Below are 72,089 nucleotides of genomic sequence, written 5' to 3'. Positions count from 1 at the left end.
CCATTGTGGGAAACAGCCTAATCATGGCAGCAGTGCAGGCAGACCCTGCCCTACATGAGCCTATGTACCTGTTTCTCTCTATGTTGGCTGTGACTGAGGTGGGTGTCTCTGTGTCTACACTGCCCACTGTCATGGGCATTCTTTGGTTTGATGTCCGCCAGATTGACTTTGATGGCTGCCTGGCCCAGATGTTCTTCATTCACACTTTCTCCTGCATGGAGTCTGGCGTCCTGTTGGCCATGAGTTATGACCGCTATGTAGCCATCTACAATCCACTGCGCTATATGGCCATCCTGTCACTGCCCCGTATCATGTGCATGGGTCTGGGCATTACACTGAAGAGTGTGATTCTCATGGCCCCACTTGCAATTCTTTTGAGGCAACTGCCCTATTGCCATACTAATGTCCTCTCCCACTCCTATTGCCTCCACTCTGACCTCATCCAGTTGCCGTGTGCTGATACTAAGCTCAATAGTGTCCTGGGCTTGGCCATTGTCCTGGCCACTTTTGGGCTAGACTCACTGCTCATCGTGGTCTCTTATATACTGATTCTTTACACAGTGCTGGGTATTGCTTCTGGGGAAGGAAGGTGGAAGGCCCTCAATACGTGTGTATCACACATCTGTGCAGTCCTTATATACTATGTGCCTATGATTGGCGTATCTGTGATGCATCGGGCTGCCAAACATGCCTCACCCCTGGTCCACACACTAATGTCTAGCATCTACCTCTTCGTGCCTCCTGTGCTCAACCCTGTCATCTACAGCGTTAAGACCAAGCCAATCCGACAGGGAATTGCCACCTTGTTTTCCTGCAAGAGAGAGTTGCTCTGAATTGCCCCAAGGGGGCAGGGCCTTTGAGTCAGTCCGTAAACTCTGATGGTGATTCTGCTGTGGACAAAGCTCTACACCTGGCGTTTTGAGGAGGAATAAGAACAAGGAATTCAAAGCATTGACACAGGCTTGAATTTGGATCATAAGAGTTATCCCTAGCCCTTCTCATCTCACATCAACATATACGTGTCTCTGTATGTGCACATGTACCTGTCATCTCTAACAGATATGATCGATTTGAGAGCTGAGATCACGAGTTTCCCCTTTTCCTCTGTCCTTCAAAACTCCTAGCAAAAAGCCTGGAAAATAGTAAGTTAACAGTAAAGGCTTGAAGCTTAATGATATTTGAATTGAAATAAAACAAATTTCTCTTTTGATGGGTTAGGCAGGGATTAAGATTCTTCCCCAATAAAAGATCGTTCTAAGAACATGCCTTTGAATAGGTGAGCATATTGTCTGGTTTGCCCTAGATAATCATGGTTTACACTTATTTTCCTCAGCATTATTAATAGCACTCTTTATCTCAAATTGTCCTTATTTAAACAATTAGTTATATGGTAAACTCTTCTAGGAAGTAACCTCCTTTCTGTTATGTAAAGAGCCAGAATATCCCCATGCCCCACCATCCAATGGTCTCTACCCCACAACTTATGTACCAGGAGATTATGAGGGTGAGGAACAGGTGATTAAGTGACCTTAACTTAGGCACAAAATAAAATATGTACAACCTCACAATGCCCTGCTTTCAGATCCTAAGAATCTTAGCAAAAGCACCAGATTGTGCTTTAGTAGATTCTGAGGTCCTAGTTTTAGAGCCAAATAGATCTGGTGTCACTGAGCCTTGATATTCCTGTTCCCTCTTTTTCCTGTCCCTTCAAACTTCAATAATATCATCATGCCCTGTGGCGGGTATGTTTTTATCTGTTCCTTTACTCCTCTCCTCCTCTACCTCTGTCATCATAGGTCTAGTTGACATGCTTGCTTCTGCCTGTGGCTATCTATGGTTTCCTGGAGATCTTTGGTCAAATGGAAAGACCGTCCTCACACCTGTTAGACAACACAGGTCTGTATAGAGTGAATTGATAGGACTGTGCTGGTTGGTCAGTGACTGGACTCAGGTTTTCAGCCTCTCTGACTTCAGGCTCTCTAACTCCAATGACAATGAAAATGTCATCCTCACCACACACTATTCATCCAGCTCATCAGGGTCACCTATACATAGTGGCCTTTTTGAACTACTGTGTTTAGTACAGTATTTAACAGATTTTTATGTTCTCTAAAATAATTAATAAGAAAAAAAAACCCCAACATGTACCTTTTCATGCATTTTCATGTTGACATTTAAAATTTTTACCATAAATTTACATAGTGGTTGAGCATGGGTATATGGTAAATATAGTCAGTTTAAAATAAATTGTTATACTGTATCTTTACATATACAATGATTTCTAAATATATTATGCTTATACCATGAATTCTAAAGTATACAAACACATTCTTTAATAGTCACATATTTTATGAGTCCCTTTTTTCCTTTAACTCAAATTTGTATTTTCTCTCCACCAAAGAGTTTTGACCATGTCATGTATTTTTATGTTTGAAACTATTTTAATGATCACTATACCATAATGATTTGCAACAAAAATATGTTTAAATTTGATGTGTAAAAGTTGGTGGCACATTAACATTGTTTAAAAAATGTATTCTGTATTGAGTTACTGTCTCAACACTTAGTACATAATTGATCAAAACAATATAAACATACTATAAATTTTGATATGTTAAAAGTAAATTTTAGTTGGAACTCTATCTCTTAATGGGATTCTTGGGCTTTTTTCTTGGACTGAAAATGAATATTATTTATTAAATGAAATAAAAATAGTTCAGCAACAATTCTATTTTTATTCACTTTTTTCCCTTTCTATAAATATTAATACTGATAAATTTAACAACATAAGTAGGAGAATATCATTGGAATAATTTCATCACTGCCCAGTGCCATTTAAAATATTTTTGGAATTAAATGACAAAAAACATATGGCGATTTCTTAAATATTATTTTAGTGACTTAATAAATGATAATTCTATTTGATCCTTCTTTACTTTTGAGCTTGATGCCAATTGTTTTACACTAAAGTATGTTACCCAGGCATAGATATCCTTCACTTTACAAAAATCTATACCAATATTACCAGTAATCCCTTTGGTATCTCAGAAATTTTTACACATTGTGGTATATCGTGGAAATATTCCAGATGGCTTTAAGAGATGCTTATTCTTCTAATATTTCTTTTTTAAAGTTAAATTTTTTTGGTAAAATGTATGAATAAGGTTGTGTAAAGGAAGACAAATGGTATAACAGAGACCTAGTGAAACCAGGTACGTTTTTGGAAAGCAATTTAAGCAAAGAAATTTGATGGATATTTAATATCTAAAAAATCCATTCCCTAATGACAAACTATTTGTGCTCAGGCACTTCCAGGAATGTCTTTTCATTACTCCAGGGTAACATGTAATTAGTTTGAAGATCACTAGATTAGATGCCCATCAGTCACAACTTCTATAAAGTCAAAATATAAGGGGGCAGGGTGTTGTAGAAGAGGGTAAATGGGGTGAAATATATGGAGATGGAAGGAGAACTGACTCTGGGTGGTGAACACACAATGTGAGATATAGATCATGTATTATAGAATTGTACACCTGAAATCTATGTAACTTTACTAACAATTGTCATCCCAATAAACTATAATTTAAAAAAAAGTCAAAGTGACTGTTCTGGAAAAATCCTGGTCAAATCTCATTGTCAAATATCAGGGGAAATGATTTCTTTTGGAGTAGTACCTAAAGACTTATGAATAAATATGTGTGTCTTTCACTAAAGAGTGGATAATTACTTCCTTTATTTATTCAAGTAATGTTTTTGAGCACCTATTACCCTATTACATGTAAAGGGTAGATTTATAATAATAACTTTAAATGCAACATGGAGAATAAACCTAAAAACTTAATAATGGATGCTGTAATAGTTTCTTGGTGTTGGTCTAATATTCCCTTTTAGGTTTTAAATGTCATCAGCAGATGGATGTATCATGTAAGCCACAAGTCAAAAGCATGAACACGCATAAATAGACTTTGAACAAGTGATCAAATCTCATTTTTAGTAGGATTACTTTCTTTCTTCTTTAAATTAAAGTTTATTGGGGTGACAATTGTTAGTAAAGTTACATAGATTTCAGGTATACAATTCTATATTACATCATCTGTAAATCACATTGTGTGTTCACCACCCAGAGTCAGTTCTCCTTCCATCACCACATATTTGATCCCCTTTACCCTCAACTACCACCCCACACCCCGCTTACCCGCTGGTAACCACTAAACTATTGTCTGTGTCTATGAGATTTTGTTTCTCATTTGTTTGTCTTGTTCTTTTGTTGTTTTTGGTTTATATACCCCACATTAGTGAAATCATATGGTTCTCTACTTTTTCTGTCTGATGTATTTCGCTTAGCATTATAATCTCAAGATCCATCCATGTTGTCACAAATGGTCCTATTTCATCTTTTCTTACTGTTGAATAGTATTCCATTGTGTATATATACCACAACTTCTTTATCTATTCATCTATCGAAGGACATTTTGGTTGTTTCCATGTCTTGGCCACCGTAAATAAAGCTGCATACCCAGGAGAGGGATTGCTGGGTCATATGGTAATTCTATTTTTAGTTTTTTGAGGCACCTCCATACTTCCTTTCATAGCAGCGGCACCAATCTGCATTCCCACCCACAGTGTATAAGGGTTCCTTTTTCTCCACAGCCTCTCCAAGGAGCACTTGTTACTATTTGTCTTGTTGATGATAGTCATTCTAAGTGGGGTGAGGTGATATCTCATTGTGTTTTTTATTTGCATTCCTCTGATGATTAGTGATGTTGAGCATTTTTTCATATGTCTATTTGCCATTTGTATGTTCTCTTTGGAGAAATGTCTCTTCAGGTCCTCTGCCCATTTTTCAATTGGGTTGTTTGTATTTTTGTTGTTGAGTTGTATGAGTTCCTTGTATATTTTGGATGTTAGCCCCTTATCGGAGGCACTCTTTGCAAAAATCTTCTCTCATTCCATTGGTTGCCTCTTTCACAATCACTTCTTTTATAATAGAAATCATCATTTCAGTGTCCAGATCACACTTAATGGATTTATTTCACAGTTGTTCAGGTATCTAAACTTAGAAAAATAAAAAATGGTATTTGCATGATTATAAAAAAATTATGTTAGAACATTATCTAGTAAATCATTTTGGCTATCTTCTGACTCCCTCAACGACTGTGACTTTGAGTAACAATTTCAAATGGCAAAAGCACAGATGTTTGCAGACTTGCAAGGTTAAGGGTAAAACTACGCTGTCTAATATGATAGCCACTAGCTACACATGGCTATTGAGCCCTTGAAATGTGGCTAGTTTGAATTGACATGTGTTGTAATGACATGTGACCAGATTTTGAAGAGGTAATATAAAAAATAGAATGCAGAATATCTTATTACTTTTTAAACATAGGTTACATGTTAAAATGGTAACACTTTATATATGTTGGATTAAACAACATATACTTTAACAATTATTTTTACCTATTTCTTTTTACTTTTTTAATGTTGCTACTAGAAAATTGTAACTAACATATGTGTTTATTATATATCTATTGGATAGCACTAGGTTAGAAGTTAAAATGTGGAAACTAATAAAAAGTTATTGTGAAATAGAGTAATGAATTTAAATTGTCTCTTGGTATTTCTTTGTTTAATGAATTCCATTGGTCTAAGGCCATGAAATTTCTTTTTCTTTTAAATTAAAGTTTATTGGGGTGACAATTGTTAATAAAGTTACATAGATTTCAGGTGTACAATTCTGTATTACATCATCTATAAATCCCATTGTGTGTTTACCACCCAGAGTCAGTTCTCCTTCCATCACCATATATTTGATCCCCTTTACCCTCATCTACCACCCCCACCCCTTACCCTCTGGTAACCACTAAACTATTGTCTGTGTCTATGAGTTTTTGTTTCTCATTTGTTTGTCTTGTTCTTTTGTTGTTTTGGTTTATATACCACATATCAGTGAAATCATATGGTTCTCTACTTTTTCTGTCTGACTTATTTCGCTTAGCATTATAAGGGCCATGAAATTTCTAAAATGAAGCGCAGAAAAAATAACTTCCTAGTTTAGAGAACTTGAAATATATATATATGAAATAGACTCAAGCTATGATATTATAATGACTAGTCCCTAACTTCCAAGACAAAAGGTATAGAAATACAATCAAGTTAGAAATCCACATTCATAAAAAATTCACAAAATATATTCATATTAAGACATAAACAGCACATAAAATGTTTCGATATTTTGTAAATAAATGCAGAAGGATTGTACAAGTATTCAAATTTACTTAGTATTCCTCATAAGGGTAAATTGTTAGACAAATTAGACTAGCTTTTTATTTTTATAAAAAAATGTTTACCCTTATTATTATTATTCCAGCATGGAATACAATGCCAGAATAACATTTTAATACACGGAGATCTTGAGTTAATTTTCTCATTGAAAATCTAATAATTTTTAGCTTCAAAATTTCTTATACTGATTTTATTTGTCAAATAAATTAAATTGGTTTAAAACATATTTAAGTGTATGTGAATGCATTTGATTGTTGCTACTGTGTTGTCATTGCTTCTAGTCCTCTCAGCTGACAGAACAAGGAAATATGTGTCTGTGTATTAATCTGTGTATATATAACTATCTATAAATATTTCTGTATGTAACCATCTGCATTTGCATTAAACTAAACATGATTTTAAATTGATGTCTCCAACTACAGTCAATGAATCGTTTAAATCTTCTACCTTGCTTTTCTGTAATCTCCCAATCTAACACTGAGGAACCTGGTTCCTACCATCTGCCATTCATTTACTTAATTGTTCAATTCTGGTACACAATTACAGTGTTTGTAGAACTGTTAACCCAAACCCCCATGAGAAATTATTTTATCAACTAGAGTACAGCACTTATTATACTTCCTTTGCTTTTGGTCTTACAGATTCCACCCATTTCCACACTTGATTTTAGCCAAAAGGCCGAGAAACAATCCACCCATTTCCAAAGTTACTTATGTCAGTAATGTTTTCCCCTATCTCTTTCAATGTGGTTGTTTCATATATTTGTAGTAGAATTACATTATTTTGTCACATTCTGCATCTGATCCTGGGATTCCCTGATGTCCTAAATGATTTTATAAAATTTACATACATTAAAGTTCACCGTGTGCTGTTGTAAGGTTCTGGCAAATGAGTAGCATCATGTGTACACTATTACAGTATTACAGATTGATTTCAACACCCTAAAAATTATCTGTGCTTCACCAATTCAACACTCTACTGCCCCAAATCATTTGTTACCACAGCTAGGTTTACTCTCTCTATAGCTTTGCCTTTCCCAGAATTTCATAAGAATGTAATCATACATTTTTTAGACTTTTAATATTTGCTTCTTTCTTTTTGCACTTAGCAATTTGCATTTAAGATTCATCCATATTTTTATGCATCTTGACAGCTCATTCCTTTTTAATTTCTGAATAGTATTCCACTAAATGGATGTACCACAATTTGTTTATCCACTTATCAACTGAAGGATATCTTGCTTCAAGTTTTCTGTCTTTTTTTCTTTCCATGTTCATTATCTACAAAAAGGTTCTTAGATGCCTGGATGGAGTTGGGTTCCTTCTATAGCAATAGCCTTGACTATCTTCCACTTGAGCTAGTGTAATACATTTAGTATCTCTAAAAAAATTGATATTCAATCATATGTCCTGCTTTATATCTCATTCAAAATAATTTTAAAAGGTCAGTATCTCTGCTTATCCCTGTGGATACACTGATAGACATGGTTCCAGTTTCTAATTTTGAAACATGTAGTAAGTTGGCACTTACTGAGATGTGGAATACTGCTAGGAGGTAAATGTGTTTAGTGTGTGTGTGTGTGTTTATGGCAGTGAATGACATGGAAAGGGTTTTACTAACACTGAAGGTAGTAGGTAATTTGTATAGTTTAGGCATACTGAGTTTGAGATGTGGTAAGCCATCCTAATCGAGATGAAAATTGGGTATATAATTCTGGAGTCAAGAGAATTTTAAGCTGTAGATATAGATTTGGGAGTTATATATAGACATAAAGTAACTGATGCTGTGAGAGTCAATGAGAGTGATAGAGAAAGAAGATAGAAAGAGAAAACAAAGGGTCCAGGGAGATTCCTGAAAATTACATTACTGGCTAACCATATAACAATGGAAAGTTCACTTACTCCTCTGACCCTAAAAATCCTAATTTTCACAATGCACACAATGTTTCTATCTCCTGTGTCTATTGTTAAGATTTAATTCTATAACTTACACCATCCCAGTTATCAGTGGTTGCTTTCCTACTCCACTAACAACAAAAATATTTTAAGCCTATTATGAGTATCTACTTTTGGAAAAAAGGAATGTCAGGGCCATGAGAAACATGTAATAATTATACATCATTTTGAATGTTCTTATTTAAGTGTCAACAGAAGATTATACTCAGCAGCAGATTATTGTTATTTTAGTGTATCTGTTCTTTGATCCACAGATAATGTTAAATTATATAGTAAGGAAAAGACATTTTTTCAAATGTCTTAGTTTTAAAAATATATAATTAAGGGTGAGCTATTGAATCTGATCTCACTCCTTGAAAGAAGATAGATCATTAGCTTTGGGACAACTGATGAGGTGCACATCCTAAGCTAGTAGCGCTCTAAAATCAATTCAACTCCCCAGCACCCTTCTTGAATAAGGTACTAAAACTGGGAATTCAACACATGGATGAAAACTCAATAAACATAAGAACATTTTCTGAGACACACATAAATATGTGATAGCACAATTATTTAAAAATTTATTATAGCCTCTTAAAAAATTAAGGTGTTTCTAGGAGGATTTTTAATATATATGCAGTTCTGAGATTGAATTCTCTTTCTTCCTGAATTGTTTCTGTTATTGAGAACAATGTGTATCATGTTGTTTACAGTGTCTGAGAGCTGAATGGTGGAAGTGTAGAACAAGAGCTATCCTAGATCTCCCAGTGGGTTAGTGGGCATTCCCAGTCTAGATATGGATATAGCTATAGATATAGCTATAGATGATATAGATGTAGATGTTACAGATATAGATAACAATTGAAAAGATCACTGAATGGGATTAGTGAATGGAAGAAAATAATATTTATTAAGAACTATCTGTATTCCAAGCAGTGATTTTTCTTTACTTACATTGAAAACCTCTTACTACAGCCCTCATTCCCTGTCACTCTTTGATACTTTTTATGGTTTTATCGAGAGTGCTCCCTCCTCTTCACTTCATGTTATTTCATCAAAAGTATTCCTGGATATCAAAGGCAGTTTACTTGTGTTTTCTATTTAATATTCATTAAAACTAGTTATGGATGTATAATTGTGTACATCTTACAAATGAAGAAACTCTGACTCCATAAAGTTAAACAACTCTCCACATCGTTTATGACAAGTCAGGATGACCAATCAAAGGTACCCCACAAAGTAAGTGCACAGTCTGAGTCATCTTAGAAAACAACAAGTCTAATTATAAACAATTCTCAGTTGTTTCTATATATTCACACTCTTGATATTCAAGATTTTTTTATGTTTATCTTCCAGAGATGTCTATCTTATAGCTCTACCTGCACCCACCATGTTCTTTCATCCCTAGTTTCCATCACTCTAAGTCCCTGGTTCCAACGTTGAGTTTATGTGATTTCTGCATTGAATATTCGCTCAACAGTTTCTCAAACCCCAGGCTATTTCAATTTTGTCTTTTGATATTTGATGCTCATATTTTATTCCAAGTGGTACCAATACTCACAGTAGTATTTCTTTCTTAAATTGGGCATCCTATTACAGTTTATGAAGTTTCTCTTTCATTACTGCAGGTTGAGATTATATGAACCCTTGTGTTTATTTAAAAGGTAACATTGCTTTAGGAATTATTTATAAGGGCATGAACATGTTACAGTTACAATAAGTATATTTATACAATAAGTAGCATTTTCAGTTTATAAAGCAGAGTACTATACTTTACCAGATGCTTAATTAATAGCACCACTGTGAAGAAAGCAAAACACGATTATGTTTTTAATTATATACTTAAATATTATTTTTCGCCAAAGTCAATGGCTAGCGAAGAATAGGGTAGGGTTTGAAAAATCTTAATGCCTTAATTTCTAGTCAAAGAAAATTAATTTCTCTTGTTTTACATTGAAAGCTTCTTATACAGCACGTATTCCTCCCCCCATCTATGCTGCTTACAGTTTCAATGGTGATATCCCTGCTCTTGACTCCATGTAATTTAACAAAATTACTCCTGTAAGCCTAAATTCCAAGAGTTAGTGCACTGTCCTCTGGAAGAGTAAGCGGAAAATTCCTTGGCGGATCTGCTTAGTCTTTATACTGTAAATGATGGGGTTCATCACAGGAGGTGCCAATAGGTAGATATTGGCTATGATAACATGGGCCAGTGGAGAGGCATGCTTGGCAAAGCGGTGGGTCATAGAAAGCCCAACCATGGGAACATAGAGAACTAGAACAGCCAGAATGTGAGACAGACAGTTATTGAGGGCCCGGAGCCGCTCAGTCCTGGTGGCTATGCCCAAGATACTTTTCAAGATGAGTGTGTAAGACACCACAATGAGCAGCGGGTCCATGATAATGATGAGCAAAACCAGAGCAAATCCATACCAGCTGTTGAACCGGATGTCACCACAGACCAGGTGAATCATGTCCTGGTGGAGGCAATAGGAGTGAGAGAGAAGGTGGGAGCGGCAGAAGGGCAGGCGCTTGAGAAGGAATAAGGAGGGAAGAACAGCCAGAACACAGCGACAAATGATGGCTATCCCAATCCTGCAGATGACCTGACTGGTGAGGATGGTGGCATAATGGAGAGGGCGGCAGATGGCCACATAGCGGTCAAAGGACATGGCCAACAACACAGAAGATTCCATAAAGGAGAACCCATGGAGGAAGAAAAGTTGGGCGAAACAGCCCTCAAAGCTGATCTTACGAATGTCATACCAGAGGATCTGCATAACTGTGGGCAGGGTGGTGAGGGTGAGACCCAGGTCAGTCAGGGCCAGCATGGAGAGAAATAGGTACATAGGCTGGTGGAGGGATGTCTCTATGTGGATGACAGTGAGAATGGTGATGTTGCCCACGATGGAGATGGTGTAGAGACAGCAGAAGGGGATGGAGATCCAGATGTGGAAAGCCTCAAATCCAGGGATGCCCGTGAGGATGAAGTAGAAGGGGTTTTCTGTGGCGTTAGTTAGCTTGGACATGGTTGATGAATACAAAACCAGAATCTGTGTATTCTGTAATAAGAATTCCTTCAGTTTGCTACTGCCCTCGAGTCATTATGTATTCAATCTAGGATCCAAACATGTGCTTGGGATTGTTTTTTTAACACCATTTGCAATGCACTAACCAGAGCACTAACAAACAGAACTGTGGATCTCTGCCATAAATTTCCATTTAAAATTTCCTTATATTTTCATCTTCTAACTCACCAGTATGTAATAAAATTTAACATTATGCTTCCTGCAAACATTGTGACTCATTTCCCACTGTCTCCTCTATATATGTATATGTACATATACACATGCATTTACTGATACCCCTCTCATCAAAATTTCAAATCATGTTGAAATAACCAAATCAAGAGACTCGTTGTAGTTCCTATTCTACTTGACACAGAAAAATATGATTCTGCTCACTATTTCCTTTTATTCAATTGAATGGAAGTATTATTGAAAGAGTGTTATATCCTGGTGATGACCAGGTGTCTTGTTTGAGCAATTACATAGATTATAGTAACACTTTTTATCTGGAGCATTAGAGTAGGAGCAGACTTTGGGAGAAAGATCACAGGTTCAGTTTGTACATGTTGAATTAATGTTCATAGAGCTATCTAAGAGAAATGACAATTAAGCAAATAGTATGAGATCCCAGAGCACAGAGAGGAAGACTGCTGGAGTTTGGGGAGTCCATAGCATATTAATGGTAGCTGAGAACCTAGGAGTTGATGTGATAATTTAGGCAATAATTTATGGTGAGAAAGGAAGGAGAATGAGGACAGCTCTATAAGGAAATATACAATTTAGCAATTTGGTAGATACGGAGAAAGAAGCAAAGAAAACTGTGAACTGCTCAAAGAAGTGGGTGAAAAACAACAAAAAAGTAGGAGTCACAGAAACTAAGAAGATAAATGGTGTGGTCACTGGTCACCGCAGTTTGGTGCTGCTCATACACTTAATAAAATGAGTACTAGAGAACATTTATTCAGTTTAGGGATGTGGATATCAGTTGTAACCTTTTGGAAAGACATTCCAGTAGAATGACAGGAGGAGAAACTAAATTGAAGTGGTCTGAGTAGTGAATTCATTTGAAGGATTAGAGACAGTTTCTGGACCTTGTATTCTAACCGGGTAGCTATACTGCCCCCTAGGGCGTAAATGTAGACTTTTATTCTTTAAATAAAAGAAGGAATATAACTTTAGTAAACAAATGGTTATTCATTTTTGGAGTGTTCTGAGAATGAAAGCTGTGGACTTCTTGTCAGGAAATATACAAAGCACTTAATGTGTTCCTATTCATGAAGTCTAACCATATTCTCCCTAAAGTGTCCATAAATGCCAAACTAAGAATCCCTGGAGCATCATTAAGCTCAGGAATTGAAAATAATACAAAATAAAATTAAGGAAATAGGCAAAAGGAGATGAAGTGAAAATGTAATTTTTTGATTTAGAAAAATAAAAAAAAACATTCCAAGTTATTTATTTGAGAGAATCAATGTAATTTGAAAACCTCTAGCAAATCTGATCAAGAAAAAGAAATACATGCCAACATTTAGAAATGAAATATAATGGGAGAGCCAAAACTGTAGAGAAATTGCAGAGGCCATACTAGTCACCAATAAAATAGTAAATAATAGGAATTTGAATGTTCTTTAGGACTTAAACCATAAAACAAAAGACAGGCAGCCAGAGCAAAGGTTTTTTAAAACTTCTTAGCTCTGAGTCCTGACAGACTTGATTACTATATCTGAGCTATTAAAAACTTCTAAAATATTCTAAATAAAGAACATGATAATCAGAGAGATATTTGGTAATTTGTAGAAGATTGAAAGAAAAAATCCTAGAGACAAATGGTGGTGGTGCCCATCCAAGCACTGCGTAGGGGGTAGGTTTTATTCAGTTCTCCGGGAAATGGCATCTATGTGATGGCTACATGAGGCCATCTAGCTTGGTACTATTCAACATTTGATCATTGACTGCATTCTTGCTAAGGTCCAGAAACTTGATCATAATTTGAATCACTGCATCACTTTTTGTTTGTTTGGATAGTAGGCACATATTTTTTTCATGCATGTGGTACAGCAGTCTTCCCCTATCCTTTGGGGATATGTTCTGAGTCCCACAGTGGATGCTTGAAACCATGGATAGTATCAAATGCTTTATATACACTGTTTATGACTATGCATACATACCTATGATAAAGATTAATTTATAAGGTAGGCACAGTAATAAATTAACAATAATTAATAATAAAATATTATTGATTATATTTCCCAAATTGTATTTCATAGCCTTGTGGCTATATCGTGACTACCAATTTTATTTTCTAATCCCTTTACCTTCTCTCCCTTCCCCACCCCCCTCTCCTCTAGCAACCATCAGGTTGTTTTTTTATTCCCCCTATATTTCTGAGTCTACTTTGTGAGGGGTGTAAACGTATGACTATTACATTGTTTTGTACACCTAAAACTAATAAAAAAATGTATGACAAAGAATCAAGCACAAAAAAATTATTTGAGATGCTGTACATGTTCAATAAATATATACTCCAATTATAAAAAATTAATAAAATAGAACAATTATAACCATATACCATAATAAAAGTTATATGAATGTGGTCTTTCTCTCTCCCTGACAACCTAATTGATAACTGGGATAGCTACTAAGGTCTAAAGAGCAATTAGTGTATACACTGTGAATATGCTAGACAAAGGGATGATTTACTTCCCAGGCAGCATGGCGTGAGATTGTGTGAGATTTCCTTATGCTACTCAGAATGGCACACTGTGATTTAAAACTAATGAATTATTTATTTCTGGAATTTTGTATTTAATATTTTTGGACCATGGTTGACCACAGGTAACTGAAATTGTGAAAAGTGAAACTGGGGGTACGGGGAGACTACTGTACTTCCCCTTTGTTTTCATACTTCAATCTACTTTACCTTGCTTAGTGTGAATATTAGTAGGGTGATATATTTGATTTTGACAGAATTTATATTTATGGCTAACAAAGCTAAGATCCTGAATTCTGAAAAAGAGAAAAATTACTAGGAGTAAAATAATGCCGTATTGAAAGGATTCTTGAGAGCCAAGACATCAAGCTTTCTGTGTGACTTCCAAATACTTACTCTCAAGCTTCAGTATTTCAAATTTCAGTATATACTCTACAAGTAAAATATCTCATAGTGCTGTATTGAATACAACTGAGATAATCCACGTGATATGCTTATTACTGTGGACGGCAGAGTGTGGGGATAGCAAGTGACAGCAACAGCATTTGCAGAGAACTTACAATGTGTCAGATATTCTTCCTAGAGATTTGGTTATTTTAACTCACTTAATAATTACATAATTGATGCCTATCATTTTAAATAATGAAGGACATGTGGCACTGATGAAAGAGTGATTTTTTTTTTCTTTGAAAAGCCAAGGAAGTCTTAATGGAGGAAGTAGTCTATCAGCTGTTTTGTATTTTGAGTAGAAACTCAAAAAGAAATGTGTGTGTGGTGGGGTACGATGGGAGATAAGTATTTCAAACAAAGCAAATGGTGATAGTACATGACAGGAAATGAAGTTCTCTTGTTTTCTATAGCCCTCAAGTGTGGGTCCGATTGCAGAGGTGGTGGGAACTGTGGCAGAAAAGAGGTGAGAATAGAATAAGGGCTTTAAAGGATGAAAGTGGGGCCATCAAAAGGCTTCAAGTCAGGGAGTGGTATTACATTTTTAGTTGGGGGAGAGGGTGTGGGCCAGCACAAAACAAAATAGAGTTTGGGGGAAATTACAGTTCTCTAAAGAGAAGCAAGTGATAAATGTAAGAGTGTGTGTTTCTGTGAGTATATGTAAGTGTGAGTGTTTATGGCCACGTGTGTGGCAGGGAATGGGACAAAAAAGGAGACATGATAAATCATTCTGAAGTGTATCAGAGAATACAGAATTTAAGGACTTATACTGGATCTTTTTGACCTCAGGACAGACCTAAAGCCAATGGGTATGTGTCAAGGAAAAAAAAAAGTGAAGTCTTAATATCAGTAAAGACTTGATAATAACTTTTCTCTGCTGTAAGGTACTTATTTCTAGTCTCTCAAATAATTCTAACTTTCCTGGTAGGTAAAATGCTTAGAACTGTTCTACCAGGTGCAGATGGTGAGGTCTCTTACATTAGATGTGGGGCAGTTTATTGAGATCTTTATGTTTCTTCCAGCCCTGCTTCTTTGCTTCTGTGATTTGTCCTTGTGTGTTAAGGTGTGGACTCTAACTGGCAAATGCTGAGGAAATGATTCTTTACCTTCACACTAACTTCTAACCTTTCAGGCCCTTACTTGAGGGCAGTGTAATTCATGAGCCTCTGGCTGGTTCATGCTGGCTTCTGTTCATCCCTCATCAGATGCTTTCATGCTTCCCTTGAACCCACCTCTTTCTGAGACATTTTTGTTGAGCCATTTGCAAGGAAGACAGAAGGACAAGTGAAAATAGGAACAGAGGGGCTACCACTCAGGAAAGGCCAATTTTCAGGGCAGGATTTGTTGATAGGTGATCTGCTGGCACTTACCAACACGCACTGAAAAGTCTTCAGATTTGATAACCACAGGTTTGCTGTAAAAGAAAAAAAAACGGCATCAGGGCTACTTTTTGAACTCAGTTGGAGGACAGTGATAAATCTCTTGATGAATTACTTCATTTCATGTTCCCTAGTTGTCACATCTCCATTCCACCTCCTGTCAATATATCTCTGAAATGAGTTGGCTGCATTCTCTCCCTTGTCTCTAAGGAGTGTTTCTTGTTCTCACTCCGCAGGTATCCCCCCTCCTCTTGTTGCTAATTGTCCATGGAGTAGCCTAGCCTTACCTTTGTGCTTTCTTGTTCTTTCAGTGCTCTATCTGGCTTCTATTCTTTGCTCTGTGGCTGAGTGCATCTATATATTCCTGAAGATTCTAGGTTGGAATTCAGGAGGTGTATGGGGAAACCTCTGGATCTCATAGGTATCTTATAGGAATATGGAGCTTGTGCTCTGAGACCTGAGGCCCAAAGGGACAGAACAGGAAAAATAACAAATAGTAACTATAATAGTCAGAAACATTTACTGAGTGCTAAACTTGTACCAACAATTGGGCTAGCTGGCACAAGGAAATGTGAAGATGTTGTTAGATGACATGAAAAAGATATAGCCCATATCCCGGAAGATTTTTTTTTCCAGTGATCATTAATTTCCTTTTGCTTACTACAGTAGCTGATGTGGTTTGGAGAAGGACTGTTACATTGGAATTGCCCTTTGATGTTGTCATCTTGCATATGACCAAACTCAGATTTGATACAGCTTGATGATTTGGGGGAAGGTATCTCAGATCTCTTGGTAGATTCAAAACTCGTAAAGGCAAAATGTGATTTCCTCTTCCAGTGTCTTAAAGTAGTAACCTCAACATACGTTGTCCTTTACTTCTTCCCCAAAAGGCTGGATCTCTTCTCATGCAAGAAGGGGCTGTGAAGGGTGCCATCTAGACACAAATGACCTAGGATTTTATGTATGACTTTATTTAGACTACTCTTTAGACAGTGAAAACTGGCAGCTGTTTAGGTGTTCACTGTGAATGTTTCTTTTGGTTTCTACTACTGGAGGCACAGTATTTCCACAAACATGGTTTGTCTTTGTGATTCCTCCTGTGTCTGGCATACTTGGCTTTTTTTATTATTATTAAAGTTTATTAGGGTGACAATTGTTTGTAAAGTTACATAGATTTCAGGTGTACAATTCTGCCTTACATCATCTATAAAACCCATTGTGTGTTCACCACCCAGAGTCAGTTCTCCTTCCATCACCATATATTTGATCCTCTTTACCCTCATCTACCGCCCTGTTCCTCCCTTACCCTCTTATCATACTTGGCTTTTAAAATCTATTCTGGCTCCAAGGAATATCCACCTCTACATGATTCCCACTGCTTCAAAAGGGAGATTAAGATTATAGAGCAGAATATAAAGTTATGAACTCAGAAAATGTAGAAGTTAAATAAAGAACAGAAATTGGGTGGGAATGTAGTGTTATATTACATTTGGGATGTAGTATTAAGTATATGATTACTCCATCACTAGTAGTTAAGGCTTAAGAGACAAATTTAAAATTGAAAATAAAGCATTAAACTAAATACTATATTCACCAGTATAAAGGTATAATGTCAAAGTTGATAAAATATTGATAATTCTTGAAGTTGAGTTTGAAGAAAGAGTATATGGAAATTCTTTATAATATTCTTTATTTTTATGTATGTCTGATCATTTCCCTAATAAAATATTTTAGAAATAAGGTAAGGGGTAGAAGATGGTGGTGGACTGGGAAGTCCATTTAATTCATGATTGTTTATATTAAGAGAGTAGACACTGTTTAAAGAAACAGAATATTGTGCGTGAGTATTTGTGTGTGTGTTTGTATGGCTCGCAAGATAAAAACTGCATTTAAATTTTTAAATGACTGAAAAGTAAACAATAGACAATGATATATTGTGACACATGATACATATATTAAATTCAAAATTCAGTGTCCATATATAAAGTTTTATTGGAATACACTCATGCTCATTTATTTATGTGTTGTGTATGGCTACCTTCACACTACAATAGCACAACTGAGTAGTTTTGAAGGAAGCTGCATGGCACACAAAGCCTGAAATATTTATTATTTTGCCTTTTGCAGGAAAAAAGTTTGCTGACCTCTGACATAACAGGAAATGGATTTAGGAGATAAACAAATTTCAAAGAAATGGAGGTATAAATATTCCCTGATCATATGAAAGGCTGTTCACTCTCACTTAAAGTAGAAAGTAATTGAAATCAAATTGACATAGTTTTTATTCATCATATTACAAAAATTCAAAAATGTTAAAACAGATAAGTTAGGAAAGGTATGATGAAAAAAGCACTTTCACAATTGCTGATTGGACAGTTAATAGGTATGACTTATAAAAGGGAAATAATAATAGTGTACCTATAAATATTATAAACAAAATTATTTACTCAGCAATTCCACTTTTAAAAATTTTGTTTACAAATGCATTTATATCCATGTAAATTGACATGTATACAAGATGATTCACTACAATATTATTTATAAGAACACAAAAAAATGGAAGTAAACTAGATATTCATCAACCGTGAACTGGTAAATAAATCCTGGTAACCTACAATGTACCAGGATTGACACAGTGAGATATTATGTAGACGTGAAAACAAATGAGGATGCTTTTCATGTACTGGTTAGGAATTATCTTAAAGACATATGTGTATATTAAAAATCAAGTAGAGAACAATACATAAATTTCACTGGGAAAAAGTATAAATGCATGTAATTTCTTGTTTATATATAAATGCTTTCCTAAAAAGAAATGCAATAAAATGAAAATATTTGTTGACTTTGGGGAGAGACACCAGAATGACTGAAATAGAGACTTAAAGTGAGTATTTTCAACATACATGCATTCAAATAGGAGATCCAACTGTGTGAATGTCTAACATTGTCAATAGTATTTACATTAAAATGTAAATTTAATGAAATTTAGACTGTATGTAGTAGTCCATGGTGTTTCTTGAATCTTTGACTTATGTTTATGTCAATTTTGGAAAATATTTATATCATTATACTCAAATATTGCTTTTTTCCCAAGACACTGTCCTTCTGGGGCTCCAATTACATGTGCAACTGAACTGTCCAGCAAATACCATATGTCTTTGAATAATTTTTTCTTTTTCTTTCTTTCTTTTTTTCCCATTATGCTTTGTCCTTTCACATATATAGTCTGGTTATACTCTAAATTATTTTCCAATACCTTGATTCTTTCTTCAGTTGTGTCAAATATGATTAAACCCATCCATTGTGCCTTTAATTTCAGTTATTTTTCAGTTCTAGGATTTCCATTTTATTTTTAATAGTTTCAACTTATTGCTTAAATTCTACACCTTGAAATTTGAGTTCTAGGCAATATTAATTGAAATTATTTTAATGTCTGGGTATGCTAACTGCAATAGCTGAAACCTCTGTGGATCTAATCCTTTTGCCTGATTTCTATTTTTCTCCTGATTTTTTTCAATTTTTGTAGTTTGCATTTCTGGTTCTATTTTAATAAGCATAATGAAAAATTACATGAATAATTTGTGATGCTGGTTAACGTCTTCCTGCTGAGAGTATTTAAGTTTACTTCTAATTAGAGTGACCAACCATCTCAATTTGTGGCTGAGGGGGTTTCCAAGGATATGGTACTTTTTGAGATAAAGCTAGAAAAGTCCTGGAAAAAACTGAGATGATTTGTCACCCTAATTCTTACACACAGAGTTGTAAAATTAGGTAGTGAGTTTATTAAAAATAACCTATATTAGGCAAGTGTATTTATAATATTCCTTCAGTTCACTATGTAAATTTTTTGGAATCTAAATAAATGCTTGGAAATTTACCAGGCCGTCCGGTCCATGAGGATCCTTGTGTTTTAATTTTTGTGCCTCTGCACTCCAGTCGTTTAAGACTGCTGTAAGCTCCTCTCATTTTATCAGCTATTACTTTTGAATTGACAATTTTTTTAAGTGGGAAAATGGTACAAAATATCAAGTTCCTTTCTCTATGCTTCCCTTGTTGCAATCTTAGCCTTTCCATCCTCATTGCATTGGGTGCTCTCTGAAGTCATTTACAAAATATTTTTCTAACTGTCTAATTGTCCTTGGCAGGAGCATTGATCTGAAACAAATATTTCTTGATGAATGTGGAAATGCTTAGAATATTTCATCTATTTTTCTCAAGTGTTTTAATTTATAGTTTAGCTTCATGCCTATCTGAATATAATGACATCATTTTGTCTTATTGAGGAAATAAAGGATCAAAGTAGTTTTTAAAGGTCTAAATTTTAAATTACTAGAGTTTATATGGAATACTAGAGTTAATATTCTATTGTATTTATGTTCTACATCTTCTTTTGCCAATCATCTAACTTTGCTTATTTCCATGTCTTGGCTACTGTGAATAATGCTGAGATGAACATAGGGGTACATATATCTTTACAGATAGATATTTTCAGATTCTTTTTGGTAGACACCCAGAAGAATTGCTGGGTTGTATGTTAATTCTATTCTGAATTTGTTGAGGAAACTCCATATTGTTTTCTGTAGTGGCTATATCAATCTACATTCCCACCACCACATGAGTGTTCCTTTTCTCCACATCTTCTCCAACACTTGTTATTCCTTGTCTTGTTGATAACAGCTATTCTAACAGGTGTTAGATGGTATCTCACGTCATAGCTAGTGAAGTTGAGCATCTTTTCTTATATCTGTTAGCCATTTGTATGTCTTCTTGGGGGAAGTATCTGTTCAGGTCCTCTGCCCATTTTTTAATCGTTTGTTTGTTTGTTGTTGAAGTTGTATGAGTTCTTTATATATTTTAGATATGTTAGCCTCTTATCAGAGGTGTTGTTTTCCAATTTGAATAGTGAGCTTAGGAAATAGAGCTGACCAGATGGAGGAAAGAATTAGTAATATCAAAGATAGAAATCTAGAAATGATGCAGATGGAAGAAGAGAGAGACTTGAAGGTTAAAATAAATGAAAGAACTCTATAAGAACTATCTGACTCCATCAGAAAGAGCAATATAAGAATAATGAGTATACCAGGAGAAGAGAGGGAGAAGGGAACAGTGAGAGATTTTCATTTTATGTCAAGGCACCTGACAACCTGGTTTCATCATTCTTTCCTGTACTTCTCTTGCTATAGGATGTCTTTCTGCAGATATTCTAAAGATAACCCCTCTTCTCCTCCCAGGGAATTGCCATTCTAATTTCTCTGGTCATCTGTGGGATGGCTCTTCCTGTGTAGTTACCTGCTTGGTTTCATTTGATATTTCTCAGTCTTAGTTCCCTGCAGAGTTCTGTCATCCATCAGAGGGCTATGAATCTAGGGTATCGTTGTAGGCAATTGAAGACCCCTAAGTAAGAATCTGTGCAAACAGATTACCTGGAAACCTGGAGTAGAGACACAGAATTAACCTTAACAAAAAAATCTTTGGCCATTTTTGGCATTTCTACAATGTACAATGCGAAAAAATATTTTTAATTTAAAATTTATATTCAAAACTTTATTTGTGTTTTGGAGTGTTATAAGGTCTATTTAAAACTGATTCTAGGGCCTGCCCGGTGGCTCAGACGGTTAGAGCTCCATGCTCCTAACTCTGAAGGCTGCTGGTTTGATTCCCACATTGGCCAGTGGGCTCTCAACCACAAGGTTGCCGGTTCAACTCCTCGAGTCCCGCAAGGGATGGTAGGCTCCGTCCCCTGCAACTAAGATTGAACATGGCACCTTGAGCTGAGCTGCCGCTGAGCTCCTGGATGGCTCAGTTGGTTGGAGCTCATCCTCTCAACCACAAGGTTGTGAGTTCGATTCCTCGACTCCCCCAAGGGATGGTGGGCTGTGCCCTCTGCAACTAGAAACAGCAACTGGACCTGGAGCTGAGCTGGTCCCTCCACAACTAAGACTGAAAGGACAACAACTTGACTTGGAAAAAAGTCCTGGAAGTACACATTGTTCCCCAATAAAGTCCTGTTCCCCTTCTCCAATAAAATCTTTTAAAAAACCCCAAAAAACTGATTCTAGACATCACTTCAGGAAGTAGAAAATGAAGGTCTGCAGAGGTAGAAAAAAATATTTCTAAGCTTCATGAGGGAAGGGAGGGACCTTGTTTTTTTGGTCACCACTTTATCTCTAGGGCCTAGATATGCACCTGACCCATTGAGGGTGCTCAATTAATGCTACTTCGTTGACCAATAAGAAGGTTCCAGGTTGTTGCAGTTCTTGCTCAGTTGATAGTATAGTAAAGGGGTTAATAGCTGAGATTCTGGAGTTTGACCCAACTGAATCCCAATGCCAGCTCTTGGATATGTAGGTTTGAGCAAGTTGAGCACCAGCTTTTCATCTGAAAAAATAATTGCATTAATCCTAATTCATAGGGTTGTTGTGGGGAGTGATTGAAATAATAAAAGTACCTAGTATACATTTGCATCTTAAACACTTTGGTTCCTTTCTTTGAAAATATAAATGTAAAATTTTTACATTACTTCTAATGTCTGCAAAGGACTATCCAATCAGAAAAAAAATGTTACTGTTAATGTTCACAAAGGAATGCTTGCCTTTTTGAAAGATTCTACATCCTGGATGTAAGAACTTCAGAATTTTGCATAATGAGCAAGACTTGTAATTTTTGAGACTCCTAGCTTGAAGCCTGGGTGAGGTTGGGTGAATTCCACATCAGACCCAGTCCTGGAAACCCCTTTTGAGCTAGTTAGTGTATCCTTTCGCTATTGAACTCATATAAACAACTCAAGAGAATGTAACATATTTCACTTCCTCTTTTTCTAGGACAAAGGGATCAATAGATTTACCAGGACGCCTTACAACTCCTGACTACATTTTCCTTATGGGGAGAGAGATGTTTTCATAAACAATCTTTCTTGCAGTCCTGCTCTAGCTATGCAAGGTAATGGAAAACCTCATGTTACACAAAATGTTTTAAAATAACATAAATTCTTTATACTGTTCTGTCACACATAATCCAACCCCACTTGCACTCCCACTCCAGTTCACTGCCAGATATGAAGAACCTCTTGTTAGACATCATATTTTAAGGTAACACTATTTGCATAACGTGCAAACTAGGACCACTTGTGATATAGAAAGAAAAGTCTCTTTCTACTGTGTCCTTTGTCTAAACTCTGGATCTCTTCTTTGATACCATTTGGACAATGCCACGACGGATTTCCTTAGTCTTAATGCTGTACACAATGGGGTTGACAATGGGTGGGAAGAACAAGTAAGCATTGGCCATCATAGCATGCAGTAAAGGGGACACATGGTGTCCAAAGCGGTGCACCATTGACAAGCCAATCATGGGCACGTAGTAAGCAAGCACAGCACAGACATGTGAGCCACATGTGTTGAGCACCTTCCTACGCCCCTCCCCAGTGGCAATATTCAGTACAGTGTGGAGTATGAGCCCATAGGAGACCACAATGAGTAGTGAATCCAGCCCAAAAGTGGAGGTAACAATGAAAAGCCCATAGATGTTGTTGATAGAAATGTCCCCACAAGGTAGATGGATAAGGTTGGGGTGGAGGCAATAGGAATGGGAGAGGGTATTATGGCCACAGAAAGGCAGGCACCGTAAGAGCATGGGCAATGGGGCCATGAGCATCATGCTTTTCAGCCCAATTACAGCTCCTGTGCCAAAGATGCGGGGCAGGGTTAGGATGGCTGCATAGTGCAGTGGGCTGTAGATGGCCACAAATCGGTCCATGGACATGGCCAGCAATACAGCTGACTCCATAATAGAGAAAGAATGAATAGAGAACATCTGGAGAAGACATGCATCAAAACTAATTTCAGTCGTGCCAAAAAGGAAGATGCCTAGCACTGTAGGTAGTGTGGATGCAGAGACACCCACCTCAACCAGTGCCAACATGGCAAGAAAGAGGTACATGGGCTGGTGTAGGGCAACGTCTCTTCTGATGACATGAAGAATGGTGCCATTCCCAAGGAAGATAATAATGTACATCAGGATGAAGGGGATGGACATCCATATGTGCTCTGCCTCCAGCCCTGGGATGCCAACCAGAATGAACGCTGTAGGTAAGAACTCCAAAGAGCTATTAGAGTTCTTCATGTTGAAATCTTATCCCATGGGATCAGTGCTACCTTGAAAATTAGAAACAGATTAGTGAGATAATATTATAGTGAAAAAAGGCTCTGGACGCTGAGGAAAGGGAAGAAGAAAACAAAGCTCAAAATACAGGTGTCCAAAGGTCTCATGTCCAAAAATTGACAGATGACTGCCATTAGGAAACTGCCACTATTAACTGGGTTATTGTCTCCATTAGACAGAAGTTCAAGGTTGATGGAAAATTATCCTTGTGAATTGTAGTTTATGGTGGATCGGCTAAGAGAGAAACAGCTGCCTTGTCTTTGTGTGAACATGCCTGACCCTAGAAAGCTGCTGGGGAGATAGGCACATGTAGACGATCTCAGCATAGATATGGACCAATGTCAGGAATAGGTGAACGGAGGTATTACTTGTAAATGTATAGATATAAGGCAAATAACGCAGTATATAAAAACAGCTAAAATACCTGAAAAATAAATACAGATATATGAATAATTGAGGCCTAAAGAAAGGCTGAGAAGTGGCAATGACCAGAACCTGGAGCAAGTGATTGGAAAACTAAACTAAAAAGAATGGAGCTTGGACCCACACTGGTTTTATCTGTTCTGGGCTTTAAAAGGACTAAGAAAGCAACTGAAAAGATTACATGCAAAGCACAGAATAAGGCAAGAACCAAGGTTGGTGGATTTGTATGCAAACTTTAAGGCTCATGAAAATACTCTGTCATGGTGATATCTACAATCTCTTGACTCACAATTTGTAAAGACCACCTACCTGATCTACTGGGACTTCTTTCTGGCTTAGACACACCTCTGAATACAGCAACACTGTTCTGGAACATAAAAAGATTTTCAGGAGGCTTTCCTGGGCAGCAGAGGAAGGCATCAGAGGGGAAGAGAAATCTACCTCCCTAAACTGAGTATGTTTTAAACTGAGCACTGTGTGGGCCAGCACAGGAATAACATTAGAATCTTGGACTGACAGGGTAGGAAAGACTACTGAAGGTATTTTAACAGCTCATTCACACACACACACACACACACACACACACACACACACTCATGCATGCACATATATATCTGCTCACACATTGACACATGCACATATTTCCTCACTTGCTAAAATCCTGAACTCTCCATTTAGCCACCGCTGGACTTACAGGGATCTCACTATTACATGCTGGTTATTACTAAGTTCTCTGCCCTGCACATCTATAACCGATCAGCACTTCTTTATGACATGTGTCATATGGGACCTTGGCAACACAGAGTTCTGACCCTACTCAGAAAATCTCTGCAACTTTCAACCACAGGTGAAAGGACATATGTTCTCCCACAAATATTCAAATACAATCATCACATACCCTGAAGTCTTCTCTTTAAGCTAGTTACAATTAGGTTAAGTGCTGCAAAAGAAAAGTTCAGGATACAATGGGAGGCGACTAGAGAGAAAGATCTAACTCTTTTTTTAAAAATCAGGGAATGCTTTATTTGGAAAGTGATATTTCTGGTGAGACCTGAGGAATTAGTAGAATTTTTACAGGCAAAACAGAGAGGTTGTGTATAATATGATGCGGAAAAAATTACCATGGTAGTGAGTATGTAAGACCACACTTTGACAAGGACTAAAAGAAGACCTGGAGGAAATCAAAATGGTTGATGTACTAGGATATTAAAATTGTGGAGTTTTCAAAACAGTGGATCTTACAAAATTTTACCATAAAAGGACTCAGTCTATGTTCACATAATCATTTTATGATATATATTGTGTTGTGTTAAAAAAAACCTATATTTGTAAGGAATGTAAGACTCAAAGGCAACGATTATATTATGAGTGTTCTGTAAAATACTTCAATCCCACATTGTTGGAGCTCAATAAATTTTAAATCACAAAAAACAAAAATTGTAGTTTTTTTCATAATTTTTGCTTACATGAAAATATGAGAGGAAAATAAAAATAGGTCCATTGCCTGGCTAAATATAGGCTCCCTAAGCATCTCTCATGGTGTGATGCAGCTTACCTCAGCAAATGTTAGCTTAGGGAAAACTGTTGTGGACTGTGCTCAAATTTAGGGTGAGAAAGTCAGAGAAAAATTATTAACCTTCAGAAATAATCAACATATGTCAGAACTTCCCATGGCTGAGGGACTTGAGGGACACCTCTGTTCCCCACTTGTTATGGCCTTTTCTATGTTCTCTCCTCACCTCCGTATTTTTCTTAGCTCTTTAAATAGGCCAAATATTGGTCAGCCTCTGTATTAAGTATGTTGCCTCACTCACTGCATGTGGCTTCCTTAATCCTATGCACACTTTTTATTGCCTATACTACCCAAAAGGGACAAATCTTGAGGGATACTTGAACCTAGGGTCTTCCTTCCCATTATCAACTATCTTCTCTGCCACTCCATGCTTCCTTTTCTTTTCTTTTCTTTTCTTTTCTTTTCTTTTCTTTTCTTTTCTTTTCTTTTCTTTTCTTTTCTTTTCTTTTCTTTTCTTTTCTTTTCTTTTCTTTTCTTTTCTTTTCTTTTTTCTTCTATCCCTTTTCCTTTTTGCATCCTTCCCTTCCTCAACCTTCAGAATCTTCATAGCCAAACAGGTATCATGTCTCCTTCAGAAAGATCATAAAGAGTAATTGTCTCCATGAGTTTAGGTAGGATTTGTATGACAAGAGTGTTTCAGGTTAGGAGAGAATAAAAGAGATCCTTTGGCCTATAGCCCACTGTAATAAGACACAATAAATCAGCAGAAAGAAGAGACTGTGGTGCAGTGAATACTATATCCCTGGATGTGGATGGAAGTGGAGATGAATGCTATGTGCAGTACAACTTCACCTACTTAAGCTTTGTGAAGCGCTGTTTCTTTATTTTTAAAGGCAGAGATATTAATACCTACCTCAGAGAGTGGCCCTGACTGTTTCATGTGAGCCTTTAGTAACCAGTGAATATTAGGATTCCCCTATTCCCCTACTCTTTCTGCCTCTTCTCCCAGGCATTCTTAGAAAAGATAAATCAAATACAGATTATCCCCAAATTTCTGTTAATAATGATCTTTTCTTGTCATTGTCTTACTGTTACTCAGACCACATCTATGAGGGAAACAAGGACACAACTTACCGATGAGCATATAAACAAGATACCTGCATTGCATAACTAACTCAAGATATTATGATGGCAAAACTGTTTCTAGAATCCATGGCATTCTCTGATGTTTTCATTTTGTTTTTCACTTGGCATCAAGTTTAACAAAAGCTGTCTCTCGTTCTATCACCACACAGATTCAGGAAACTAGGGAGGTGGCAACTGACAAGGGAAAAGTCTAAATGGCTAATTGTGCGGTAGAGTTGGGATTCCTTCTGGAAGCTGCTTCAGGACATAGGGCAGGGAAATCATGGCATTCTGTGCTCACCACAAGCAGAACTGATTGCTGAGCATCAAGTGGGAATCGGAAAACTCACCTCAACAAGTCCCTGCTACGTTGGCATTAGTATCTCCTTAGTCCTGGGGCTGGAATATTGCTCCCTTTTTTGTAAGTTGTTCAGCTCTGGGGAGTAGAGGTATGGAGAGACATGGGTTCTCTGAGGAGCAGCTACCCAGGTAACTATATCACCCCTTCTCAATGTCAAGGGACCCTACGTGTAACAATCAAGGGTACAGAGTCACTACCTCTGTGAAATGAGTATAATAATAGTATTGCTTACTAGGAAAATAAAATAATTGATATGTGTAAATTGCTTAGAAACGTGTCTGGCTTATGAAAAGTCTACCATAAGAGTTACCTAATAGTATAACTATTATTTCCTGGAAAGTAGTATATTAATCTACTATGGTCATCAACTATAATTTTTATAAAAATACATTTAACAAGTAATGAGAAGGGTGCAAAATTGTTGGTATCCAGAGAACATCGAGGGTGTTGAATATCAGGAGATAGCAGAGTCCAAGGAATTAAGCAATTGTGAGAAAATGTTCCGGATTGGGTTGGGGACAGGGGAGGAGGAGATTGATCGGAAAGCTATGACTAATAGAGCTCCCAGCACAAGGTGACGAGAGAGAGTTAGCAGAAAGTGAGCATATCCAGAACCCGTGCTAAAGAAGATTTGAAATTGCTGAATTGATGAGTTAGGATTATTTGTAGATGGCTGATTTGTTGGCTAATTTTCTGACCGACAAGAGAAAAAAAATGATATGGCTTGAAAATTCACTATGACCTCTTTATAGGACTTTTTAAAATTGTTCTGAAAATACACTTTTTGTGCTGCTGGTTTAACAAGAGAGAATAAAGCTCTGTGTAACTGGTTGAGGAAATTCTTTAAATGCTAGGTTCTGTGGAGAGATCAGATCTAGATATATATAAAGTCAGGAGTGAGCTGACAGACTTGGAGTAACGGATTAAGGCATGGTTATAATTAAGTCAATTGAATTTAGTGTGAATAAAAAAATGAGGGAAATTAGGAGATAAATATCTGTGATCAGAAAATGAGCTACTAGGGGTTAACAACAGAACAGAAGTACTTCTGGCTCATGACTAGGTCTAGGATATGGCCATGTGGTGAGAGAGGCAAAGTAGAATTGAATTAAACTTCATTGGAATTGAAGATCAGAAAATATGATGTAATATCATCGACTGGATGACATATATGCTAACTGTGCTGAATTTGGAAGCTTACATATTTTTCCCAGATATCAGTGCCCATTTCAAATATTTAGCAAAATACACGCATAAAGGAGATTGTTATTTTTGATTTTAAAATGGATTGTGTTCTGAGATATCTTTAGTCAAATTTTCCTTTATAAATTTTCAGCATTCTTTTTTTAATTAAAGTTTATTGGGGTGACAATTGCTAGTAAAGTTACATAGACTTCAGGTGTACAATTTTGTATTACATCATCTATAAATCCCATTGCGTATTTACCACCCAGCGTCAGTTCTCTTTCCATCACCAAAAAATTGATCCCCTTTACCCTCATCTACCATCCTCCTCCCCTCTTACCCGCTGGTAACCACTAAACTATTGTCTGTGTCTATGAGTTTTTGTTTCTCATTTGTTCGTCTTATTCTTTTGTTGTTTTTGGTTTATATACCACATATCAGTGAAATCATATGGTTCTCTGCTTTTTCTATCTGACTTATTTTGCTTAGCATTATAATCTCAAGATCCATCCATGTTGTCACAAATGCTCCTATTTCATCTTTTCTTACTGCCAAATAGTATTCCATTGTGTATATATACCACAACTTCTTTATCCATTCATCTATCGAAGGACATTTTGATGTTTCCATGTCTTGGCCACCGTAAACAAAGCCGCAATGAACATTGGAGCACACGTGTCTTTATCTCTAAATGTTCTCAGATTTTTGGGGTAGATACCCAGGAGAGGGATTGCTGGGTCATATGGCAATTCTATTCATAATTTTTTGAGGAGCATCCACACTGCCTTCCATAGTGGCTGCACCAGTCTGCATTCCCACCAACAGTGTATGAGGGCTCCTTTTTCTCCACAGCCTCTCCAACACTTGTTACTATTTGTCTTGTTGATGATAGCCATTCTGACTGGGGTGAGGTGATATCTCATTGTGGTTTTGATTTGCATTTCTCTGATGATTAGTGATGTTGAGCATTTTTTCATATGTCCATTGGCCATTTGTATGTCCTCTTTGGAGAAATGTCTCTCCAGGTCCTCTGCCCAGTTTTCAATTGGGTTGTTTTTTTTTGTTGTTGTTGAGTTGCATGTTGTTCCTTGTATATTTTGGCTATTAGCCCCTTGGAGGCACTGTTTGCAAAAATCTTCTCCCATTCAATTGGCTGCCTCTTTATTTGTCGATGGTTCCTTTTGCTGTGGATTTTCAGCATTCTTAACACTCATTATAGATCATCTATTTCTCTCTCGACAAATATATGAAAATTAGAATTTGTGTTTACTATAATTTATTTTTAATTTATTATAATTGCACTTATTATAATTGCATTTATTGTAACTGTTTTTCTTTTTTTAAATTAAAGTTTATTGGGGTGACTATAAATTGGGGTTAGTAAAGTTACAAAAGTTTCAAGTGTACAATTCTGTACTACATCATCTTTATATCACATTGTGTGTTCACCACCCAGAGTCATTTCTGCTTCCATCACCATATATTTGATCCCATCTACCCTCATCTACCACCCCTTTCCCCCTTACCCTCTGGTAATAACTAAACTATTATCTATGTCTACGAGTTTTTATTTCTTTATTTGTTTGTGTTGTTCCTTTTTTGCTTTCAGTTTTATATCCCACAATCAGTGAAATCATATGGTTTTCGATTTTTTCTGTATGACTTATTTTGCTTAGTGTAATAATTTCCACATCCATCCATATTGTCATAAATGACACTATTTCATCTTTTCTTGTGGCAGAATAGTATTCCATTGTGTATATATACCACATCCTCTTTATCCAATCATCTATCAAAGGACACTTCGATTGTTTCCATGTCTTGGCCACCGTAAAAAAAGCTGCAATAAACATTGGAGCACATATATCTTTACGGATAAATGTTTTCAGAGTTTTTGGGCAGATACCCAGGAGAGGGATTGCTGAGTCATATGGTAATTCTATTTTTAGTTTTTTGAGGAACCTCCATACTGCCTTCCATAGCAGCTGCACCAGTCTGCATTCCCACCAACAGTGTATGAGGGTTCCCTTTTCTCCACAGCCTCTCCAACACTTGTTATTATTTGTCTTGTTGATGATAGCCATTGTAATTGGTGTGAGGTGATAACTCATTGTGGTTTTTATTTGCATTTTTCTAATGATTAGTGATGTTGAACATTTTTGCATATGTCTATTGGCCATTTGTACGTCATCTTTGGAGAAATGTCTATTCAGTTCCTCTGCCCATTTTTAATTATTTTTATTTTTATTTATTTATTTTTTTATTGGGGAAAGGGAACAGGACTTTATTGGGGAACAGTGTGGGCTTCCAGGACTTTTTTCCAAGTCAAGTTGTCCTTTCAGTCTTAGTTGTGGAGGGTGCAGCTCAGCTTCCGGTCCACTTGCCGTTGCTTGTTGCAGGGAGCACAGCCCACCATTCCTTGTGGGACTTGAGGAATTGAACTGGCAACCTTGTGGTTGAGAGCCCACTGGCCCATGTGGGAATCGAACCAGCAGCCTTCGGAGTTAGGAGCATGGAGCTCCAACCGCCTGAACCACCGGGCCGGCCTCCTCTGCCCATTTTTTAATTGGGTTGTTTGTTTTACGTTGTTGAGTTGTATAGCTCCTTATATATTTTGTTGAGTACCCAGAAATAAGCCAATATAAATATGGACAAAGAATTTTTGACAAAAGGAGCCAAAAACATACAATGAAGAAAAGAAAGCCTCTTTAATAAATGGTGCTGGGAGAATTGGAAAGGCACGCGCAAAAGAATGAAACTGGACTGCTATCTGTCACCGTGTACCAAAGTTAACTCAAAATGGATCAAAGACTTAAACATAAGACCTGAAACAATAAACTGCACAGAAGAAAACATAGGTACTAAATTTATGAACCTTGGGTTCAAAGAGGATCTTATGATTTTGACCTCAAAGTCAAGGGAAGTAAAAGCTAAAATAAATGAATGGGTTTATATGAAACTTAAAAGCTTCTGCATGGCAAAAGAAACCATTGACAAAATAAAGAGGCCACCAACTGGATGGAAGAAGATATTTGCAAACACCACCTTTGATAAGGGGCTAATATCTACCTTTGATAAGGGGCTAATATCCAGTAACAATTGTGCTTATTAACATTGCAGCGTGGGTAATCAATGCTTACTGTGTGTATGGCCACAATAGGCAAGAGTGCTAGAATATGGTCCCTCGACCATGTTTCTGAAACTGCAGAAATAATGACAACAATTTTTATCCAGAATGCCCCACCTCAATAGTGCTGATGCCTTCTGGAACCCTGCCTGAGAAGGCAACCTGAATCTTTACATTATCCAGGAGAAATACATCTGTTAAGGAGAGAAGCATACCCAGAGGATGTATCTAAGAGGAAACCTCCACTCCTCAGGATGGAAGACCAAGCAAAATCTCTGTCTTAGAAAAAAATATGAGAGAGGGAAAAAAAATCTCTCTCATTAGGCAAAGAAAGCAGATCTGATTCACCACTAGAAACAAACAAAAAAATTATGACCTAGGGGAAAATGCATTGGAGGTACTGGAAAGTGGGATTACCGCTAAATCTCTGTGGACATGATTTTAAACCCTTGATTGATACTTTCTAATGAGCTATTTTTTGAGCTTGACTTTTTAAATCTGTACAATGGAAATAATCATGTATACAATAAATATAATATTATATTAATAACATAATTGTATAAAAGAGCCTTATAAACTCTGCAATAATCACCAGCTATAAGAAGTTTAGATCTTCAGTGACGATCCACTTCTCACTAAGGGACAAACTTTAGTAATGACATAAGGGTCCCTCGATTAGGACCCATTTATGCTGCTGATACTCTGAGCTTGATCTCTTTTCTAATTAATATTTGGAGTACACTGTCCCTTTCAACTCAACCCTTCCATGCCTCAATTTATGAGACATGGAATTGAAGTCATTTGCTTTCTGTTTTTAGTGCTTAATATTTTGATATATTTTCAGCAATTTCCTTGAATTACTTAGAGAGTGTTATTCATTTATAATTGTGTACCTTGTTTATTGTTCCCAGATTTTAGGTTATGAAATGGAATCTCAGAGCACTGTGCATGAAAGGTAGGACTGCAGACTCTGGGTTTAGATGGTCACAGTTGGAATCTTGGCTCAATCATTCTCTGCCTGGTTCTCATGTCCCCGTCTGTAAAGCAGAGATAATTATAATATGTAGCCCCATAAGCTTGTTTTGAGGCTTAAACAAGTTAATGTATATAGAGCAGTTGACATACAATATACTTTCAATAAACATTACTAACATTGGTGAAATAATAATAATGATAGTAATAATAATCATCAATACAAATCAGGCACTTAATTTTTATAAAATCATTTTTCATTTAGACTTTTCTCTCCCCATCCTTACGGATAATATTCGTTTTCATCAATGAAACAATTTCTTAATTACTTAAAATTTTCTAGCTTGAAGATATCAACTTTGAATCTTTGTTCCAGCCTTATTATACTGTCATTACAAGTGTCTGAAATGTCTCTAAGAAATCATTTGACCCTGCTTTCTGATCCATGAGGGACACTGCATCTTACGCATATTTTAAAAATCTGCTATTTTCCACAAGTTCCTCTGAGCATTAAAAAAAGAAAGTTTGCATAGGAAATGAGTCACTGTGTAGAACTGTCAGTACTGAGTATCACCTGCCAGGTAGACAAAAGGAGATAAGTTTTGAGAGAGAATATGCCTATCCATGATACATGTTGTAGGGAGGGAAAAGTGGTCTGGGATCCAGCCCAGACTTTGAGTTTGTCATCTTCATTGTCTATCAGTAAGTGTGTTAAATTTGGAGACACCATATAAAAAAGTGAAAAAAACAAAAACAAAAAGCCCCCACAAAACTGATTGTAAAATGCATAATATCCCCTGGCTTTGAAAAATGGTCTAGTGGAAAAGAAGTTGGTGACATCTAAACATCACCCGTCAATTTGAATTAGTAAGGGGAACAGTGATTTTGTTCCTTGTGCTACTGTTTAAGATGAAAGGAAAATTCTTTATAACACATACACGCACCCTCTTTGAATGGCATACTTCTTTTTTTTTAAATTAAATTTATTGGGGTGACAATTGTTAGTAAAATTACATAGATTTCAGGTGTACAATTCTGTATTACATCATCTATAAATCCCATTGTGTGTTCATCACCCAGAGTCAGTTCTCCTTCCATCACCATATATTTGATTCCCGTTACCTTCATCTCCCACCCACCACCCCCCACCACCCTTACCCTCTGGTAACCACTAAACTATTGTCTGTGTCTATGAGTTTCTGTTTCTCATTTGTTTGTCTTGTTCTTTTGTTGTTTTTGGTTTATATACCACATATCAGTGAAATCACATGGTTCTCTGCTTTTTCTGTCTGACTTATTTCGCTCAGCATTACACTCTCAAGATCCATCCATGTTGTCACAAATGTTCCTATATCATCTTTTCTTACCGCCGAATAGTATTCCATTGTGTATATATACCACAACTTCTTTATCCATTCATCTATCGAAGGACGTTTTAGTTGTTTCCATGTCTTGGTCACCGTAAACAAAGCTGCAATGAATAATGGAGCACACGTGTCTTTATCTCTAAATGTTTTCAGATTTTTTTGGTAGATACCCAGGAGAGGGATTGCTGGGTCATATGGTAATTCTATTCGTAATTTTTTGAGGAACCTCCACACTGCCTTCCATAGTGGCTGCACCAGTCTGCATTCCCACCAACAGTGTATGAGGGTTCCTTTTTCTCCACAGCCTCTCCAACACTTGTTACTATTTGTCTTGTTGATGATAGCCTGAATGGCATATTTCTTAATGCCTTCAAGACTCCAATGTGATTTATCTTCTTAACTTGACTCCTCTATAAATCCTGACACACCTAACTTGTCTTTTCCCTCCTGGTAATTCCTGTGATTTGTTTTGTTTTGTTTTGTTTTAGTTATTGTTGTTTGCTTTGCTATTTTCCCCTTTCCTTTCATAAGCACTTTGGCATTCAATTCAATTAAAATTTATACTTTAAAACAAACACAACTTTCACCATTGTTTTATAACATCTGATTCAGATGTCAATTCTGTGATGTCTTTCCTCTTTCCTCATGCATGTGTGTAGTTAATCACTTTCCATGGCAGCCTCCCACAGCACTTCCCGTTAATCTAGTTGTTTATGTGACCTCTCCTAGTTGTCGGTAAGTTCTTCTAAAGAAGACCTACAGCCTATGTTTTGAGCACACCACCAGGACTTAATAAATCGGAAGGGAGAAAGGGGACAGGGGTGGCAGGAAGAGGGTACACACTAAATATATATATAGTGTTATTATTCTAGGCTGGGAGTTCAGGGAGAAAAGCACTTTGTCTTCTTTTATCAAATGAGAGTTTCTTTGAGGACAGAAAAAAATAATGTAATATCCTTTTAATTCATCGTATATGAGCAGCTATTATTGTAGGAAGTCAGAGATTGGTGCTAATGAATACGATGTGAGGGATAAGTGGGCCATATAAGGAGAAGTTAAAGTCTGATGCTTGGTAGGGAAGAAGACAAGTAAGAATTATGAGAAAAGAAAAGAAAGTGAATTGATTTAGTACCACGGATCAGGCACTCTGGAAGGGAGCACTGTGCATGTTACCTTTGTACACGTCACCTTATTGGTCCTCAAAGTACTCAAAATGACGTAACCATACCCATTTTACAACTTGGGAGACTGAGAAGTTGGTACTTCAAATGATTGCCAAAGTCCAGTAGCAAAATTCAAGTAAAGTTGAGAGAGAAAGGAAGCATGAACACAAGCCATACAAGAAAGTCAGTGAGAACAAATGAGATGAATTAGACGAGGCTGGGCCAGCCAGAGGGAGAAATGAGAGCTGAACGAAAAGTGCAGATCATTGAGGATTTGGGTTTACGAGTGACCAGGCCCTAAGTGTTATGTAGCTCCCAGCACGGGATGGAGGGGACAAGACCTATTGGTATGGAAGGTGAAGGAGAGGAGGGTAAATAGGCCTAAGAAATGAAGATAGATTTAAAAACAGAATTAAATATCTAGTTTGAAAAGAACTAGATTTGGGGACAAAATGGAGGCTTCTCTGACTCAGATTTCCTTAATAAACAGAGGAGATGGGCAAAATAGATGCCAAGTGTTCCTCAGCCACAGTAAGCTTTCTGGACAAAAGTCTGTGTCCTCCAGGGAGAAGGAGTCTTTCATGACAAGAGGAAAGGGCAAATAAAATGTGTGCTGGAAATGAGCTGAACAAAAACCCCTGGTTCAGCTTCCCTAAACAGATTGTCCCATGCTCTTGATCCCTCTTGACTTCTGGGCTAACTGTACTCCTCTAGAAAGGCCCACCTGCCCTTCAATGTATTTGGTCTCAGGCCTGGTCTCTAGCTCACTACGTGGAGGCAGGAGCAACCTGGTCTTATTTATTATGACTTCAGAACTAGCCCTTTCCTTCCTCCAATGTTGCCCGGGGAGACAGGCAAATCAGTCTTAGAAGAACATGCTGCCCTTGGGCCTGCACGAATAATTGGGACCAGAGCAGAGTATGCCAGGAGATTCTCTCTGGGGAACCATAAGTCAAATTCTGAGAAAATATAGAACAAGATGATACGTGTGTGTGTATGTATATGTCTGTGTATGTATGTGTGTGTATATATATATATATATATATATATATATGTATATGTATATGCTTTTATGTGCACATATATGCACAGACATATGCAAGTGTGTATATTTATGTAAATGTACACATGAACACATGCATATGTATGCATGTGTGCAGGTATTTGCATAACCATGCTTCTTCATGTAGAATTTTGTTTGCAAGTTTGCACTGATCTATGAGCATGCATATCTTCCCACAAATATATTTACCATTGAATGTATATTCATGTAGGTGGTGATAATCCAAGTAATGTCCTTGAGTTGTTAGCCTAAGGAAAGAGTCCTCAAATATGAGTAAAAGATCCAACTGAGTGCACATTCACATCTGTGTATGTGCATGCATGTATTATATTTCTCTATAAGCATATGTACTTATATAACATTATATATCTGTTTGAAAATCCTTCTAAAATACTCTGATAATTGTTTTGGATCCTAAACTTTTATAGTCAGGGACATTTCTGCGTCTTATGGGCATAAGCAGAAACTGCCTTGTGCTGAAACTGGTAAAGTATGATCTAAAGGACGCTTTGAATTTGTACCTTTTACTCAGATAGCAGTGTTCTTTCCTGAGGTTAGTGACTCAAGGACACACCGCTGTCATATCACCATCCACAGATTTGACACAGTTTCAATCTCAATCTAGGCTTTTATGTTTCTCCTAGCTAGCTTTTCCCTGTTGTTTGGGCTCTGAGAAAGCAGGAACCTCATTCACTGTGTCACCTTTGTTCAGAGTCCAGGTCATGTTGCCCCTTGCATTGACCTTTCCTGAATCACCCACAGAACTTAATGTCAAAGCACCTGATTTTACTAATTGTTTTCTCTCTTTAGTTTTACTTTTTAATTGTGAATGGTCTTTCAACCTGGTTTCCTCTCCTTAAAAATTGGAATGATTGTATTTGCTTCAAAAGACAAAAAAGAAAATTTAATGAGAAAATTTAGTTGGACATAAAAAAAAGTAGACATTCAAAATAATATTTGATTGTACTTCTCCATCACAAGCAGAATCCCACTGCCAAAGAAATCATTCCTAATTTCCTTTAAAATTAACCCTTGACCTTCTCAACTCTCGTTTTCCTCTTGCCCTTGTTCCTGGACCACCTCTGATACCTTGTTTTGGACCAGGCACTGACTGGGTTAATGGCCCCCTCAGCCATCAGTCTGAGATCGAGTCCTAACCCCATTCTCCATAGATGATCATCTAGCCCAGCCTCCTCTGAGCTAGAATCCCCATACCCAGACCAGGCAGGTCTTTGCAGTCAGAGTTGCCAGGGTGATTCCCTCATTTTAAGCCGCTCAGTTGCTCCTGTGTCCTGAATTATCATTAAAGCATTGAAAGCCTAGGTGTGTAAGACCCTCATGGCATTGCCCTTGATCATGTTGTGGTCTAAAGGCGCTTGAGTAGGATCCCTGACCTAGTCTGGTTGCCAGGGGAAATGCCTGTGGATTTCTCCAACTTCAACAATCTAGATTCATTTAGGTGATAGAAGTATTATACTTCTCATTACCTTTATAAACTTTGTGTCATTTGTGATTCCTTGTGTCCAACTATAGAGGTGATGGGTAAGCAACTACTTCGGGATGAGGAAGTCTTTTGGCAAAATTGAATACGTGCTCAGCACTCAGGTTTTCCAACGATCTATTTAGAGGTAAGGTTTCCTGTTCCTCCTCCATAGCTAATTCAACTTGCACCCTGAAAAGAATTTCATTCTATTTGCCTAAAGTTAAACAGAGATTAAGTGATCTCTGTTTAACAACAGCTTAGATGTGTAGAGCACTTATATTCCAGCTGCAGCTTAAAGTCCTATTCTGAGTCTATCCTCCTACGTTATGTAAACACAATCTGTTAAACAAGAATTAGAATGTACGTTTTGTAAAGAGGAGTCAAGAGAGGGTAAATATGTCATGGACGGACAACAAGGTTAAGAGTTGAAGCAAACACGTTTCATAACAGCAAGTTATTTTAACTTATTTTTTTCTCTGGCTGCTCTCCAATCACCCTATTTCAGGAGGCTGGCTGGACGAAGCCATTGTTATTTCTATATTCTTTACAATCAAGGCTTGTTAAGTGACAGCTCTTAGAGATATTTGCCAACTGCTATTAACTTGTTATGTGCTTTATGGACATTCTGATTTTGTGGATGAAGAACCTGGGTTTTAGGATGAGCAAATCTAAACGCATGCTAATGCATTCTTACAGTGATAATCGGAATCACAATTAAACTATTGATTTATTGTTATTTCATTAATTACACTTTGAAATAAAACATTGTAGCAACTCACAGCTTTAGAGTATGTTATTCTTATTCCAAGGGTCTCTGCTTTGATAAACTGGGACTCCTTGTAGTAGCCTGTCTATCTCTCCAATCTTGGGGACAGCATTTGGCCCTCACTTATGGATACAGAAAGAAGAGTTTTTCATTTTTCAGTGTGTTTAACTTTTCACTTGTTGTTAGGATGGAGTGACAACTTTCAAGCTCCTTACATGTAGAACAAAAGCCAGAAATCCTCTCCTCTATTTTTAAAATACTCTCCTCTCATGGGTTTGATGACCTTGTATTGTTATGCCATTCTTATTATCTCATTAAACTTCCCTCTAGTCTCCTTTGCTAAATTGCACTCTTCTAATTGAACTATAAATGTTAGTACTCTTTTCAGGAATATCTCACTTTCTATACTTACTTTGCCTAAATGCTATTTCCATTTTCACAAACTTAAATACTACCTATATGCTGATGACTCACAAAATTATATTTCTAAGCTCCAAACTCAAACATCCAAATAAAAATGGACCTTACCCTTTGATGTCTTACAGACATTTCAGATCTAACATGTTGATAACAATGTTCTTAATCTTATTCCCTAGTTCTTTTTTCTCCACAATGTCAAATTTTCTCAGCCCATTAAATTGTATCACCATTTGCTTACATAAGCTGAAAGTCTGTGCATCATCTTTGATTTGTCTCTTTCCTCTCTGCTCATATTTATATCAAGTTCTATTCTTAATATTGATTTTTATTAAAGTATAGTTGATATATAATATTATGAGCTTCAGGTGTACGACATATTATTCAACATTTTTGTAACTTACAAAGTGATCACAATAAATCTACTAACCATATGCCACCAATCAAATTTATTACAATACTATTGACTATATTGCCTATGCTGTACACTAATATCTATGTGACGTATAACTTATAACTTATCTACCTCTTATTCCCCTTCACCTTTTTCACCTACTCTCACTCCCCTCCCCTCTGGCAACCTTCAGTTTATTCTCCATACTTATGAGTCTGTTTCTGTCTGTTCATTTGTTTTAATTTTTAGATTCCACATATAAGTGAAATCAAAGTATTTGTTCTCTTCTGTCTGACTTATTTCACATAGCATAATATCTATAGGTCCATCCATGTTGTCACAAATGACAAGATTTCACTCTTTTTTATGAACTCTGACTGAAACAGATGAACAGGGAGTAATTGTAAAAAGAAAGCAGTGGAAACGGAAGGTTTTACCAAGAAGAAGAAATAATTTAGTCAAAGGAGTAAAAATCCAGTATTTGGGTGCATAGGTGAACCTAAACAAAAGGTCACTAGGAAAGTTTTGAAGTTACAAAAATGTAATTCACCACTGCCTCACAACTTGCAATCAAAATATTTCAGTCTGTCACTGTGAAAGTCAAGGCCATCAAATGAGAACTTCATTTTCCTCCTCTGCTACCAACACATTTATATCTGAATAGCTTTTCTTCCAGGAGACATGACACCATTTCTCCTATCCAAAAATTAATCTACCATGTATTTTTATGGGAGTCGACACTCTGGCTACTTCTGTGGATATATATATATATCCATATATATGTATATGGATATATATATATATATATATATATATATATATATATATATATACACACACACACACATAGTGGTATTTTTTTGGTGTGTGTGTGTATCTTTAAAAAAATTTAAATTAAATTTATTGGGGTGACATTGGTTAGTAAAATTATATAGGTTCAAGTGTACATTTCTATAATACATCATCTATATATTGCATTGTGTTGTCTGTGGATCTTGACTCACCAATTTCTCCTACTTTTTCCTCTTTCTCCTCTTCTTCTCTATTTGTTTTTCATTATTAGCATGTAAACACTATTAGATTAATCTCATTAATTTTTTTGCCATCATATTATTCACCATTTACCATTGTATACATTTTTCTTCTTGTTTTAAATCTAAGTTTCTTAAATGGATATTTCATATTTGTAATTATCATTTTTAAAGATAAATTAAGGTCAGTGAACATAGGAAGGGATAAATGCATATAGCAGAAATTAAGTATATTTGTACAATTGGACAGTTAAAGGAAAATGAGGAAAAATATGGTAGGGTCTCAGGACCTGTTTTTGTCCCAGACTATGATATGGACAATGGGGGTAAAAAAAAAAAAGCAATTTTGGGAAGTTCCTCTTAGATCTACAGTAAAGTTAACCTTGATGGATATAATAGAAATATTATATTGTGAGGAATGGTGGTAAACTCATTATTTAACCTAATGAATATTAAGTGATGATTGAACTTTCCACATCATCAGAGTAATTAACCCTAATTAAATTGCTATAGAATTAGTGTCAAAGGTCAGTAAAGGAGAAAATACAAAAAAGGAAGCTTTCACTTATTCCTTATTTTGAGTAACATGGTCCATCCACACTATCTCATTGCATCTTCCCCAGTGAAACCACCTTGAAGATGGCCCTTCGGATTTGCTGGGTCTTGATGTTATAGATAACAGGGCTCATCAGCGGCGGGAAGAGCACAGAGACAGTGCCCATGAGGATGTGCACCAGGGATGAGGTATGGCACCCAAATCTGTGCACAATGGACAGTCCTAGCACAGGCACACAGAAGCAGAGCACAGCCAGGATGTGGGAGATGCAGGTGTTGAGGGCCTTGAGCCTCTCCCCCGCAGAGGTGATAGCCAACATGGTATGGAGAAGGACAGTATAGGAGAGCAGGATGAAAAGGACGTCAGAGCCCATGGCCAGCATGATGATGCACAGGCCACAGAGTCTGTTGAAATGTGTGTCAGAGCAGGCCAGACGGATCGTGTCCTGGTGAAGGCAGTAAGCATGGGACAATGCCCCAGGGCGACAGTAGTCAAATTTCAACAGATGCAATGAGGGTGCAGCAGTGATGACGGCACTCTGCATGCCCAGCACAACCCCAGCCAATGCCACATGAGGACCTGTGAGCACAGATGCATAGCACAGTGGGAATTGGATGGCCACCAGGTGGTCCAGAGCCATTGCAAAGAGCACAGCTGACTCCATGAAGGAGGAGGAGGGTAGGAAGTGCTGCTGCAGAACACAGTGTACCAGGCCCACCATCCGGGCATCAAACCACAGCATACCCAGCACTGAGGGCAACGTGGACATGCATAGGCCCAAGTCTGTCACAGCCAGCATGGCCAGGAAGTAGTACATGGGCTGGTAGAGAGAAGGGTCAGTTCGTACCAGATACAAGATGGTGGCATTACCCAGGAGGGCCATGAGGTACCCTACAAAAATGGGCAGTGAGACCCAGTGGTGAGCCCATTCCAGGCCAGGGAAGCCTGTCAGCAGGAAAGTAGAGAAGCTCAAGTTGGCACTTGGTAGGGTGGATATCCTCATTTTCAAGAGGCCTATTCACTCTGAGAAAGGTGGCAGTATGATTGAAGATTACTAAGCCTATAAGCATGAGTTGTCCCACTATCACTGGGCACCAATCCCCTGCTAGATGGTCTGGCCTCTCTGCAGGCTCTGGAACTCAGTGACCTCTCAATGAACCACTGCCCTCACAAGCAGTCTGTCCTTTTCCTGCTTCCCCTTGCCCTTTCTCTATTCTCATCTAATGCTTTACTTACATCAGTGACATTAACCCTCAACAAAGGTTTTCTCTATTATTGTTCTTCACCAGCTAGTGAAAGGTAAGTTTTTTTTCTCTTAGAAAAACCTATATAGATCAACTTAAACAGAATGTGCAGATTCTTGAATTTCTTCCTTCCAAATTGTCTTCTTTGTATGACCTCTTCAAGCATTTTCTGTAGGAAAATGCAAATCAAAACCACACTGAGATACCACCTCACATCTGTTACCCTGATAAATTTAATAAAAAAATAATTTAAAAAAAAGAGGAAAAGAAAGATGAAATACCGCCATTTGCAACAACATGGATGGTTCTTGAGATTATCATGCTAAGCAAGATAAGTCAGACAGAAAAAATTGAGAACCATATGACTTCACTCATATGTGGGATATAAAACTGAAAGCAGCAAACAAACAAGACGAACAAAAACTCATAGACACAAGAGTTTAGTGAGTACCAGAGAGTAAGGGAGGTGGTAGAAGAGGGCAAAGGGGGTGAAATATATGGTGATGGAAGGAGAACTGACTCTGGGTAGTGAACACACAATGCAATATATAGATTATGTATTATAGAAATGTACACTTGAAACCTATGTAATTTAATCGTCACCCTGATAAAAATTAAAAAGGAGAGATAAGCAATGGATAGAAACAAAACGGAATAAAAATAATAGAAATGTTGAGGAAAACCTTGTAAGGATGGTGCTATCAAAGAATATGTTTATTGGGGTGACAATGATTAGTAAAGTTACATAGGTTTCAAGTGTACAATTCTGTAATATATCATCTATATATCACATTGTGTGTTCGCTACCCAGGGTCAGTTCTTCCATCACCATATATTTGACTCCGTTTACCCTCATCTACCTTACCCTCCCCCCTTACCCTCTGGTAATCACTAAACTACTGCCTGTGTCTATGAGTTTTTGTTTCTTTGTTTGTTTGTCTTGTTCCTTTGTTGCTTTTCAGTTTTACATCCTATATACCAGTGAAATCATATGGTTCTCGATTTTTTCTGTCTGACTTATTTTGCTTAGCATCATAATCCTCAAGATCCATCTCTGTTGTCACAAATGGCAGTATTTCATCTTTTCTTATGGCAGACTGGTATTCCATTGTGTATATGTACCACATCTTCTTTATCTAGTCATCTATTGAAGGACATTTTTGTTGTTTCCATGTCTTGGCCACTATGAATAATGCTGCAATGAACATAGGGGTACATATATCTTTTCAGATAAATGTTTTCATTTTTTTTGGTAGATACCCAGAAGAGGGATTGCTGTGTTATATGGTAATTGTATTCTTAAGCATTTGAGGAAACTTCATACTGTTTTCCATAAGGGCTGTACCAATTTACATTCCCACCAGCAGTATATGAGGGTTCCTTTTTCTCCACTCCTCTCCAACACTTGTTATTCCTTGTCTTGTTGATAATAGCCATTGTTATGAAAAAACTAATCCCAGTCACCTGCCAACTCATCTGTCTCCTCCTTTTGTTCATTATAATAGACCCATAGTTGGCCAGAGGCTGGATGTGGTATATGGAGATTATCCATGCAATCCCACATCTGCTCTAAACTGCTCACCTTCCTGGAAGCATCACAGCTCCCACTGCCCCAACCTCCTCTGACTCTTGCACTCATTTTCACACTTACTTTTGTATTTCCTTTTACAAGATTATTCATTTGCCTTTTGTCTCTGCCAGTCATGGTATCTTTAAGCCCAGAGCAAAGGTCAGCCAGATGAAAACCTTTCCTATGCCCTCCCACCCCAAATATATATCCAGGCCAGTGTCTCAGCTTTTTCAATGTTCTCCATTCAACTTTATTTAAAAAAATTAGTTTCAGGTGTACAAAACTCTTTCAATGAGCCCTACTACAAGCCGTTCTTCCCCAACATTTCCTCTCTTCTTACCTCCTTCACTCTTCTCGTAGCAAATATTATCATCTTTTAGAAAAATCAATTTGTATTTCTTCTTCTTGTGTTACAGCCTAAGTGTGGTTAAGTTATATGCATACTTCTCTTCCCTTTCAACACACACACACACACACACACACACAAAGTGGTATTTTTTGGTGTGTGTGTGTATCTTTAAAAATTTAAATTAAATTTATTGGGGTGACAATGATTAGTAAAGTTACATAGACTTCAGGTGTACAATTCTGTAATATATCATCTATATATCACATTGTGTGTTCACCACCCAGAGTCATTTCTGCTTCCATCACCATATATTTGATCCTCTTTACCCTCATCTACCTTACCCTCCCCTTACCCTCTGGTAATCACTAAACTACTGCCTGTGTCTATGAGTTTCTGTTTCTCATTTGAACAAACAGTCTCTTGTGTTTTTTTTTTTTTTTTGGTGTTTTTTTTTTTAACAAATATAATATATAATACCATTATTTTTTACTAGGTTATGCTTTTCGGGTTTTTTTTTAAATTTATTGGGGTGACAATTGTTAGTAAAATTACATAGATTTCAGGTGTACAATTCTGTATTACATCATTTATAAATCCCATTGTGTGTTCACCACCCAGAGTCAGTTCTCCTTCCATCACCGTATATTTGACTCCGTTTACCCTCATCTACCGCCCTGTTCCTCCCTTACCCTCTTATCATACTTGGCTTTTAAAATCTATTCTGGCCCCAAGGAATATCCACCTCTACATGATTCCCACTGCTTCAAAAGGGAGATTAAGATTATAGAGCAGAATATAAAGTTATGAACTCAGAAAATGTAGAAGTTAAATAAAGAACAGAAATTGGGTGGGAATGTAGTGTTATATTACATTTGGGATGTAGTATTAAGTATATGATTACTCCATCACTAGTAGTTAAGGCTTAAGAGACAAATTTAAAATTGAAAATAAAGCATTAAACTAAATACTATATTCAACAGTATAAAGGTATAATGTCAAAGTTGATAAAATATTGATAATTCTTGAAGTTGAGTTTGAAGAAAGAGTATATGGAAATTCTTTATAATATTCTTTATTTTTATGTATGTCTGATCATTTCCCTAATAAAATATTTTAGAAATAAGGTAAGGGGTAGAAGATGGTGGTGGACTGGGAAGTCCATTTAATTCATGATTGTTTATATTAAGAGAGTAGACACTGTTTAAAGAAACAGAATATTGTGCGTGAGTATTTGTGTGTGTGTTTGTATGGCTCGCAAGATAAAAACTGCATTTAAATTTTTAAATGACTGAAAAGTAAACAATAGACAATGATATATTGTGACACATGATACATATATTAAATTCAAAATTCAGTGTCCATATATAAAGTTTTATTGGAATACACTCATGCTCATTTATTTATGTGTTGTGTATGGCTACCTTCACACTACAATAGCACAACTGAGTAGTTTTGAAGGAAGCTGCATGGCACACAAAGCCTGAAATATTTATTATTTTGCCTTTTGCAGGAAAAAAGTTTGCTGACCTCTGACATAACAGGAAATGGATTTAGGAGATAAACAAATTTCAAAGAAATGGAGGTATAAATATTCCCTGATCATATGAAAGGCTGTTCACTCTCACTTAAAGTAGAAAGTAATTGAAATCAAATTGACATAGTTTTTATTCATCATATTACAAAAATTCAAAAATGTTAAAACAGATAAGTTAGGAAAGGTATGATGAAAAAAGCACTTTCACAATTGCTGATTGGACAGTTAATAGGTATGACTTATAAAAGGGAAATAATAATAGTGTACCTATAAATATTATAAACAAAATTATTTACTCAGCAATTCCACTTTTAAAAATTTTGTTTACAAATGCATTTATATCCATGTAAATTGACATGTATACAAGATGATTCACTACAATATTATTTATAAGAACACAAAAAAATGGAAGTAAACTAGATATTCATCAACCGTGAACTGGTAAATAAATCCTGGTAACCTACAATGTACCAGGATTGACACAGTGAGATATTATGTAGACGTGAAAACAAATGATGATGCTTTTCATGTACTGGTTAGGAATTATCTTAAAGACATATGTGTATATTAAAAATCAAGTAGAGAACAATACATAAATTTCACTGGGAAAAAGTATAAATGCATGTAATTTCTTGTTTATATATAAATGCTTTCCTAAAAAGAAATGCAATAAAATGAAAATATTTGTTGACTTTGGGGAGAGACACCAGAATGACTGAAATAGAGACTTAAAGTGAGTATTTTCAACATACATGCATTCAAATAGGAGATCCAACTGTGTGACTGTGTGAATGTCTAACATTGTCAATAGTATTTACATTAAAATGTAAATTTAATGAAATTTAGACTGTATGTAGTAGTCCATGGTGTTTCTTGAATCTTTGACTTATGTTTATGTCAATTTTGGAAAATATTTATATCATTATACTCAAATATTGCTTTTTTCCCAAGACACTGTCCTTCTGGGGCTCCAATTACATGTGCAACTGAACTGTCCAGCAAATACCATATGTCTTTGAATAATTTTTTCTTTTTCTTTTCTTTCTTTTTTTCCCATTATGCTTTGTCCTTTCACATATATAGTCTGGTTATACTCTAAATTATTTTCCAATACCTTGATTCTTTCTTCAGTTGTGTCAAATATGATTAAACCCATCCATTGTGCCTTTAATTTCAGTTATTTTTCAGTTCTAGGATTTCCATTTTATTTTTAATAGTTTCAACTTATTGCTTAAATTCTACACCTTGAAATTTGAGTTCTAGGCAATATTAATTGAAATTATTTTAATGTCTGGGTATGCTAACTGCAATAGCTGAAACCTCTGTGGATCTAATCCTTTTGCCTGATTTCTATTTTTCTCCTGATTTTTTTCAATTTTTGTAGTTTGCATTTCTGGTTATATTTTAATAAGCATAATGAAAAATTACATGAATAATTTGTGATGCTGGTTAACGTCTTCCTGCTGAGAGTATTTAAGTTTACTTCTAATTAGAGTGACCAACCATCTCAATTTGTGGCTGAGGGGGTTTCCAAGGATATGGTACTTTTTGAGATAAAGCTAGAAAAGTCCTGGAAAAAACTGAGATGATTTGTCACCCTAATTCTTACACACAGAGTTGTAAAATTAGGTAGTGAGTTTATTAAAAATAACCTATATTAGGCAAGTGTATTTATAATATTCCTTCAGTTCACTATGTAAATTTTTTGGAATCTAAATAAATGCTTGGAAATTTACCAGTCCGTCCGGTCCATGAGGATCCTTGTGTTTTAATTTTTGTGCCTCTGCACTCCAGTCGTTTAAGACTGCTGTAAGCTCCTCTCATTTTATCAGCTATTACTTTTGAATTGACAATTTTTTTAAGTGGGAAAATGGTACAAAATATCAAGTTCCTTTCTCTATGCTTCCCTTGTTGCAATCTTAGCCTTTCCATCCTCATTGCATTGGGTGCTCTCTGAAGTCATTTACAAAATATTTTTCTAACTGTCTAATTGTCCTTGGCAGGAGCATTGATCTGAAACAAATATTTCTTGATGAATGTGGAAATGCTTAGAATATTTCATCTATTTTTCTCAAGTGTTTTAATTTATAGTTTAGCTTCATGCCTATCTGAATATAATGACATCATTTTGTCTTATTGAGGAAATAAAGGATCAAAGTAGTTTTTAAAGGTCTAAATTTTAAATTACTAGAGTTTATATGGAATACTAGAGTTAATATTCTATTGTATTTATGTTCTACATCTTCTTTTGCCAATCATCTAACTTTGCTTATTTCCATGTCTTGGCCACACGTAAACAAAGCCGCAATGAACATTGGAGCCCACGTGTCTTTATCTCTAAATGTTTTCAGATTTTTTGGTAGATACCCAGAAGAGGGATTGCTGTGTTATATGGTAATTGTATTCTTAAGCATTTGGGGAAACTTCATACTGTTTTCCATAAGGGCTGTACCAATTTACATTCCACCAGCAGTATATGAGGGTTCCTTTTCTCCACATCTTCTCCAACACTTGTTATTCCTTGTCTTGTTGATAACAGCTATTCTAACAGGTGTTAGATGGTATCTCACGTCATAGCTAGTGAAGTTGAGCATCTTTTCTTATATCTGTTAGCCATTTGTATGTCTTCTTGGGGGAAGTATCTGTTCAGGTCCTCTGCCCATTTTTTAATCGTTTGTTTGTTTGTTGTTGAAGTTGTATGAGTTCTTTATATATTTTAGATATGTTAGCCTCTTATCAGAGGTGTTGTTTTCCAATTTGAATAGTGAGCTTAGGAAATAGAGCTGACCAGATGGAGGAAAGAATTAGTAATATCAAAGATAGAAATCTAGAAATGATGCAGATGGAAGAAGAGAGAGACTTGAAGGTTAAAATAAATGAAAGAACTCTATAAGAACTATCTGACTCCATCAGAAAGAGCAATATAAGAATAATGAGTATACCAGGAGAAGAAGAGAGGGAGAAGGGAACAGTGAGAGATTTTCATTTTATGTCAAGGCACCTGACAACCTGGTTTCATCATTCTTTCCTGTACTTCTCTTGCTATAGGATGTCTTTCTGCAGATATTCTAAAGATAACCCCTCTTCTCCTCCCAGGGAATTGCCATTCTAATTTCTCTGGTCATCTGTGGGATGGCTCTTCCTGTGTAGTTACCTGCTTGGTTTCATTTGATATTTCTCAGTCTTAGTTCCCTGCAGAGTTCTGTCATCCATCAGAGGGCTATGAATCTAGGGTATCGTTGTAGGCAATTGAAGACCCCTAAGTAAGAATCTGTGCAAACAGATTACCTGGAAACCTGGAGTAGAGACACAGAATTAACCTTAACAAAAAAATCTTTGGCCATTTTTGGCATTTCTACAATGTACAATGCGAAAAAATATTTTTAATTTAAAATTTATATTCAAAACTTTATTTGTGTTTTGGAGTGTTATAAGGTCTATTTAAAACTGATTCTAGGGCCTGCCCGGTGGCTCAGACGGTTAGAGCTCCATGCTCCTAACTCTGAAGGCTGCTGGTTTGATTCCCACATTGGCCAGTGGGCTCTCAACCACAAGGTTGTGAGTTCGATTCCTCGACTCCCCCAAGGGATGGTGGGCTGTGCCCTCTGCAACTAGAAACAGCAACTGGACCTGGAGCTGAGCTGGTCCCTCCACAACTAAGACTGAAAGGACAACAACTTGACTTGGAAAAAAGTCCTGGAAGTACACATTGTTCCCCAATAAAGTCCTGTTCCCCTTCTCCAATAAAATCTTTTAAAAAACCCCAAAAAACTGATTCTAGACATCACTTCAGGAAGTAGAAAATGAAGGTCTGCAGAGGTAGAAAAAAATATTTCTAAGCTTCATGAGGGAAGGGAGGGACCTTGTTTTTTTGGTCACCACTTTATCTCTAGGGCCTAGATATGCACCTGACCCATTGAGGGTGCTCAATTAATGCTACTTCGTTGACCAATAAGAAGGTTCCAGGTTGTTGCAGTTCTTGCTCAGTTGATAGTATAGTAAAGGGGTTAATAGCTGAGATTCTGGAGTTTGACCCAACTGAATCCCAATGCCAGCTCTTGGATATGTAGGTTTGAGCAAGTTGAGCACCAGCTTTTCATCTGAAAAAATAATTGCATTAATCCTAATTCATAGGGTTGTTGTGGGGAGTGATTGAAATAATAAAAGTACCTAGTATACATTTGCATCTTAAACACTTTGGTTCCTTTCTTTGAAAATATAAATGTAAAATTTTTACATTACTTCTAATGTCTGCAAAGGACTATCCAATCAGAAAAAAAATGTTACTGTTAATGTTCACAAAGGAATGCTTGCCTTTTTGAAAGATTCTACATCCTGGATGTAAGAACTTCAGAATTTTGCATAATGAGCAAGACTTGTAATTTTTGAGACTCCTAGCTTGAAGCCTGGGTGAGGTTGGGTGAATTCCACATCAGACCCAGTCCTGGAAACCCCTTTTGAGCTAGTTAGTGTATCCTTTCGCTATTGAACTCATATAAACAACTCAAGAGAATGTAACATATTTCACTTCCTCTTTTTCTAGGACAAAGGGATCAATAGATTTACCAGGACGCCTTACAACTCCTGACTACATTTTCCTTATGGGGAGAGATGTTTTCATAAACAATCTTTCTTGCAGTCCTGCTCTAGCTATGCAAGGTAATGGAAAACCTCATGTTACACAAAATGTTTTAAAATAACATAAATTCTTTATACTGTTCTGTCACACATAATCCAACCCCACTTGCACTCCCACTCCAGTTCACTGCCAGATATGAAGAACCTCTTGTTAGACATCATATTTTAAGGTAACACTATTTGCATAACGTGCAAACTAGGACCACTTGTGATATAGAAAGAAAAGTCTCTTTCTACTGTGTCCTTTGTCTAAACTCTGGATCTCTTCTTTGATACCATTTGGACAATGCCACGGATTTCCTTAGTCTTAATGCTGTACACAATGGGGTTGACAATGGGTGGGAAGAACAAGTAAGCATTGGCCATCATAGCATGCAGTAAAGGGGACACATGGTGTCCAAAGCGGTGCACCATTGACAAGCCAATCATGGGCACGTAGTAAGCAAGCACAGCACAGACATGTGAGCCACATGTGTTGAGCACCTTCTCGCCCTCCCAGTGGCAATATTCAGTACAGTGTGGAGTATGAGCCCATAGGAGACCACAATGAGTAGTGAATCCAGCCCAAAAGTGGAGGTAACAATGAAAAGCCCATAGATGTTGTTGATAGAAATGTCCCCACAAGGTAGATGGATAAGGTTGGGGTGGAGGCAATAGGAATGGGAGAGGGTATTATGGCCACAGAAAGGCAGGCGCCGTAAGAGCATGGGCAATGGGGCCATGAGCATCATGCTTTTCAGCCCAATTACAGCTCCTGTGCCAAAGATGCGGGGCAGGGTTAGGATGGCTGCATAGTGCAGTGGGCTGTAGATGGCCACAAATCGGTCCATGGACATGGCCAGCAATACAGCTGACTCCATAATAGAGAAAGAATGAATAGAGAACATCTGGAGAAGACATGCATCAAAACTAATTTCAGTCGTGCCAAAAAGGAAGATGCCTAGCACTGTAGGTAGTGTGGATGCAGAGACACCCACCTCAACCAGTGCCAACATGGCAAGAAAGAGGTACATGGGCTGGTGTAGGGCAACGTCTCTTCTGATGACATGAAGAATGGTGCCATTCCCAAGGAAGATAATAATGTACATCAGGATGAAGGGGATGGACATCCATATGTGCTCTGCCTCCAGCCCTGGGATGCCAACCAGAATGAACGCTGTAGGTAAGAACTCCAAAGAGCTATTAGAGTTCTTCATGTTGAAATCTTATCCCATGGGATCAGTGCTACCTTGAAAATTAGAAACAGATTAGTGAGATAATATTATAGTGAAAAAAGGCTCTGGACGCTGAGGAAAGGGAAGAAGAAAACAAAGCTCAAAATACAGGTGTCCAAAGGTCTCATGTCCAAAAATTGACAGATGACTGCCATTAGGAAACTGCCACTATTAACTGGGTTATTGTCTCCATTAGACAGAAGTTCAAGGTTGATGGAAAATTATCCTTGTGAATTGTAGTTTATGGTGGATCGGCTAAGAGAGAAACAGCTGCCTTGTCTTTGTGTGAACATGCCTGACCCTAGAAAGCTGCTGGGGAGATAGGCACATGTAGACGATCTCAGCATAGATATGGACCAATGTCAGGAATAGGTGAACGGAGGTATTACTAGTAAATGTATAGATATAAGGCAAATAACGCAGTATATAAAAACAGCTAAAATACCTGAAAAATAAATACAGATATATGAATAATTGAGGCCTAAAGAAAGGCTGAGAAGTGGCAATGACCAGAACCTGGAGCAAGTGATTGGAAAACTAAACTAAAAAGAATGGAGCTTGGACCCACACTGGTTTTATCTGTTCTGGGCTTTAAAAGGACTAAGAAAGCAACTGAAAAGATTACATGCAAAGCACAGAATAAGGCAAGAACCAAGGTTGGTGGATTTGTATGCAAACTTTAAGGCTCATGAAAATACTCTGTCATGGTGATATCTACAATCTCTTGACTCACAATTTGTAAAGACCACCTACCTGATCTACTGGGACTTCTTTCTGGCTTAGACACACCTCTGAATACAGCAACACTGTTCTGGAACATAAAAAGATTTTCAGGAGGCTTTCCTGGGCAGCAGAGGAAGGCATCAGAGGGGAAGAGAAATCTACCTCCTAAACTGAGTATGTTTTAAACTGAGCACTGTGTGGGCCAGCACAGGAATAACATTAGAATCTTGGACTGACAGGGTAGGAAAGACTACTGAAGGTATTTTAACAGCTCATTCACACACACACACACATAGTGGTATTTTTTGGTGTGTGTGTGTATCTTTAAAAATTTAAATTAAATTTATTGGGGTGACAATTGTTAGTAAAATTACATAGATTTCAGGTGTACAATTCTGTATTACATCATTTATAAATCCCATTGTGTGTTCACCACCCAGAGTCAGTTCTCCTTCCATCACCGTATATTTGATCCGCCTTACCCTCATCTCCCACCCCCCACCCCCCTTACCCTCTGGTAACCACTAAACTATTGTCTGTGTCTATGAGTTTCTGTTTCTCATTTGAACAAACAGTCTCTTGAACTGATCTGGTAAACATCATTTACTATCCTGGAAGCTGCTAAAGATCTGGTTTCATGTTTTCTCCATGTTACTCATAAATCCAGGGAATTCTGGGCAATTTTCACCTTCCTGTGACCAAGAGTGGGTGCAAAAGTCAGAGACTACTTTGAATGCCAGTGTGACAGAGCCCAGAGACAGGGTCCATCTATACGAAAGGAAGTGAGTAGTCACTGGATCACCTCTTGTGTAATCCTTACATTTCATATTCTATCTTCTGTTCATGAGAATGTCTTTTTGATTCACTTTAAAATTTGTCACTTGAGTCATGGGTACTGGCTCTTTGGCTGGCTGTAGAACAATGAACTTTTTCTGCCATGCCTCGACCATGAACAAAATCAACTTTGATAGATACTTGGAGCAAGAAAAGATCCTTTTTTCCTTCTAGTCAGAAGCATTGCCGCCATCCTATCCTTTTCTCCCCACTCGCACACATGACCAATTCTTTCTCAACTCTGGTATTTTGCAAATTTCAGGAACACCCATCTAGCCTCACCTACAATGTACTTCTAATCAGGAACCATAATATCATTTTACTATCTGAACATACCTATCTCTGTTCATCAGTGTCTGGGACTAACTCATCCAGACAATAGCCATCTGGATGAGAAAATATATGTCTGTTTATTATTATATAATTATATCTCTGTTGTTGTATTATTTACATATATATTATTAATAATATTTAATAAATGTTTATCAAAAATTTAAGTGAACAGACTTAGGTATACTTTTCCTAGAGTTGGCATATTGAACTGAGGACACGGTAAGTCTCATTGCTTCACTTAGTGCAATTCTCTAGATAGCAACTAACTCCGTATCAGTGAAGAAGCTAGATGAATATCTGAGGTCAAGAATGTAATTGCTATATCAAAACCAATACATGCAGAACATATAGGAAAACAATGAGACTTGACTAAAACACTGGTGACCCATACCTTAGATCCAAGAATAATATATCAGGTGCCATAGACTCACCAAACAGGGTGAATTAGTTGGGAAAATAGTAAATGAGTTGGAAACTTGAGCTATATGCTAAGTGTTGTATGCATGTTATATCATATACAATTCAGCAATAAATAGGCAGGGTAACAGGATGTTCTAAATATCAGAGAGGCTGGTTTCTATTGAAATGCCTTTCTCTAGTTGCTCCTGTCAGCTTGTCCAGGTTCCCTGAGTTATTCCTCGAAGAGCAATAAGTCAAAGTTATGCTCTACTATGACGCACTGAGAATAAGCGAATTATTCCACTCTGGATCTGCTTGGTTTTAATGCTGTAGATAACAGGGTTCATAAAAGGGGGAAAAAGGAAGTATACATAGCTCATTGTGATGTGGACAACATGAGGAGCATGTTTTCCAAACCTATGGATAAATGTCAGACCAACTACAGTGACATAGAAGACCAGGATACAGCAGATATGGGAGATACATGTGTTGAGGGCCTTGGCCCTTTCTTCTCCAGAAGCAATTCCCATGACAGTCTTGAGGATCAAAATGTAGGAAAAAGATATGATCAAAAAGTCCAACAAGACCATTGCAAATACAACCACAACTGGATAGAGACGATTGAAGGTGATGTCAGCACAGGCTAACTTGATGATATCTTGGTGTAGACAGAAAGCATGGGAAAGTACATGGGATCGACAATAGGGAAACCAGTGAAGGCGAATAATTATTGGCATAATTGACAGACCAGCCCTTGTTAATACCCCCATCCCAATCTTCATTACCTTGGTGTTGGTCAGGATGGAAGTATATCTCAAGGGGTTGCAGATGGCAACAAAACGGTCATAGGCCATGGCAAGCAAAACACCAGACTCCACAATAGAAAGAGTATGGATAAAGTAGGCCTGAGAGAAGCAGACCCCATGGCCAATCTCTCTTTGATTTAACCACAGGACACCCAGAACTGTGGGCATCGTGGTCAATGTCACTCCAAGGTCTGTAGATGCCAACATAGCTAAGAAATAGTACATGGGCTCATGGAGGTTATGATCACCCCTGATGAGAAAGAGAAGAGTGCCATTACCAAGAAGTATGGAGATGTAAACCACTAATAATGCAATGGAGATCCAGTGATGTACCTTCTCCATGCCTGGAAAGCCAGTAAGCAGAAATGGAGAAACAGTTGTGTTGAGCCACATTGCAGAGTTTGCAAAGAGGAAAATATTCCCCTCAGGTAACACAATAGAAGCTCTAGTTCTTTAGAAGTTGCCCTGTGAGTGTACTACCTGTTCATATGATGTTTATCAGTCTTGACTTCCAGGAACAGCATGGATGGTAATTGAGTCATTCCCTAGAAGTTCCTAGATATGGGAAAATAAAATGTATAAAGGAGGACTCTACATATTATTCAGGATTGATACATAGTTTACTGAACAATATACTGGGATACAACAATGTATGCGAAATAGACCCTGTTGATATCTTATAAATTACATAACCAAGAAAAAACACAATACCAAAAAAGAAATCACTATATTTGAATAGTGTCATAATAGCTATAGCGTTGTAACTTATAGGATGCTTTTTATGGTGCTCCTTATCCTGACTGATAGTATCAAGGGTGGATGTACAGGTTTCCCACAATATATGAAACCTAGAAGATCAGTAGAAAATTGGTCCTGAGCTGTGTTGAAGGAACAAGTATTAACATCCTAAGGCAAAACAAACAAAAATACGTAAACAAGAAAATAAATAAAAGAAAATAGGCTTTGTTGATTTGAGGGAATGACAAACACTAAATATATCTGGAAGGAAAATTCGATTGATAAAGTTCTAGAGGCTTTTGTGAGACTGAAAAAAAATGATATGAGTTACTTATATGTGTTTATCTCTAAAATACATATCCATGTTGCCTTGAATCATAATACCTTAGTTATTGATATGCTATGTCTCAAGTAATTCAAAATTTCATAATATAGATACAAAAATCAGCCATTAAGTGTGGATTTTATAGAAGCATTTGAAAGCACTATTTGTTAACAAGACGAATTACTCTTGGCATACCACCTATTTAGAGATGCAAAAATAGAAATCAGTTATTTAGGCAAGTTCAAGGAAAATGGCTTTTTAAAGCTATGGAATCTTATGAAATTTAACAAAAGTGGGAAGGCTCTGTACTGTATTTGAATTTTAAGGTGTCATCTGGTGCAACTAGCCAATTTCTGTGGGAAAAAAACAAAACATTCATTTGTGCCTCTGGCATCAACCAGAGAATGTGGGATCACCTTCTATTATAGTTGGTATGGACTGTACATCTCACACGCTTTGAAAAATACTGAAGGTTGCTAGATGGGAGGGCGGTGGGGATGAGGGAGAAGGTGAGGGGATTAGAAAGCACAGTTGGTAACCACAAGATTGCCATGGGAATATGAAAGTCAGTTTGGGGAATATAATCAATCATGTTGTGAAGATTTTATAGGGTATCCGATGGACACTTGTCTTATTCGGGAGACCACTTCAGGGATGGTGTAGATGCCTGATCACTGCACTGTACTCCTAAAGCTGAAGCTGAATAATAATGAATGTCAACTACAATTATACACACACACACACACACACACACACACACACACACACACAAAAGAAGTGGAGTATATCATTAGGAATAGAGACAGTGGAAATGTAAGGGCTGTATGCGATGTCAGAGGCAGTAGATTGGGGGAGGGGGGTTATCACTTTGTGAGGGGTATAAATGATAAAATGTTTAACTATTACATTGTTTTGTACACCTGAAACCAAAAAATAAATAAATAAAAAAACTTGGTATGAATTTAGTAATTCCAAGATCCCTTTTTTGCCCATGAAAAAATATTTGCAACATTACTGGGCTTTTACCTTCAGAAGATTTTGTTTCAAGTTCCAGCTCTGCAGCTTTGTAACAATAATGATATTGAACAAGTCATTTAATCTTGGGCTTTGGTTTCATTATATTTAAATGGTACTAGTAATTTCTGCTCAGTCGTGCTCTTGACACAGGGTGTGAGAATGGATTGGAGTTGTAAATGGAGAAGTGCTTTGCCAGGGATAAATTACTCTTCACTTTTGAGGGTTTTTCCTTTTTTTTGTTTTTGTTAAACTAAGAAGAGCCTCCTCCCTCTCTATCTGGTGCATATACACCAGTTTTAGTCATTGATCCTGAGATGTGTCAAATTTTCTTAAGAAACATGGGGAACAGATAAAAGATGATGGGGTTTTGAGGAGCCTAGTTTTGACTGTAACCGAAAGTATTAAACTAGAGTTCATCTGACCAGTGGATAAAAGATGTGTCTAAGCAGAAAGGGAAAGGAAAGGAGAGCGGTGAGTGAGTGTAGGGACTTGATGTCATCACTACAGATGACATCAAGCCTGCAGCACTGGAACTGGTGCAGGTTGAGGGAAAAGCAAATCTGCCTTCACAAGGTTGAAAAGAGGAGGAAAAGCTGACTCCTGCCTGTAAGTAAAACTCTCAGTAAATACTCAGCTTATTCAGGTTAAAGAGGCAGGAGTGGGGTTGGGCGCACTAGACAGGGAAGACAGTTGAAAAGCAAATGCAAGAAACAAATAATTGTTAAGTTTCCATTATGTGTCAGGACACAAGGACATTAGGTGTGCCTCATTTTCCTTCCTCCCTCCCTCCCTCCCTCCCTCCCTCCCTCCCTTCTTTCTTTCTTTCTTTCTTTCTCTCTCTCTCTCTCTCTCTCTCTCTCTCTCTCTCTCTCTCTCTCTCTCTTTCTTTCTTTCTTCATTTCATAGAATCCTTATAAAAGCCTATTTTCTCCACTTTATAGAGTCATATTGTTTATATGTCCAAGGTGATAGATATATTAAGCAAATGACAGAGTCCTTTTCATGCACTGTGGATTAGAAAGACTCCAGGAATGGGTGAAATCTTCGTAGTATTTAGGATTACAACCAGGGTTGCTGCTACTCTTTTCTGTTTTTGTACTAAAAAACTGAGTATTTTTATTTGATTGATACATGAGATTAACTGTGAGTTCTGGAGGGGTTAAAAATCTTAGGCTTTTCCTCCCTGCACCCTCCCAACATCTCCTAGTGTCTCTGTTTAAGAGTGGACTTGTTTTTTCATTGATGTTAAGCTAATTCCCAAAGTCTCAAAGTCTGCCACATAAACTGTGGGCTCCATGCAGATACCCAGACATCCTGCTTAGACTTTTACCTTTTACGCATTCCCTCACCTTCCCTTGGGCTCATTTCCTTTATTTTTCCTGACATTTCCTCTTCTATCTCAAATACTTAATCCATCTCTCCCTGTTTTGTTTGTTTGTTTTATCTCCTAATCTTTGTCCCTTATCATTCTTTTCTGGATAGTTCAAATTTGCAGTCCATTCTTTTGTTTATTCTATCTGTAGGGCTTCCCATGGCTCCATTCTCGATACCTAATTCTTGGCATAATGCCTAGCACATAATTCGTGTTCTTTCTCAGCCACTGAATGATTGATTTGCCTACACATTCACGTTGTTTTTTGACCATCTTACATGCCTGCTTTCGAGCAGGTTCTCAAATCATCAAAGCCCATAGATTAATGGCTATACCCTACCAAATGACTCTGAATACATAGCTGTGTATCCTCGGCACTTGGAAATGTCCTGAGGGGTGTTACTAGGGATATGAAAGGAAAACTGTACCCTATTTCCAATTCATGGGGGAACTGAATGCCTATTACACTCTGTGTACTTTTCCAGGTGCTAATGCAGCACAACTAAGTAAATCACTGCTAGTGATCTAAAGGCACACAGAGCCCACACTCCATCCAAGAACCATTTTGACTTGGCTTATCAGTTTGGATGATGGTCAGATAGTGACTTCTCTCCAGAAAGTGTCTGAAACTCTGATGATTACAGAGCTACCCCTCCTCACAGATTCTGTCCTTGGCACTTATCTGGACTTCTAGGGGAGAAGTTCATGCAGGAAATCACAGGGTTAGAATGGGGGCAGAAGAAGTTGCAAGTTCAGACATGAGGAGAGCAAGAAGTAGAAACCCATAATTCATCCCTGAGTCTACACCCACCATCTGGTTTGCTTCCATAACTCTTCTTTGCTTCCTGTGTTCCAGAATCCACTGTGTCCTTGCTTTATACATCTGAGGAAGTAATCCTTAAAGAAACCAGGTTTTAAAGATGTTGGAAAGTCTTAAGGACCCATGTGTATTCTTTACATACTCTTGACAGATAATACTATTACTTTTATCTTGCTGGGAAAACAGATCCCTACTTCCTGCCCTTTCTATCCTGGTGCCTGTAGTGAGACATCAGAGAAAAAAGTCATTAGATGCCCTCACTGACCTGAATTTTGGTTCTCTCCAATTTATCAGTTCCATAGTCATGAGTCTGGAATCCTTAGCCTTATCAAGGATTTAGTCATGACACCATTCCTTTCATAATCTGCACGAAATCCTGGCCAGTAGGAACATTTATTTTAGAAGCTACTCTCCAGGGTCCAGTCCTGATTTAGGCCACTCATTGCCCATCCCCCACCCCCATCCTCCCTCCCTCTCTTTATGCCTCTCTGCTGCTATCTTTTTTTATCCTTATTTGCACCTCCAGCTTTGGCGATCTGGGGCTTTGAATAGCAGTCCCTAAGGTGTGTGTCTGTGTCTTAGCTTTTATTTCAGCCCTGTTGCTGGGAGAGTGATTCCTTATTTATATCTACTAGCACATGGAAGGAAACAGACTAGTTAGGTATGTGGACCTACACAGACTTCTTGAGGGATCACTTGTCCCCAGCTGTCTATGTGAACTCCCAGTTCCTGTCCCTATGATGAGGAATGTGTGCAAATTATAGGAGAGCAAGGCACTAGTTTTGGTAAAGCAAAAGCTCCTACCCACTCTCTTATCCCCAGTTTTGATGTCTGGCTACAGCCAATGGGAGCCCAGAACCCTGTCTCATGGAAAGGGAGGTTCCCCTTTACAGTCCCATATTTCTCCTTACCCCTCTCTCTACAATTCCCATCTCCATGTTCTGCATAAGAAGGGAGGACAAGATGGGAGTCTTTCTCCCTCCACAGTGGCACATGTGTCCATATATTTTTATTTTTATTTTTCAATTACACTTGACATTCAATATTATATTATATTTCATGTGTACAGCATAATGGTTAGACATTCATACAACTTATGAAGTGATCCCACTGATAAGTCTAGTATTCCCTTAACACCATACATAGTTATTACAATATTATTGACTATATTCCCTATGCTGTACTTTACATCCCCATGACTATTTGGAACTGCCAATTTGCATTTCTTAATCCCTTCACCTTTTTCATCCAGCCCCCAACCGCTCTCGTACTGACAACCATCAGTTTGTTCATGGATGGGAGTCATTTTTAATCAAGTTATGAGTAAAATATGGAGGACAGGAATCATAATGCCAATTGTCTGGAAACCAAGGGTCTTAGTCTCTCTTCTCAGAAAAATGACCATTCAGTATATGTACATGTGATTAAGAGCATGAAGGTTGGAAGTTGAGGCTTTGGTTTACATTATGACTCTGGCTTTTGCTGTGCCACTTTGGAAAGTTGTGTGTCCTCACTGTTCCGTATCTCTAAAATGCAGGTAATAATTATAATTGCATAAAGTTGTTGTGAGTTTTAAACATAAAGTACTTAAAACAGTAACTGTTAGTAAGCAGTCAGTTAATGTCAGCTATTATTACCTCTGTTATAATCAATCACATTTATTTTAATTATTTGTAATTTGGACTATCTTTCCCCACTGAATATTGAAGTATTTGAGAAATAGACTCAATCTTTCACAATTTATGCCACATAGATAGCTAAATGGTTAAACTGTAGAATCAATGTAATAGTTTCCAATTTCTACTACTGGAGGTAGATGAATTCAATGATGTGTCTCTGATTGACAGAGAGTACTTTTTAATTCCAGATTAAAACCACTAACTCAAGAACACCATTCTACTTAGCAAAAAGTTTTTTAAAATCTACTGCATTAGATTTTAGACATAGATGTATGTATAGAGGATCTATAGATAAACACACTGGTATATTCCTTTATTTCATTAAGAAAATGATGAGATTCAATTTAATTACCAATTATATTAAATTGAATTAATTTTATTTAATTCATTATTAATACAATGAGGAAGAAAACAGGATTGAGAAAATGTATTGCAGATAAACCTAAATTCACAATTAGGATTGGCTTTAATGAACATTTTCTTTTAGTGAAAATTTTATTAAAGTTAATTTATATAAAAGAATGTGAACGAATCAAAAAGGTCTGGCTCATTGAATTTGTTGCAAAGTAAGTTGACCATTGTACAACATAGAAATTTACCAACCCAGCAAAAGCCCCTTCGTGTCCCTATCCAGTCCATCTCTTAGATTGGTTTTACCTAGTTGTGACCTTTATAAAGTGGAATTATACGCTATGTGTTCTTTTGTGTCTGGCATCTATCTCCATTATTAAGTTCTTGAGAAATATTCATGTGTTTGCATGTAGTAGAATTGGTTCATTTTCATTTCTATACAGAACTCCATTGTATGACTATACCCCACCCACGGTTACTTTTCTACTCTCAAGAGTTAATATTTGCAGCTATGTCAAATAGTGTTGCTCTGATCATTTGGGTACATTATTTGTTTGATTGTTTTGTGCACATAAGGATGAATTTCTGTTAGGCCAAATAAGAATACAATTCCTTGGAAAACGTATGTTCATTTATAGTAGATGCTGTTAAATATTTCCTAAAGTGATCATATAATTTTACATTTTACTAGGAGTTCATGAGTTTCACTTGGTTCACATACTTAACAACACTACATATTTTCAGTGTTTTAAAAAAGCTGTTCTACTGAGTGTGTAGTGGTAGCTTGTGGTTTTTGAATTGCATTTCCCTGGTGACTAATAATGTTGCACATATTTTCATATCTTTATTGGTTACTTGCCTCATTTGTGAAGTACGGTACCTGTTCCAGTTTTTTGCCCATTTGAAAAAAAAAAAAGTAGGTTGTCTGTCATTTGCTTATCGATTTTTCGGGTGTTATTTATAAATTATTGATGTGACTCTTAGGTCAGATATATGTATGACAAATATCTTTACTGCTCCATAGCTGCCTTTTTAATTTTCTTAATTTTTCACAGAAATAAGTTATTTTAATGCAGGCTTATTTATGATTCTCGTTCTTGTGAAATATTTAAGAAATCTTAAATCCAAAATCAATGAGGAAAACTCCCTCTGTTATCTTACAATAGCTTTAAACTTTAGTAACTTCACCACAAATTGAATTTTGTCTATGGTGTGAGGATGAAATCAGGAATCATTTTTTTGTCTAGATTAATTTTGTGCCGTTGATTAGCCTACATTCTTTCCTGATCCAAGAAGGACCCTGGAGGTTATAATCACAGTTGGATGCACCCTCTTGCCCCTTTGCACATAGTTACAATGTTATCTTGTTAGCAGAAACCATCATGACATTACCTATGGAATGACAGATTTTATTCCCTACAGTAGCTCTCTATCCAGAACATTTATATTCTTATTAGGGAAGGAAATTTATACTTTCATGGATGGCCAAGCCACCTGATAACTGACTATGTTCCTATCAGAGGTTGGGCTTCCTAGAAGCAGACGCTGGGACAGAGTTTTGGGTGAAAGGTGTTTATTAACGGTTAACACATTTGAAAAAAAGAAGGAAGCAGGATTTGGCAGAGGAAGAAACCAAACCGAAGTAAAAGCTGACCAAGCCTTATCCAACCTAGCAGAAATCTCTGGAGAAGGTACACTCAATGGCATTACCCCATGCTGGGGTTGAAATGGCCAGGCTTTTAAAACTCTCTTCATTTAGTCACCTAAGAAGGAAGATCATGACCTTGGCCAAAGTGGCGCTCTGCAGCTGAGAGACATCGTATATAAACTGAGATTTACACTCCCAGAGCTGGATAGAAAGTCCTTCCTTGACGAGGATTCTGGCCTGTACATTTCCATGTCTACAACAGTTTTCTTGTTGCTATCCTATATTTGGAGGACAATTTCCAAGACTTTTCACACATATATCTCTTAATCTAATTATGATTCCCAACATTCACAGCCCTTTGGACAATTGAAGCATATTATCCAGATATTAATAGAATATCTCCAGGACTTCACTAGCTCTCAACACATGTGGTCCTCTTAAGTTTCACAGGAGCATATACTTAGAGTTTTATTACAATTTATGTATTTAAACAAGTAAACAAAAACCACTTTATATTTTAAGGGTGAGTATTTTTATTTTGAAATAGTTATAAATTCTTAAGAAGTCACAAAATATATATAGGGAGATCCTGTGGACTTTTCACCCAATTTTTGCCAGTGCTAATGTCTTGCATAACTATGGGACAGTATCCAAATAGGTGAATTAACATTGGTACAATACACAGAGATTATTCAAATTTCACCAGGTTTTCATTCACACATTTGTGTATATGTGTGTATAGTTTTATCATATGTGTAACTTAATGTAAACAGCACCACAGTCAAGATACAAAACTAATCTATCTCCACAAAACTACCTCATTCTACTCCTTTGTAGACACACCTGCCTTTCTTCTTTCCTCTTCCCTGTCATCCTTAACCTCTAGCGACTACAAATCTATGCTCCATATCTAAAATTTTGTTATTTCAAGGAAGTTACATACATGAAATCATTGGCTTTTTGTTTTTGAACTCAGCAAACTTCTCTTGAGAAGTATCCAGTTGTTCTAAATATCAATAGTTTTTATTTTTATTTTTATTTTTTTTATTGTTTTTTTATTGCTGAGTAGTAATCCATTGTATTGGATGTACCACAGTTTAACTATTCACTGATTGAAGGACATTTAGGTTTTTTCTAGTTTTGACAATTACCAATTACCAAAAAAGCTGCTATAAATATTTCTGTACAGGTTTTTGTATAAACAAAAGTTTTTGTTTCTCTGAGAAAAATGCCTAGAAGTGCAATTGCTAGGCCATAAAGTAAGTGCATGTTTAGTTTTATAAGAAACTGCAACTATTTCCCAGAGTGGCTGTACCACTTTCCATTCCCACCAGCACTGATGAATGGTCCAGATCCTCTGTATTCTTGACAGCATTTAGTGCTATCACTATTTTTTTACTTAAGCTAGTCTGAAATATCTTCTGATACCTGATTGTGGTTTTAGTTTGCATTTCCCTAATGATTAATGATGTAAGGTCTTTTTGTGTATTTATATGCCATTTGTTCATTCTCTTCAGTGAGATGTTTAATCATGTCTTTGCATATTTTCTAACTTTATTGTCTGTTTTGGGGGGGCTTTGAGAGTTCTTAAAATATTCCGTATACTATTCCTTTGGATAGATTGGATAGGTTGTTTGTAAATATTTTCTCCCATTCGTACCTCTTATTATCATCCTTTTAACAGGTTTTTTGATTTTTTTTTCTCCACCATGTCAAATCTCAGATCAAGGTGGCAGCAAAGTTAGTTTCTTCTGAGGCTTCTCTCTTTGGCTTGTAGATGGATGTCTTCTCCATGTGTCTCATGTACCTGCCACTGTGTGCTTACATTGCCAGGACTGTATAAACAGCTTGGTACGGTTTCATAACCTTGGTATATCAGTGTCTCACAGTTGTTTTCATGTGGACATGTGGCGGTGTCTTGCTGAGTAGCATTCATTATTGTTGCGTGTTTTTGTGTGCCATCGCGAGAATGTCTGAGCTTGAATTAGAGTAATGAACAAACATTAAATTTCTTGTTAAACTTGGCAAGAGTGGAAGTGAAATCAGGGACATGTTAGTCCAAGTTTATGAGGATGATGCAATGAACAAAACGGCAGTGTAAAAATGGATTAAACGTTTTTCTTTTCTTTTTTTTTTACTAAACATTTTTCTGACGGGAGAGAACGCGTCACTGATGAAGAGAGGTCAGGGCAGCCAGTAACGAGCAGAACTGATGGAAACATTGCAAAAATTCTTTGAATTGTACATCAAAATAGTTGGCTGACTGTGAGAAGCATGGCGGACCAAGTAAACATCGATAGAGAAACAGTTAGGAAAACCTTAACTGAAAATCTTGGCATGAGAAAGGTGTGTGAGCAAAAATGTTCCTGAAGGAGCTCACCAATGAACAAAAGCAAAGGAGACTCGAAGTTTGCCAAGACCTTTTGGAGAGACAAGATGATGTTTTGGTCCATGTTATCACTGGTGATGAAACATGGGTGTACCAATATGACCCTGAAATAAAGCATCAAAGTGTACAATGGAAATCAGCCAATTCGCCACGACCAAAAATGTTCCATCAGTCCAAATCAAGAGTCAAACGATGTTGCTAACCTTTTTTGAAGTCAGAGGGATTATTCATTATAAATTTGTACCAACTGGACAGTTAACCAAGTTTACTATTTGGAAGTGCTGAAAAGGCTGTGTGCAAAAGTTAGATGACTTGAACTTTTCGCCCACAATTCATAGCTCTTCTATCACAACAATGCACCAGCTCACCTGGCACTGTCTGTGAGGCAGTTTTTAGCCAGCAAACAAATCACTGTATTGGAACACACTCCCTATTCACCTGATGTGGTTCCTGATGACTTCTTTCTTTAACCTGAAGATAAAGGAAATATTGAAAGGAAGACATTTTGATGACATTCAGAACATCAAGGGTAATACGATGACAGCTCTGATGGCCATTCCAGAAAAAGAGTTCCAAAATTGCTTTGAAGCGTGGACTAGGCACTGGCGTCCGTGCATAGCTTCCCAAGGGGAGTACTTCAAAGGTGACTATAGTGATATTCAGCAATGAGGTATGTAGCACTTTTTCTAAGATGAATTCTCAAACTTAATTGTCAGATCTTCTATGTATGCATGATTGCATAATGGATATATATATATATATATATATATATATATATATATATATATGTATATGTAGTGTGTGTGTGTGTGTATACCATATATTAGGTACTTTCCTAGGTGTTGAGTGAGGCAAATAAAACGTGGTTTCTATATGCAAGAACCTCATGATCTAGTGGCAGAAGAGATGTTAAAACCTTCTTAAATTCTTATATGACTTACCTCTTTCCTCCACTGCTTAAACTTTTTGTTTAAGTAGCAACAGTAGCATTGGATAGGTTAGATTCAGAAGGCTATGGCTGGATATAAAAGAAAGGAGATCAGAAAGATAGTGGTTTAAATACAAATGGAGAACTTGAAAGGAGGAAATTGGGTTCTGGGGAGTTACTGTAGTGGGGTCTACAAAGAAAAATAATGGGGAAAGAGAAAGAAACTCCATGGAAATAAGAGAAAATACAATTTTCAAATTGAAGGAGAAACTCTATTATGAGCCATGCAATTGGCTAGCTTAAGCATTTAATCCAGTCCAAGTTTCTATGATCATTTAAATTCCAATTATTCTGGGCTATTGAAGTGAGTAATAAGTAGTTCTGTTACATCCAGGAAGAAGCTTATAAACACTTAATATAAACATTGTTTGTATTGTTTTCCCAATCCTGATCCATGGAATTGGGAAGTAAAGTGTCTCTTTCATATCTATCTTCTCCTTAGTTACAGTGGTAGTGGCAGAGTTTCTCTTCCCACACTTTCCTTTTAGACTCCTGGGTCTTTTGTTGATAATCCAGAGAAATTGTGCACATGAAGGACAACATGGGTTAGGAATCACTATTGTGAAGGCAATTAGAGCTTTGAGTAGTATATTGGAGTATGGGTTGAGTTCCATTAAATTCCTCAAGTACGGATTCTGCTGTGAAGTCTGCATAGTTATTGGCAATGGTTTCTAAGTTGTAATGTGCACCAAAAATTTCCTGGAGAGCTTGTTAAAATGCATATGACCATATGAAACTCTAAGGATTTGAGTAGGTAGGGATTGTCTTTGGGATATGCAGTTAAGAACACAAAAGATACAGGTTGTCCTAAGAATATGTTTTGAGAAGCAATGACTTATATTGATGTCATTATTACCTTTAAGTACAAATTCTGAGATAATATAGTGGGAGTGCTTCCTTGAATGTAGAACTACATTTCAGTGGCAATGACTGAGAGAAAAGGACATTTCTTCTAGATAAACCTGACATGAATCTGAACAGTAGCTCCACTTCCTCTCTGTTGACTGGTTTTCTAGACTTGGAGGCAGCTCACCACTGGATTTTCATGCCATTCTTTTTTGTCTACATCTCTGTCCTTTTTGGCAGTGACACCCACCTCCTTCTCATTAAAGAAGAGCACAAACGTCATGAGCCTATGTACTATTTCCTGGCCATGCTGGCAGCCACAGACCTAGGGCTGACCTTGAGCGCAATGCCCATGGAGCTGGGAGTCCTCTGGTTGCACCACAGGGAGATTGGAAATCTGCTTATCTCAAGCCTACTTTATACATTCAGTTTCTTTTGTGGAGTCCGGTATTTTTCTTGCTATGGCCTATGATAATTTTTGACATTCACAAGCCCCTTAGATATACCTCTATACTTACTAATACTCAAGTGGTGAAAATGAACTAGGAGTCCTGATGAAGATTTCTATCTGTTGTCTCCCCAATTTCACCCCTCTAATTTTTTCCTGTTGGCATTCCCATGTCCTTTCCCATGCATTCTGCCTTCATCAGGATGTCATCAAACTGGCCCTGTGCTGACACCACGTGCAATTGACTGTATCCAGTTGTGCATGTAATCCTTATATTTGTGCTAGATTCTCTGATTATCTTCATCTCCTATGCATTGATACTCAAGAGTGTCCTAAGCAGTGCCTCCAGAAAGGAGAGGACCAAGGCCCTAAACACCTGTGTCTCCCATATCTGCTGTGTTCTGGTTTTCTGTGTCACAGTGATTGGATTGTCTCTGATTCATCTGTTTGGGAAGGAGGTTCTGTATTGTCCACCTCATTATAAGCTATGTCTGTATTCTGTTTCCTCTAGTAATGAATCCTATAATCTATAGTGTCAAGACCAAGTGGATTCAGAGTGACATTCTTCGCCTTTTTACTACCCAAAGAATTGGAGCCTGATCTCTAATCATCACAGCCCTTCACACAGAATATGAAAACTCTGGTTTTGGCAGTGGAGCAAAGAAGTTTCATATCAACCACCCATGATCAGATATCTTGGTAAAATAATTGTTAAAGTAGAACTGCAAATTGCTCTAGGGTATCTCTTTGAGCCCAGGTCTTTGGCCTAATCTAGTTTGTGCAATTAAAAAAAAAAATTGTACACTAAATATCTCTGTCTGTTTGCCACTTAATTCTTGCAATAATAACTTAGGTGTTTATAGGTGTGTCTATAATGTAACAAGCATATATTTATTTAGGGTTAGAAAACTGGCAGATAGGAACAGTTATAAAAATGTAAAATTATATTTTGAAATGGAATAAAGTTTGGTTTATTTATACCCAATCCAATCTGTAACACCCATAAACTCCCTCACAGATATCTACACAAAATGTAGGGACCTATATGTTTGGTCACTGAAGCTCAGAAATTTTCCTGAAAAACGTTTGAATTGTTCCTTGAACAGTGTTATAATTACTTACTATCTCAACCGTCTCATTGGTTCCTCCCCTGTCCATCAAATGATTATGACTTTCTCTCAAGAACCATAGCTTATACATACTTATAGGCAATACATACTTATGAAAAAAATGTTTGTGATAAGAGAAACCATAAATAAATGAGAGGAAACAGATATACTCAGTACCTCCTTCCATCTTTTTTTCTAATTTTTATATACTATGCCAATCTTTAGCTCTGATGTTGGTGCCATCTCCAGAACATCTACCAGTGGCTCATTAGTTTTACTGAGTGGAAGAGGTAGTTCTCTCTTCTTCCTTTCATTATAAACAAGGGCTAAGGGACTGAAGGAATAAGTTTACATGTGTTTTTTGAAAAATAGTTGCATTCTATACATGTATCCTTACTCCATTTTATATAGTGTAAATGTCTCAAAGAATAAAATAATATTATTCTTTGATTGAAATTTTCTAATGAGTTAGGAAGGGATCTGTGCTAATGTTAGAATATCCTCAAAGAGTGGAGGCTGTGTCTTCATTACATTTCAATCAGAGCAGAGAAGTGAGCCAGGAGATGGAACTACATAGAAGATGTTATTGGTGTCAACGGTGCTTGGTCACTTTACAGAACTGTACACCTACCTCTTGTTCCTGTGAATGTTGGCTGCTCATCACTCACATTGCTCTTTCTTCAAGTTATTAATTCTCAACACAATTGGAATTGCCTCACCAATAGTATGGCCCCTGGTGCCAAGGAAGCAGGCCATAGACATATACTAACTCTCTTAACTTCGGAAGTTAAACTCCAGATGGAACTATGTCCATGCTTATCTCCTTCTCCTGTATACCCTGCTTTTCCTCACTCCCTGTTTCCTGAAAGTATTCATTAATAAATTACATACATCTGAATCTGTCTCCAGCTTTGCATATCGGGAGTCCAATATAAGAAGCCTGCAAATCTCATTTCTTTCCTATTTTATCACAACATTCAATTGTGAAAAGACAAAGTTTATAAAGAGGATAAGTATATATTTTACTCATTTTTAATCCTTTAATCCTCTATGATACCCAAGTAACACAGTCTGAATACTAAATATTGAGTACGACTATGAGTGTGAAGGTAAGTTATGTCCTATTTTCAATTGTCCATGAAACAAAACATGAGTCCCTCAGCTTCTCTGACTCTATCCATAACTCATTTTATTTATAATAATATCATGAGGTAGGAATTATCACAAATTTATCCATGAGTAATCGGAAGGTAAAAAACTTAAACATCTCATTCAAGGACATAAAGTTTATAAGCAGTATAGCTGTGATTCAAATCATATCTTCTAATTCTAAGGCCAGTATAAATTGTATTGTACAAAAATAGTCTATGAGGTATGACAATTAAGTTCGCGAACTCATCCTAGAAAAAGTGCTACATACCTCATTGCTGAATATCACTACAGTCACCTTTAAAGTACTCTCCTTGGGAAGCTATGCACTGATGTCAGTACCTAATCCAACCTTCAAAGCAATTTTGGAACTCTTTTTCTGGAACAGCCATCATAGCTGTCATCATATTACCCTTGATGTCCTGAATGTCATCAAAATGTCTTCCTTTCAATATTTCTTTTATCTTCAGGTAAAGAAAGAAGTCTTCAGGAACCACATCAGGTAAATAGGGAGTGTGTTCCAATACATTTATTTGTTTACTGGCTAAAAACTCCCTCACAGACAGTGCCGTGGGAGCTGGTGCGTTGTTGTGATGCAACAGCCATGAATTGTTGGTGAAAATTTCAGATCATCTATCTTTTTCACACAGCCTTTTCAGCACTTCCAAATAGTAAACTTCATTTACTGTTTGTCCAGTTGGTACAAATTCCTAATGAATAATCCCTCTGATATCAGAAAAGTTTAGCAACCTCATTGCAACAAGTTCGTGAACTTAATTGTCTCACCTCATATGTTTAATGGACTCTATTTTCTGTCCTATACTTCACTATGCATATAGAAGTAACACCTACTCTCTTCTTTTGAGAATTTCCCCTCCTTCTTCTCTAAAAATGTGGTTCCTTATAGGAGCTGATATTTTTCATTATATCTCCAACCCTCTACTCTCTGACAAATAAAGCCAGTCCAAATCTTTTTTAGGATTTTTCAAAATAAAATCATGAAAACAGTTATGCTTTCATTGTGATAGAGGTCATAAGATGAAATACTTAGAATTGTTAATAGTCATGTTTCCCAGTATACGAGTGATTTCAGGCTACAATAACCATTTACAGTGAATTATAAATAAGGTAATTCAAAGAACTATCAAGTCCCTGGTTCCATGTTTTCCTGAGGCCCAAAGGCAAAGAGGGTAATTCAACTATCTCTTTGATTCCACAACCTAATAAAAACCTTTCTTATTTTGTTTTGTTTTGTTCAAACTAGCTTCAGTTGAGTTTCAGTTACTTATAGCTAAAATACTACTAATAATTATACCATCTTAGTTACAGATATTTGAATCTGCTCCAAGTAATATTTAAAAACTACAAAGTGCTATCAGATAGCGAACTATCCGTTTTCCCAAAATACATAATATGAGAGCTAAAACATGGCAAGAAAACAGGACTGTCGGACCATTTGGTCAATGATTTATGAAGTGATTGCCATTGTTTAGGAAATCCATTTGTTATTTGAAAGTAATTGAGAAAATAAATTCATTGAGAAGAGGTTGTAGGGTGAAAATAGAAACAGGACAACGGGAGAAATGAAAGGAGAACCTTTATCTATACAGAAGCATGAGAAATAGGTGAAATCCACGTACACATTTATTTCTCTTCAAAATTTATTTCATCAATCAGCATAAGCACATCATTTCCTTTGGTATATGTTATTACAATCACAAAATTTAGTTTCCTGTAGACCTCATACAGTTCTTGTGGTAAAATGCTAGGTATTATTAGGAAATCTATTTGCAACAGTGTCTCCCAGGAAACATTACAGATAAGTTTTGTATTTTTAAGCAGGATGGACTTCACAATGGTCCACTGGAAAAACATACCAACACATCAGTGAATCTCCTTCATGCAGGACAGTCTGATGAAGTCTGTAATTTAACTTATAATCATTAAAGACAAAAAAATAATAAATTGCATATAGAAGGACTTCATTATGAATAAATTCAATAGTGCCTATTGAGACAAATAAACAGCATATATTTACAGGAGATTCAAGGTGTATAAGAATATATATTAGGAAAAAGTCTTTGCAAATACCAAACTCTCTCTCCAAATAATATTACAATTATATAGCAGGGGTTTGAAGGGACAATTTGCCATAAGGATATTGAGTTTAAGTCAGTTCGTTCCTGTGGATGAAAAAAAAAAAAACAGTCTTAAAAATGATCATAAAAAGAGTGAGAAATATTAGAGATATACTGAAAAACCGTACTACTATCTAATAAGTCAGCAGAGTATTCCTCCTCCAGATACAAAATGAATTCGTACTAGATGAGAGACAGATGAGTTTCATTCAGTTAATTAACAAATAATTGCTTGTTCCTTCTCAGGAGAATCAGACTTTTATAAAGTAAATTAAAGGTCATGTATTTAATAATATTTGATATTATGAATATTAAATTGAGTACGCAGAGTGATTAGATATGTTTAAAGGACCCAGGGGCCTCTCTATCTAGTTAAAGAATATCAATCAATTCTTATTTTATAACCCAGCTTGTTAGACAGTATCATTGTTATGAATAAGCTCATAGACAAAATTCAATACTATAAGAAATTTAGGAGTTTATCTCCCTAGACACTAGTGCT

The 72,089-nt window shown here is 36.8% G+C and overlaps 6 protein-coding genes and 1 pseudogene across 6 annotated transcripts in view; 2 read left to right on the top strand and 5 right to left on the bottom strand.

Annotated features, from left to right (window-relative positions):
- Positions 1-833, top strand: part of LOC109436962 (olfactory receptor 51I2) — a 951-nt gene extending 118 nt beyond the window's left edge. The window contains exon 1 of the mRNA XM_019715843.2: positions 1-833. This exon is cut by the window's left edge and continues 118 nt beyond it. Within this exon, the coding sequence (XP_019571402.2) occupies positions 1-833 (833 nt within the window).
- Positions 834-10,297: 9,464 nt separating this feature from the next.
- Positions 10,298-11,245, bottom strand: OR51Q1 (olfactory receptor family 51 subfamily Q member 1). The gene has a single exon (XM_019715848.2). It carries the CDS (start codon positions 11,243-11,245, stop codon positions 10,298-10,300), a length of 948 nt encoding a protein of 315 aa, XP_019571407.2.
- An 11,742-nt stretch (positions 11,246-22,987) lies between these two features.
- Positions 22,988-23,941, bottom strand: LOC109436974 (olfactory receptor 51J1). Its single transcript, XM_019715854.2, has one exon. The coding sequence runs from the start codon at positions 23,939-23,941 to the stop codon at positions 22,988-22,990; it is 954 nt and encodes a 317-aa protein (XP_019571413.2).
- Positions 23,942-40,975: 17,034 nt separating this feature from the next.
- LOC109436975 (olfactory receptor 51B2) lies at positions 40,976-41,929 on the bottom strand. Its single transcript, XM_019715855.2, has one exon. The coding sequence runs from the start codon at positions 41,927-41,929 to the stop codon at positions 40,976-40,978; it is 954 nt and encodes a 317-aa protein (XP_019571414.2).
- Positions 41,930-50,510: 8,581 nt separating this feature from the next.
- LOC141572443 (olfactory receptor 51J1-like) lies at positions 50,511-51,457 on the bottom strand. The gene is given in 2 exon segments (XM_074337133.1): positions 50,511-50,743; positions 50,746-51,457. Coding segments are annotated over 2 exon segments (945 nt in total).
- Positions 51,458-54,024: 2,567 nt separating this feature from the next.
- On the bottom strand, positions 54,025-54,963 carry LOC109436944 (olfactory receptor 51B6). The gene has a single exon (XM_019715824.2). The coding sequence runs from the start codon at positions 54,961-54,963 to the stop codon at positions 54,025-54,027; it is 939 nt and encodes a 312-aa protein (XP_019571383.1).
- An 11,901-nt stretch (positions 54,964-66,864) lies between these two features.
- Positions 66,865-67,791, top strand: LOC109436923 (olfactory receptor 51B5; annotated as a pseudogene).
- The last annotated feature ends 4,298 nt before the right edge of the window (positions 67,792-72,089 follow it).

The sequence above is a fragment of the Rhinolophus sinicus genome, linkage group LG06, assembly GCF_036562045.2.
Source record: "Rhinolophus sinicus isolate RSC01 linkage group LG06, ASM3656204v1, whole genome shotgun sequence".
Taxonomy (NCBI): Eukaryota; Metazoa; Chordata; class Mammalia; order Chiroptera; family Rhinolophidae; genus Rhinolophus; species Rhinolophus sinicus.
Note: the sequence above shows the minus strand (reverse complement) of the source record. Positions and strands in the feature narration are given on the sequence as shown.

What these genes read in the sequence shown, in the direction of transcription:
- LOC109436975 (XM_019715855.2), bottom strand. Translation starts at nt 41,929, where the DNA reads ATGAGGATATCCACCCTACCAAGTGCCAACTTGAGCTTCTCTACTTTC.
- OR51Q1 (XM_019715848.2), bottom strand. Translation starts at nt 11,245, where the DNA reads ATGTCCAAGCTAACTAACGCCACAGAAAACCCCTTCTACTTCATCCTC.
- LOC109436974 (XM_019715854.2), bottom strand. Translation starts at nt 23,941, where the DNA reads ATGAAGAACTCTAATAGCTCTTTGGAGTTCTTACCTACAGCGTTCATT.
- LOC109436944 (XM_019715824.2), bottom strand. Translation starts at nt 54,963, where the DNA reads ATGTGGCTCAACACAACTGTTTCTCCATTTCTGCTTACTGGCTTTCCA.